This window comes from Rhyacophila brunnea, unplaced genomic scaffold (assembly GCF_057557595.1).
Source record: "Rhyacophila brunnea isolate RB1 unplaced genomic scaffold, BYU_Rbru_1.0 scaffold_79, whole genome shotgun sequence".
Classification (NCBI taxonomy): Eukaryota; Metazoa; Arthropoda; class Insecta; order Trichoptera; family Rhyacophilidae; genus Rhyacophila; species Rhyacophila brunnea.
In genome coordinates, this window is record NW_028233349.1 from 1,323,014 (window position 1) to 1,395,102 (window position 72,089).

A 72,089-nucleotide genomic window follows, 5' to 3' on the forward strand; every position below is an offset into this window, starting at 1 on the left:
TGTGCATACTAAATCCACATTTTATGATTTAAAAAGTATAATAATGAATTTATTTCGGAATTGTATTTTATTTATTTTCGGAAAATTTATAGAAAAATATTTCTTCTCTCCTAAGAAAATCTTACTTTTTCTATTCTGTCATAATGCATCATTTTCGGCAACTCTTCTCTTTTCAAAATACTTTGCTTCATGGCCTTTTCGTCATCCGCCGGTTATAAATATCATAATGATAAGTATATAGATTTTCGAAGTGTAGATGTCATGCAGAGACATATAATATATTCTCTATTTTTCTGATGAAATATTCCCCTATAATACACAAATTTAATACTCTCCCTTAATTAATATATTAGTTTTCGGGAAATCCGAGAAATTGGAATTCTTTCAACAAATTATGAGCAAAATAAACTGCTAGATCTGGAAAAACATAAAAAATATGAAATTTTGTAGTTTAATGCTTTTAAAAAAATATTAAATATATCCTCTAACTATATCAACATATTGGCGTTATTGTTGATGTAAGATAATTCTACTTTCTTCTGCTTTTTCTTGCAAAACAATTATATTCAAAACCTCAGAACAATTTTTTATTTGCTAGATGTGGCATACTTGCATCAATTAAAAAATTCAAAATTTTTCTATAAGATGGCTATATATAAAATTGTGTTTTGTATAATTGTAGATACATAAATGAAAAAATAAAAAATTTGAAATAATATACAAAATACTAAACCTTTATATGTTATAAAATTGATAAAACTATATTTAAAACAAACATTGTTTCAGATTTCTAATTTTTGAATAATTTTAATAAATTTAGACCATAAAGTTTCATTAAATATGAACAAATTGTAATAGATAATAAGAAATAGAAAACTGTATAAAGCACGCAAAATTGTAAATAAAAAATTCTATTGGTTATTCAATAGCATTCGACATTCAGAAGATATTATTCTAGTTATAAGTTTCGAGAATATGTATATTTATATTAGAAAATATATATTTAAATCTTTATTTTATAAAGTTATCTTAAAAACTCGATTTTTTTTTACATTCTGTATAGATTTATCTGGTTTATCTATTAAAAAAATATTCATATAACCTTACATATATTATCGGCTATAAGTTATAATTTAAGGCTGTGTATAAACATGATAACAATTTATCGACAAGCTGCTAAAAATTGACGTTTTAAGTTTTGTTTATATATACAAAGTGTAAATAAACGGCACAAATTAAAACATACACCGAATACTGTGATATATGAATTCAAATTCAACCGTATGTTAATTGCAGTGTATTATTATATTTAAATTTTATAACTAATTTTTTTCCACAATACAGTTTGTAAATTCTTAAATGCTATAATATAAATGAAATAATCTTAAAATTTGCAAGACGCTTTTAATATATCAATTTAGGCGAAAAAAATGTAATACATTATATGAAAAATAAAAAGAAATAAATTTCGTAGTTTAATTACATAAAAATCGCAAAATATAAAATTCTTTGTTTTGAAAACCTCAAAAATAAACAATATCTCAGGTTTACTATTAAAGAAATTGCATGATATCATAATTACAGAAATCATGATAAAAATCTTGATTTTATGTGTATAAACTATATTATAATACTACGATTGCCTCTTTTTTTGCTAAATAAAAATAGATTGATCTTTTAAAATGAGTTTAAGGGTATTATATGCTGTAGCTTACTTTTATAAAAATATTCGAGGGTTTCATATAAAACATACTTTTTTTTTGATTTTAAACTATAAAAAACTAAACCTTGGGTACAAAATTATTCTTCCAAATTCTATGACTGTAAAAATGTAATATGATAAAGAAATTTTATAAATATATGTTAAGTATATTGTATTAAGAAGTTTATTACATCATCTTGACCTTTACTACTTAAGCTATAATTAATAGATAGTTAAAAGCAGGTTCTTGATTATAAAACACTGTTATATGGTAAAAGCATTAAGACTTTAGTTTTATTATTATAGTAATTTTAAAATCTAATGTGACGCATATGAAACATATATTTGCCGAATTAACGCATATATATATATTTTTTTTATATGTAAGATATGCAAAAATAATTTATATACAATCTATTCAAATAGCAGATTTATAAATCATATATTGTGTGTTTTAGCTACATAAATAATGATTTTAATATGATAAACCTATAAAAAAAGTTATAAAGTGCCAAATACATTATTTTCTGACATTATATTTACCATAAAATCTATAAAAATTTGAATCAAAAAGCACTTTAAAAAATTAGATATCATATAAAAAGATCCAATGATATAAAAATATATTTGGATTGTAAGGTAAATCACGTAAAAAAAGTAAGTCAAGAAATATCATGATTACAAGAAAATGCAGCATGTAAATAAACTATCGTTTATTTTGGTCATTATAGTGTCATCTCAAAGCTTCCTTTTTAAATTATTGTATTCTAAACTACATGATAAATACACCAATTTGATTTCTAGAATATATAGAAGATATTACGAAGATGATTGAGTAAAAAATCGATTGAGATATGATAAAGGCAATAGTAATTATCATTAGAAAAATTATTTTATTGTAAGTTTAAAACGTATAAAAAAACCTTTCTATTTATATTTCTTATAATCTTATGTAAAAAGGGCCATATAACTTAAAAGTTAAAAGGTAATGAATTTTTTTTGTTTGGTACTCATATAATTTGTTAGTGGCAATATTAATGTCCACCAGCATAAAATAAATATAAAAAACCTATTCGAGTAAATTCAAAAATATAGATTTGTGTGTATGATAGGCTGTCAAATGTACAATTTATTATTTTTTATATTGATGAATTTGATTCTATGTTTTATTTTAAAGAATTTTTCTGTCAATACATTAGTAGTTAATTTATTGAGTTTTGTACCATCCATATTAACATAAAAAGAATAAAACTGCAAAATAAAATTAAAGATATACAAATCAGGCAAGATTCGTCGTGATATCACTGAAAAAAATACTTTATAATCAACTTAATTTATTAAAAATAAAATTTCCAAAAGACGTAAATTGCAACTAAAAATGAAATTTTTTGATTTTCTTTGGGAGGATTGCAAAATATGATTAAAAAACACATAAATAGCATATAAGTCCAACAAAATTTTATAAAAAAAAAATATAAGTATATTTTTTCAAGAATATTGTATTGTTGGTGTATAGATTGTGAGCAAAATGTATTTCTATCTGATATTGCGAATTTTTAAGAATTTATATTATATTGAAATATAATTAAACATGATTAGTTATACAAAATACTTCATTCTAGTAATTTTCTATATACTAGGAATAAAATATAAAAAAAAAACATGTAAAATATGTTTTTGTGCGTGTAGACACAGAATATATTAGATTTTGCTTAATTTATGCTAAAAAATTCAAAATTACGATTATCAGTATAAAAAAATCCAAATAATATTCTATTATAAAATGCACAAATAGTTTTAATATTCATAGATCGGCTATTAATGTGTGTGGGTATTAAAACTTCTCTATAGTTTTATGTAGCCTACTACATGTTTTATGGTGTTTTTTATAATGATATAAAATATTTTTTGCAAGAAATCATCATCTAAGGGTAAAATATGGTAAAATGTTATGCGTATAGACTAATTTTATGCTAAGTTTAGTTAGAGAACGTTTTAATGTCATATATGTCTGAATTTTTGTCTAATACATTTCAATATCAGCACATAAACCGTGTATAAAAACAAATAAATTTATAATTATTATAAAGAAAGCAAAATGAACATTTTTAAGAACTCTTAAGACAATACGAAGAATCGAGAAAATATGAGAATACTTTTTATATCCGAAATAATTTGTATTTTGTGTTTATAAATTTTAATACACGTTTATTTTGTTTATAAGTATAGATCCTATGTTTAGAGATAGATTTATACTTTTTTTGGCGAAAAATGGCACAAAAGTTTGCAGAGAATCTAAAAAATAATTTTTTTTATATTAATAATGCAACGGCCGTATATTATAAAATATGCTCAAACTTTATTTTACTATTAGAATTAACCATAATAACGCTTAGTGTCAGGACTGTAAACGATACATATAGTGACAGCATCGTAATAAAAAATACCCAAAATATTTGTTAAGAACTTGCCTGAAAAAATCTTAAAAATATATGAATTAAATACAGAATTAAAAATTATGATTTCCACTTTAAAAAGCTACCAGCGCAAAATAAAGCTTATACTAATAATATTAATTTCTATTAGTAATATCAAAAGATCAAAATAATCCACATTTGTATTTCAGGTGCATAAAATAAGCACATTTTCGATAAAAATATATTTATATGAATTATTATAGGTTTTCATAAAAGATTAAATTGTCACACTATATAATATTTTATTTTTGTAGTCACACGACAATGATGTATGAAAATATAGATAAAAATTTCGTAAACAAAAACTGATGTAGTTTTATGTCCGATTATCGTAAGTTTTCAATCTTTGAGATAATATTATTACGAAATATAATAAATTACTGAATACAGGGACTAAATTCATATAAGATATAAATAGCATACTATTCTAAATTATAAAGGTTGATGCTGATGAAATAATAAAAATCAAATATTATAAAGTATTACATACCAGCTTAAGAAGTAGCAAAAATAGAAAAATATGGATTATTACATTCATAACTTCAAATCTATAAATTTCAAGATCTTGTGTAAATTTTTTACAAGAAGTGGAGAAACCAAGAAACAAAAAAAAAAGGTTTTAAAGACAAACATATTGTTTTTATAATACAACAATATTTAAAGTAAATTTTCTTTTTAATAAAAGTATAGTATGCAAAACGTAAAATATTTTTTATTAGCTTTACTATTGTAAACCAGTATTACAGAATTCTATGGATCTTGTATCCATCAAAACATTACATTTTCTGCACCATAATATACTAGCAAAGATTTCATTAGAAAAATAAAACGCTATACTAGAAGTTGTATATTCCCGTGTAAATATGCATTTTAAATACGTTTTCTTCATTGTTTTATTTCTTTACATATGAGCATGTTTAGTGCAGTATTAGAACATATTACAGTTAAAAAAAATACAAGACAATAATTTTATATATATATGAGTTATACATGCTTTTAGTGCCTTTTGAATACCTTTTGCGATATATCACCTCTAAAAATCATCACACTCAAAAAAACGAGTTTTATGCTTAAGAAAAAAAAATTTATTGTTGTAATATCAATTTAAAGGTTTTTAATAATATTATAATATCACGCTCGTTTAGATTGCGAATTTATGCACAGAAAATATGACTGTAAGAAAGTCGAAGCAAGAAAAGGCTGTTACGTATTGATTTAATATTTATACTTCATATAGTTTACTAATAAAACAAAAAAATAAAATTTATATAAAATCATAGTTTAAGATAAGATTAAATTTTAATTGTTTGACATTTCTGAGAATATTTTATATATTTACCCCTTTTATCTTTTCGTTATTTTTTCTCATATACCTAGGATATATATACAATTTAACAAGCGTAAATTATAACATTATTGGGCAAATAATATAAAGTTATCTTTATATGTGATATTTTTCTGTGCGTAATTTGAATTACCTTAATTTTTGAACATGATATATTTATATCTAGATAATCACAACATATGTATTATAGATTACTCATACCGGTAACTTTAGGTATTGTTTATTGGTTTTTTTTTTGCATACACAGATTGCAAAACACGAATATTAAAATGCATTTTTATGCACAAACTATAAATATATTGCATGATTGATATTTTTTTTGCATCAAAAAACGTAATATGTAAGAAATGCATACATTTAAAAATATTTTTAAGATGGAGTATATCTGGGAAAGACCACATAAAATCCGATGAAATATAATTTTTTGCGTTTATTATATATAAAATCTGATATTATGAATTATTTACCATCATATTACAAAAATTTGTGACAATATAGACAGCATACACTATTAAAGATGCGACTCTACGCTAAAAATAAATAAATTGGATGTATATATTATTTAGAAATAGATTGTCACTCTCTTAATGGTACAAACATAAAAATTTATATTCAAAAAAATATTTTCTTTAAAATATTATATTTTAAATGAATCAAATGTCAAATATATCGCGATTTTGCTGCTTTTTATAAATAAAATTGAACCTTATTAGTATAATATTTTTGCTATTATGTATATAATACATGTAAATTATGGAAAAAAGATTCTATTGGCTTGTTTTGAATAAAAATATGGCAGCATTTTGTCAAAAAATACGCTTTGTATCTTTTATATTGTAATCTCAGAACACTGCCTATTCTCATTAAAAAAATCTCAAATATACTGATTTCGAAGGAGAATAAACAAATTATTTAATTATTTAAACCAAAAAACAATATTTTCTATTTTTGCAATTTAGAAGCTTTTAATTATTCTTTTTAGGTACTAGATGTATTATTTGCATGTTTAATGTGCTAAATTTAATACTTTGTTATTTTTTCAATATTATAAATGGAAAAATATTTTACATTAACTTAAAACCTACCAGGAAAATTTTTTATATTGTGTTTAAGAATTTAAATATAATTTATCAATTTGAATCTAATGCATCTAAGATAATTGATATTTTCTACGTTATATAAAATCATATGGCATAAAATATTTTTTGCTGCTACGAAATATCATATGCTATATATAACGGAATTTATGGTATCGACATAAGCAGTAGCGCATTCAAACTGTTTATCTAGAATAGCACTTATATGTGATGTCTCGTCCGTTTAAGACGTATATTGAAAGGTTTTGAGGCGTGATTTTTTGCTTGAGATACATGATACTTTGATTAAAAATTGTGATCAATAAATATTCAAAATTATTTTTTTATTTAAATATGTTTATTTCACTGCATTTCTTTGTTTGTTCTATTTTTACTTAATATTTTCAAATAATATAAATTCGTGAATTTTGGTCTCCTAGATACCTACACCTGTATTTTTATAAATTTCAGTTATAAAAAGCATGATATGATATGAAGAAAATATTCAAATATAATTATAATAAGAAAAGTAAAAAATATATAGCGAGCATATTTGTATATATGAATGTTACTTAAACATTGATGTAAATATATCACTCTGTCATAATATCAGTATAGCAGAGAATTATTTATATATTATAACGGAGAATAAAATATGTGTTCAAAAATATTTTATGAAAAAAGGTTCAGAACAACGTTAAATTTCAACAACATTATAATTTAAAGAATTAATTGTCAATAAATAGGAATAAAATTCCTTTATCTTGTAGATTACAATTTTAAATCACAGGAAATCCAGATTATTCATTTGCAAATTTTACCATCATATATTCGATATATTCTATATATTCCTTGAATATAAATTTCAGTCAAAAAATTTGTTTTAGACAAGTATTAAATGATTTATTTCGCTTATTTTTTGTGCATAAAAACAATCTGTGATATATTTTCTATTTTGGAAAGTAAATTTTTGCTCTCGATTCTAGAACTAAATGTAAAGTCTGGTAAAATCTTCGATTCAATAATTTTAACAAAATATTTATATTATTTTAAAAATGAAATACGTTTCTGTTTATATTCGTAGTTGTTTGCGAATGTATGTTCGGTTGACGGCGCTACAAAAACTGTGTTTTGAAGAAAATCAAAATTTCGTTTAAATCTAGGCTTCTGTTTTCAATAAAAAAAGCTGTAAAAAGCTTTTAAAAATGCGCAAATTTCATCTAAAATGTTCAAAGTCGTATTTTCTCGCATTCCAAGTAGATTGTATGCATAAAATAAACAATTCTAGTGGGAAGACTGAAATCCTACTTATCTTCTTAATTTATTGGATAACTTATTCCGGTTGATCATTATTGAAAATGAGCCGTGGAAAGGTATAATAATATTTATTATGTGTCAATTATACAAAGTAACTCTTCGTATAGAACATAAAGCTATCAGATTAAAAAAATATTTTGGATATTTAATGTCTGACGAATTTCTTTCTTTTTGTTCATTTATAAACGAGTCTGATGCTAGTGAGGATTTAATTGGTTATATTCTTTGAGAAACATCGTTATTATTATAATGTTGGCTTGCATACCTTCCCTTGCTTACTGACAATGTGTAAAGTTGTTTAAGAACCATTATAAATAAAATAAATAATGCCAAAATCTTTTTACTAATTATATACTATATATTGTTTTCTGTTCACTTGTAGTCACGACAATAAGACGAGTTCGAAATTTAATAATGTATTGCGTGCGATGATTTCTAGCCCTTTAATATTTCAGCTAAAATTTGATCATATATTTTGAATTATAAACTGATATAAAAACAAAGAAAACGGATTTAAAATTATATATAAAAGTTTACATCCTACACATAAAAAAGAAAACATTTTGATTCACGATTTAATAATGCGATATAATATATAAGTATATAATATTTAATATACGGATATTTCATAATCTTACAGCTACTATATAAAATAAGAAATATAAATTTTTATTTTATCAATCAGTTATAGAAATAATACGAGAAAACCTATTGTTTTTATAATATACAAAAAATTCTTGGTCCTTTGGCAAGAATATCAATCCAGTTTTTATTAAAATAACCGAATTTATGTATTTTTTTGCAGAAATCTTTTTAAAAGTATTTTAGAACATATATCATATTCTTATAAAAAAAATTAGAATCCCCATATGAGATTGTGCTATGATTTTCGGCTTTTAAAATATATAATTAGTTCAAATATGTTAAAGCTTATAAATAAATAATTATAAGATTCATATAAAAAATTTATGTAAAGATTAAACAAGTTATGTGTTTCTATTATGAAAAGAATATTTTATCGGAAGATCAATCGAGTGATATTTTTTTTAGTTCTATACAGATATGTCTATATAAAAAAATAATTGTAGCATAATTTTTTTCTTTTTGCTTTTTGCCGAATTTTTCCTTGGAATTATTCTAAATGGCAGATTTCATAATTTTCATACAAATAAAATAAGATTATTAAAAGGCGAATTATAATGCCTTACTTTTATATTAAAAAAGAAAACATTGATAGCATTCAAGATAACTAAAAAATTAATCAAAAAATTTAATATTTTTTGAACAGATAAGCATTATATACATCTTCTAATGGGTTCTTTTTATTAACATCAAGTAAATTGTCGAATAAAAATTAAAATATTTAACATCTAATATCCTTCTTATTTTGATATCTATGCAATATAACTTGAATATTATATTTAACACATTACATTAATTATATTTATAGTGGTGTGTTTGTGTTTTATATATTTTATCATGATTTTGCGATGAATGATATACCTATTTTTGTAAAAATATATTTTATTTGATTTATATAATCCCTGTAGACAATGTTGAATTTAATATAAGTACTTTGTTTAAATATTATTAGAAAGTCAATATTTTCAACAAGATTACATTATATAATATATATTGAATTTTACTACTTTTTTCATTAATATATAAAAAAAGAATGGTAATTCTGATCTTAAACCAGATATAAAAAGTGCGAATTTGGTATCGAAATTTTATTTCTATTTTTTATACACATAAAATTAAATTTTTCCCTCACTCATTTTAGTAGTCATTGAAGTCAAAATCATTGGCACTATAGAATTTATATTGGTACATAAGTTTTGTATGCATATTTATTTCATCAAATCCTGCAATTTATATATATAATACACATAAAACAGCATGTTTTGAAGGCTAAATACATAATTTTTCGTAATACGGTAGTTTCTTTACATAATGAGCAGTAAAGCTTCATTTAATACGATAAATAATTTTACTTATTTTTAGTATAGATAGATTTAAATTGTAATTTTGTGATATAATATCCCATTATAGAAAGCTATCTTATAAAATATTCCGCTCGTGAAAATCGGGCATTTGGTCTATTGTAGGTAAGAATTCTATTGTTTTTACAAATATTATATATTAAAAGCCTTCTTTTTTTACGTTTAGTTAGCAACATCTTATTGATACGAATTATGAAAATGTTCATCAACAGGCAAAAAAATCATAGTAATTCGATGTCCATATTACACCGCAAAAGCACGATCATTATATGACACTGTACGATTCTTTCAGTTTCAATATGGCTCCTTGATGACATTCGAAAAATTTTACAATGTTTGTGATTTTCGACGTTAATAATAAAACAACAGTCCACCTTTGCAACAAAGATTTATTCTGTTTTTATAATTATTGATGTAGATAAAGTATACATTTAATATTTCTTTCTGCTTTTTCATTTTTTAAAATATTTTTACGTTCAATATCAGCCATTTTTGCTATAGCAAAAATAGAAAAAGATAATTATACCTAGAAAAAAAAGAACACATCAATGGATAATATATATGTATTATTTCATGGTTTTTGATATTTTAGATATATTTAAAAAACATAATTTTATCCGTTTTATTTGAGTTTTAAATATGCTCTATATCCACTTTTTATCAGGATTTTCAATGTGCTATACATTTTAATTAACTTTTTTATTATAAATTACATTATTATAATACGATTTTGACCTAGAAAACGGCAGATCTAGCAAAATTATTTATATAAATTTTTAATGGTTTTTATTAGTAAAAAATGTAAATTTTGCTATAAAAGATATGTCGTTGAAAAGACATATTGAACCACGAAATTTTTCCAATAAACAAATAAATAAGAATTATGTATCGATTTATAGTCATACTGTGTATTTAAATGCATTAAAATTCCTATTATTATTTATCTTCAATTTATAGATTCGAATTTGGTTTGTTCTTTGTTAATAAGCTTTAAACATTTCCCATTGAATTTATTTTAATAAACCCATAAAGACAGTCTAAATTGTATTTTTGGTCTAACTAAAATACATAGGGTCAAAATAATTGCTACTACCCTTATTGAAAAATTATCAAGCTAATCTATCTGTAATTTCGTTTTTTTTGTCGAAAATGCATCGATTCGTACGTTTTAAACGTAAAAAGGTTTACTTTCGAGGAAAAATTTTCAAATTCTCTATTAAAATATGAGTACCTTATGGAATCAAATAAAATAATCTACTTAAAATTGATTTAATATATTTTAGTGTAACTTATAGATTCTGTTAAATTTATAAACAGTAATATCACAGTAACAAAAAATTTATAAAAGAAACCAAAATCAAAAGGTGTTATTAGTATGAAAGGTGATTTTTATATGAGCTAAAAATATCTTTTTCTTGAACACATAAAATACTATTATAATGATTAATTTACAGAAAAATTAATATGGTTTATAACAGTGATAAGAAAATCATTTAATATATTTTTTTTAAACACATTACTTTGTAATATGGCCCCTGTTTAATATTGAGAAATATCACTTTACAACATATATCAATATCTTTTTTCATATCATATATCTAAACTTATATTATATAAGGAAATTCTCAAAAAAGATACAATATTTTTTTCAATTTGAGTATTATTTATAACAAAATATAATATAAAAAATAGAAATTTAAATAAAAAAATAATTTCGATCAGATCAAATTAAATAAAATAAAGATTATTCTTTTTGATTTAAACAATTTGAGAAAATCCAGAAAATGTTTGTTTATCGGACAGAAATCTATAGATATCAATGAATTGGTGTATAATTCAAGTTGATTTTATGAATGAGACATTAAAATCCGAAATACAGTAAATTGTACGAGTATGATTAAATTCCTTTTATATCATGTAAATCATATAAAAATGATTAAAATTCCTAAAGTGGTGCTGAGCTTGATATAACGAACTTAAATATAATTAGAAAACCCTTTTAAATATTAATTTACTCATTAGATATCAGATAATTTAATTTATTGTGAAAACATTGATATAAATAAATTTATCCGTATCTCAGAAAAACACAAAACCGGATTAATAAAAAAATAATATGAAATACCCTTTGCGCAGTAAAAATAATCTGTAATACTCTTAAGTAAAGACATCCTTATCAGGATCAGGAACTTAGAACGAATATAATATATGTTTTTAATCTGCAAAAAAAATGATAATTTCGTGTAAAACACTATATTTTACATTTAATGATCTATGATATCTATTGTACCGTACAAGCTCTGTGGTTCTCATCGTTATATTTTAATCTTACCGTAATTTTCTTCAACTATATATGCAATCCATTAGAACTATACCTGTAATAAGCACCAAATTTAAATTTATCTAGTTAGTAATTTAATTTTTATAAAGGCATCAAGGGAAAACTATAACGTTTAAGTCTGCTCTTAACATCTTCTGATATCTTTTCTAACTAATCTACATTGATTTTATTTTAAATTCAACAATTTTTTAAGTGGAACTGTAATTATTATATAAAATACAATGATGAAGGTTTTAATGAAAATGTTTCCTTTTTTTATACATGTGTCCAAATTTGACTCGTTAATTCTGCTAACTTTATGAAACTATGATCTATCTATTTCTCTAACTTACAGACAATATTTAACGCTATATTATTCTTTTTAACATATCTAAAAACCTTCTTTTTATATAATTAATTTATAAATCTTTTCCCGCACACTATTCACATGTCATAAGGACTTTGTATGATTTAAAATGCGTATTTTTGTTGCAATAGTTCTCAATATTATATATCATGTAATGCGTGGGTATACTATTATGTGTGAATGGTTTTTCCATCAAAAATAATCATTCTAATGCAAAATATATGTATAACAACATTTATGTGCCCAAAATGATATAATGTTATATATAGTATATATTCGTATAAATCAACCATTTTTTGGGTGTTTGCTGTCGTTAACATATTCAGACTATATAGATTACAAACTAAATTATGGATCACAAATGAAAGTCTTGAAAATGTATACTTTGTGGTAGAAAAATATGAAATTATGTATTTCATAAAACTTCAAAGGCATCTTTCTTTAAAATTATAAATACATATAACATACACAAAAATCTTTGATTAACTTGATTTATTTTTGTGAAAAAATTTTATAGAAAATAAAATAAACTTGTTTAAGCAAATATAAAAACATAAGCCGATATAGTTTACAGTAGCATATACTAATTTATAACACATGATTCGAACATAAAATAAAAGTTTATGCACACAGATAATTCGATAATGATACGACAAAATACTATGCTACATAATTACATCGATATTTAAGGAAACACAGTCAACCTATTTTAATACTACTTTAAATATAAATTTTTGCTGTTCATACTTTATGTATGCAAAATTTTTACAAATACTGTCTTTTAGTTTTTAGATTGTAAATGATAGCTTATTATGTATATTTATATAAAACATAAAGATAAAATAACTTCACAAATTTCATGTGATTTATATTTATAATTTACAATACTTAATAACGAGAAACTTTTATGTATATAAAAGGCATAAAACCGCTCATCTGCACTAAATTATCTTTCTAAGTATAAAACTTAAATATACAACATATAATCTAAGAACACATAATATGATATGTTGTTTTTAATAAGTAAAACATAAGTGTGTTTAATTTTCCTTTATATAAACATATCAAGGCAATAAACATCTTCTATGATTTAAAAATGAATTATTAATCTCTGCTTACTAAAGGGATTTATATTTTCATTTTCTGATGAACGGTATAAAAAACCTTTCTTCAATATATTTATTCTAGTCTTTCATCCGTTTTCTTTAAAAAACTATTTTAATTTTTTCTATTACCCCAGGGAACTAGAAATTGATAAAATAAAGTATCAAATTATATATATATCGAATATTAAAATTTGCATTTAGACATATCGAAATATAAATTTTAAAACAAAAAAACCAGATAAATTCCGTTAAAAAAAGTAGAAAATATTAGATTACGTCAAATCGAATGTACATAAAAAAATTCAATCTTTTTGCTCAATTGTATAAAATGTTAATTTTCTCAGAAAATCATCAGAATGAATGAACGCATTAACAAATATATAGTCATTTTTATTAAATCGAATTAAATCTTAAACGCATATGATAAAAAAATAAATTAGATTTACCCATTTAATCATTTAGGCTAAGTAAAAATCTATTTGCACACTGAATCACACAAGAATTGTTTTTAAGGCTGTCTTTACGAACTACATGTTTTTTTTTTGTCGTGTAAAATATGAGAGAAAAGAAATATTGCATTAATAATACATCTGACAGTAATGTAAATTTTACTAAATTATCGATATTGCTGCAGCATATTTATCTAATGTAAAAAGATATTTAATTTGGTTCAACAAAAAATTCAAATACAAAATACAATTTATATATACTATCTTGTGCCCCAATCATTTTTATAGGCTAAATAATTGTTTTTTAGTTATAACTAATGCAAAAATATGTCAAATAATATTCGATGTGTGTTTGATATATTTACAGCATAGATTTACTATCGATATTATATATATAAAAAAAACCTAAAAATAAACAAAAAACTATTTGATTATAGAAAAATGTAGTGACGCATTGAATGAAATATTTATGTTTGTAGGAAGTATATTTATATTTATAGTATATATTCTATCAAAATATTACATAAAAAAATAGATTAAAAGACACAGGAACATCTTCAGTGAATAAGAAGTATATCAAATCAAAATCATAATTTGTTTAAAAGCATCAATTAGTGCACAAACTTTACAAAAAGCATCAACTAAAGAAAAAACACATATTAAACACCAACAGAATCGAGAGGTATTAGAGTTATTCAATTAGATTCGGTATATAATTCACATAAAAAAGAAAAATAGATCAAAAACAATTCTAATTGTGAATCCAATATGTCTCACGAAAGTTCCGATTATAAATTCTATTGTAAAGATGATATGATAAAGAGTTTGAATCATGTCCAATATATGTTAATTTTAAATAATTTTAAACAATTTAAGAACAAATAAGTAAATTTAAAAGATAAAATGAAACGAGTAAATAATGTATTATAGAACAAATTCACATAGTTTTTACACAATAATATATTTTTGCTACAGAATTTGCCATTTACCATTATTTGGTTATGTAGAGCTTGATTTATATTATATATTAGTTTACCATAGCATCAATGATATCAACTAAAAAATTTTTTATAATCAATTTTACATAATCTAAATATAAAATATCAATATTATCATTAAATTTTATTGAAAATATAGATAAATTAAAACACCGAAAATGATTAAAAGAAAAATGATTTGTTCCCTGTGGTTTTTTCCATGAGCACAAGCAAAAATGATAAATATTGAATGCCCAAGTTTATATATATTCTTCAGATATCGATTTTTTCTTAAACTAACTTTTTCTTGTAATGGTTATGGCATCAACTTTTTTTAACGAATAATGAGCATATCAAAAATTTATATTGGAAAATATAAAAATAAATATATCGAGGAGAAAAATTAGTAAATTCGTCCATTAATTGTTCCGATTATCATTTTGCTTATTTGTATATTATATTAGTTAAACTAAGAAACAAAAATAATTAGGATTCTTTTTAACTAATGTTAATAGCCTATATTAATCAAAGCATTTTTAATTTTTTTAAATATTTTTTTGCCCACTCCACATATAAGAAACAACAGTAAAAGATTTTTATCGACTGTTTTTCACATCATATTTTATCTATAAATCGATAAATTTATTCCTTTTGAATTGTTATTCTATTATATGATTTTTAAATAGAATATTTTAACAAAATTACTGTGTAATCCGTTTTCATATTCCATCTTAAATACCCACTTTATAAATTTTTTTTCTTTTAAAAAAAAAACACCCCGATGGCTAGTTCATTGTAAAAAAAATGATACCAATATATGTAATAAATAAATTATATATTTTAATTTCTGTTTCCGATGCAATCCTTAATCTTTTTTTCATTTCATAATTGCGTTGCATTGTTCCTTTTATTTTACGGCTTCTTCTAGTTTCACTGGTTTCCATAAACTGTATAAGCAAAATTTTATGTAAAATATTTTCAGCTTCAAACACACTTCCTAGAAATATAACCAAATGCTTTGATTTTGACTGTTATAGGTGTAGTACTTACTCAACTAAACATAAAAGCAATGATTTATAAACAATGTCTATAAAATCTCACAGTCTTTCATACTTTAATATACATAAACTAAAAAAAGAAAATTTCAAAAAACCCTCTATGGTAAAGTAGTATTTTTGAAAATAATAGCAATTTGTGGTTTGACTTTTGCTTTACTATTTGGAATCTAACACGCAAAAACCGAACTTTATATGTATAAAAAGTAAAGTAAATTAATAAACGATTCACCCATCCAAAAATACTTGATATTTTGTCTTTTATAATATCTTAAAAATTTGATTGCAGTTTATAAAATAAACCTAGCACCTCACTGCATTTGCAATGTTTTAAACGTATATTCTAAATCTAACTACGAGAAAATATAATAATCTGAAACATAAAACTAATTATAGCAATCTTTATAACTGAAAGGCTTTTTAAATCATTTTAATTAATAGTTTTTATATTACGAAAAATTGGGAAAGATTAATGTTTGTAATTCATATTAGAAAGACAAATATTTAAAATCTTGCTAAAAAAAGTTTACACTTACAAAAAAGTACTTTGCACATAAATATTAGAGGCAGTCTGTGCCAAACACATTTGAGATACCAAAGTGTGCATAGGCACAAAAAAGCCGTATTTCTGACACTTATATTTATATATTAATTGGGAAGAATAACACGTATTTAAAAAATAGGTTTGAATATCTAAATTTACATTTTAATCTATTATTAGCTATGATTAGTTCTTTTTGCCCTATTAAATTTCACATTTTAATATAAAAAAATGAATCCATTTTAATATATCGAACATATATTTGAGATTTTATATGTATTTTGAAACAGATCAATTTCAAATATATTACGCAAAAAAATTTAAAGAGGTGCGCAGGTACATTTAGATAGCTTATGTTAAAAACTGCACTAGGAAACTTTATTTAATTGATTTGAAATTTCTTTGAATACGTTAGATTAAGAATATTGAGTTCATCTATATCTTTTTTGCATACACTATTATAAGTTACGTATAATGATAAATTAGCTTGAGTCAAAGTATAATAACTGTGTGGAAGGCATTAATATATTTTACAGAAGAAAATAAGGAAATATAATAACTAAATAATCAAGAACTTTTGTCCGTTTAGTGTAAAATTTAATTTGAATCATGAAAATTAAATAATTCGTTGATTTTTATGGAATAAAATATTTCTAATTATAAGGAGAAACAAAACAAAACAAATTTTATTGGGTAAATAAAACGACTCTATTGTAAAAATATAGAATATTGCATGTTAGATTATATATACTACTAGACGCTATTAAATTTTGCATAAAATACTAAATAAAATTTTTTCCTCTCATTATAAACAAAAAAATTGCAATAAAAAGTCATCATATGTATTACTTGGCTGAAAATTTAATGGTTTAAAAGGGAAAGAGTATGAATTTGGAAAATAATCTAACAGTTGGTAAATCAGAATATAAAATCTAGTAGATACAGTAAATATTTCTACTAAATATATATTTTGTCGATCAAATTTTAGTATGCATCGTAGAACGACCAAATAGTGCAATTGGAAATTAAATGTGAATGAATACAGCATCAATTAATGAAATAATCTTGTTGATGATAACATCGATTTCAAAAAATATAATACTTTTGTAGCGAATATCAAATATTTATCACAGTATTCTCTCTAGAATTCCTTTCTAAACATTTTAAATACATTCCTTGCAATTTATATTGATCTGGTAATATTCAGCTGTTTTTTATTAAGATTAATATTTTCCAAAAGATATCTGTCTTGATTTAAAATTATTTAACATTACAATCTATTAGGATTGATAGTAAGCATTTTTATTTCAAATGCACTTAAGAAAAAATTTAATTTCTGTAAATTTTATTATAATCCCCGAAAAATACTTGAAAGTATTTATTTATAGAGATATGATAGCATATAATTCAAACAAAAGAAAATGTATATGCAAAACATTGTAAAAATCCATCTGGCAACTGTTGTAATTTAGAATATAAAATGTTAAAATTGTGTAGAAAGCAACACTTATTTATGATTCAACTGCTAGATAAAATTATAAATTTTGATATTATGAATAAACTGATTGCTAAAAATAATTTTAAATTAAGAATACTATATCACCTTTTATTGGTTAAAAAATTTATTTTACTGAATAAATAATTATTTTAGAAGCATAAGGTCTTTGTTAAATTTCGCAACCAAGCAGATGATTTAAAATTTATATGACTGACTTTTTTTAAAAGTAGTTTTATACAAAGTATATCTTCTGCTAACACATTTCTGTAGCATACGTTTATCTGCTTGTAAAATAGAACCGAAATGCATTATTTATAAAACAAAAAGCTTTAGAATTTTTTTTTAATTAGTACATAATATGATATTAAGTTTATGTATTCTCAATCACAATTACAATTATTATGTCTATTTTTTGTACATAAAAGGTGAAGCAGTCTAATCAATATTTGTAATTCTAACAAGATATTCTCGCAAGGTTATATTAATATTTAAAATGCTTTCATTGTATTAAATTTAACGCAGAAAAGTTCTAGATTTTCTCAAATATAATTTTTAATATTCGCAAAAATGCATTTAATATATAATTTTACGGCTGGTTTGCAATTTTATTATAAGTTGTAAATAATCAAGGCAAAATAATAAATATTGATTCTGTATTTGTATTATAATTTCATTTTATAAGAATTTTATTATTTTGGAATTGTACAGTCTAACACTATTAATAAAGCACACATGTCTTGATATTTTAACATCTAGTTTCCTATCAAAAAAAATTTAAAGACCAGAAAATACAGAAATAACATATTCTTTTTTTGCACATTTTATTCACGTATGCATGGGATACCAAATTGTTTTATGTGCATGAAAAAATCAGATCATTCCCATTGCGAATAAGCACTATTCTTTTATCAGTTAATATATTAAAGTTTTCAAAATTCAATTAAAAAAATTTGTATCTGTTCAATTACAAAAAAAGCAAAGATGTACTGATTTAAATATAAAAATATCCTTTAATTACAATTTAAAGTATTTTTGCGAATTGTTAATCCTGTTTTGAAGCAAAATTTGTTTTTGATTTCAAAAATGAATAGCATTTCATAACTAGTATACTTTTAGTATTTTAACTGTATTAAACAAAACACTATATATGATTTATAATAAAGCGTAAAATAAAAGGGTTGTGTATCTTTCTTTATCCCAGCTAAATTTTATTTTAATTTAAAGCATTTAATATAATACAATAAAGTTTTTCAATACATAGATTAATATATAACCTATATAACTGTTAAAATTTGTATAATAAGCAATATTATTTTGCTGTTTTATGTGAAATCTATTTTTAGAGCGGCGGTATTACGTACCTAATATTTTGATCTAGAGAATAATTATAATTAGTATGCTGATACAAATTCACACTGATAATACCTTTTTTGTATAAAATATCAATAAGATAACTTTAAATATAGTAATTACTAAATATCAACGTAGAATAAGCGGAAAAATTCATTTCTATTGTATAATATGTATCAAAATAGTTTAACAGATGTTGAAATTTTTATGATGAGGATCATATGATCTTTCTTTTTTTTAATGTACAAATTAGCTGCATTTAAACAAAAGTTCAGAGTATATATTAATGATTGTGTTGTTGCTATTTAATGCATATATTTTTTCTTATAATTTAAAAAACACAATATGATCAATAATTTAAATAACTTTTACAAATTAAATCATTTTAATTATTAAAGACAGAGCAACGCAAAAGCTATCCGAATTATTATACACAAAAAAAATTAAAGTTATAATCGGATTTTTTTTACATTTCGATATATTATAATATATTTGAATTTTATTCTCAAAAGTTGTTTTTCATCTTTTCCTATATTTTTTTATTATATAAAAAAGGTACATGAAAAACATTTACTTATAAAAAAAGTTAATCTTTAGGTTGTATGAGACTACAAAAGACATATGAAGAACGAATTTTAATTTTAGTTCAGTTTATACGTCGCCCTATGTTCATATTTACCCACAAATTAATATGCAAAGGTGTATATTAATGGCAATATATACCCACTGGCTGTTTATACATAAAAAAAGCGTTCATCGATATCTTCCTAATACTAATTAAGACATATCATTCATATGAAAATGTATTATTAAAATTTAAGACTCAACTCTTGGAGTTAAAGAATCTATTTTACGATTTTTATATAGTAAAATCATAATATTAATGTAGTTATTACTATATTTTATTAATTTTATGTTCCTATAATGAAATACCCATTACCTCAAATATAAATTCATTTAATTATTGATCATAGTGGTGTTCTTATAAACTATATGTGTAGTATTATTCTTTAGTAAAATTTAGCTATTGTTTAGCTCAGCATACATTTAATTATGGCCTGAAACCAATTCATTTATATTACAAATTATGTATACAAATTTTTGTATGTTTATGTGAATTACTAGATATAATTTACCATTATTTATATAATTTTAACACTTCATAGAATATATTCGCTCCATTTTTTTTTAACAGATATAAAATTTGAATATTCACAAAATCTGTTCAATTTTCAATCCCCAAAGATCAATTTGTATAACATATATAAGAGATCATCACAAAAATATGTTTTTTAAAAATTACATTTCAATGTTAGAATGAATTGTGTATCAATATAAATGATATTTTTTCTGTTAAAACTTGAACTTATTAGTTTACGCTCGTATTAGATAAATTGATGGTATTTTTAAAAAACAAGCTAGTAATTTAAAAACTATAAAGTAATTATGTAAACGCATGTTATATATATATATCAGTTCAAAGGCAGATAAGGTCGATTAAAATCAACTTCATAAACAAGAATCGATCTATATTTTATTTAAACTTGCTTTAATCCAGCAGAATGGTCGCCAGTTAATAATTTTTTGCATCGCATTTCGTTCAATGTGTGAATTACACAAAAACGTTCAAACCTAAGATTTCGCCTGATAAATTTAAGTGTGGCTAATTCATCTTTTGAATATGAGATTTTACAAGCTATATAATACTCTACGATTATAACCAACAGAAGCCTTATTTAGTTCTCGAAGCAAAAAAAAAGGATTGATTATGAATGTTTTTGTAAATGATTAACTTTCGCATCGAATCAGTTTACAATTTTGAAATTTATAATGCTAAAAATTAAATTCGGATTATCTAGAACTTTTGAGTTTAAGGAAATGTTGGATTCTTTAAAATATTTAGAGCTAGAAAAATACATTTTTAAATGATATGAGAATAAAGACATGTGAAATTATATAAATAGGATCATAGAGTTAAAAAATGACTAGGTGGATAAATGTTCGTGTAGAGCTGGTTTATATAAATTAAATGTTTCTGCCTCGATTAAAAAAATGGGAAAATAGCTAACATCTACTAAGTAAATAAATGAAATGCTATTAAGCGATTGTTTTACTCCAAAATATCTTAAATAATTCATATATATCACGTAGATCATTAATTTAAACATATAAATACATGAATGATAAAAAATGACATAAATAAATTGCAATTGAAATTTTTAAACTATTTAATGCCGCTAAAAAATAAATTACAATAAGATTTATAATTTATATACGTTTAAATTTAATTAATAACTTATAAAAAGATAATAATATCACAATAAAGATACCAATGATGAATAAGTATATTCCAATCAATTATATTTGGTACACTTACATTATAATTTAGGTAATCTAACAAATTAAATCTAGCAGATTGAGATTATGTTTTGGATAAAATTTACAACGGTTAAATTTTTTTTAATAATTATAAATAACCATTTAAGATAAATATTTTTATCAATTTATAAAATTATTCAAATTATCTTAATATCAAAAAAAAATGTAGAAAAATATCATTTATTCAATTTGGGTGAAAATTCATGCTCCATTTTTTATTTCAAACATAAATTTTTTTTATAAATTAATATCACTACTTCTGTATATAATAAATTGAATTATATCAAATAAGGAAACTTTGAACAAGATAAAAAGTAATAGAAAATAAGTGAAAATATAAAACTATCATATTGCGAAGACATATAGTCTTATAGATTTTCTCTGATAATTTACAGGAAACATCGATTGTTTAAAAGGCACGTTCGAAATATAATGTATTTATAGAGTAAATAATGATTATGTACATTCATACTACGCACAGAAATGATATATTTTACACATAACTACAATGGTTATTGTTGCATTTCAAAATTAAAAAAGCAATAAATGTAATGCAGAAGGAGCACAAATAAATTAAACTATATAATCAGTATTTATCGCGCATTTAAATATTTACATATACTATGCTGCAAAATTTAAAGTGAAGTTAACATAAATATTAAACAGGCTAATTTATTGTACCTAAAAAGGCTTTTAAAAACCATAAAAAATGTGAAATAATAAACAAGTAATTCTATGGTGTTAAAAAACAGCAGATAATTTTATATAGTTCAGTGTAATTTAAAACGAACAATAACAGCTTTCTATGCAATTCCACCAGCTGTTTACGATGCTTAACAAATATAATTCAGAATCAATAGAAACAATTATAAAGTGTCTGTATTTTATAAATTCGATTAATTTTTTTTGCACGTATTGTTTACTAAGTTCCTGAGCTAAGGGCTTTATTAAAGATGATACTAGATCATATGATGCGTTTTAATTTGTCAAAAACTGACATTTTCTATATTTAATCTATATAAAGTTTTTTCTGTATGGTTCGGCTATAATGTATATATTGACATAATATAAGTATTTAATATACCTTGTATTTTATTCTATCTATTTGATATTGATTTAATAAATAAAAAAGGTTTTTTTGCTATAAACTTAATACTATTTGTGTATGGAAGGCTATGGTAAGTTTTAGTTTTATCGTTTTAGTAAGTTTTTTTTAAAACAAATCTCTCATTTATATTGGACGTGTCAAACATCTACCTTTTATATAACAGAAATTTAATGGTGTATAAAATACAAATATACTTTTTTTGTTACAAAATATATATAAGCTCGTTGATAAATAAACTTCTTTAGTTTGCGAAACAATGGGAAGATTATTCGATTAGAATGCTTTTTTCGTGGGAATCCAGATCAACTATTTTTATTTATTTCGTGATTACATTTGAAACAATATTATGCCATATAAACATTTTAAATATAAAATTTATGCATGTTATATAAATATAATACCCACTAGTCGTTGAGGTAACAAAGTTCTTTGTATATTATAAAAATTTGGTCTTTCATTTAATTCTCTATTTACTGGATTCTTTATCGTTTTAATTTTTTCATGATGCGAAAAATTCTATCTATCGCATGTTAGAAATATCTTTATTATAAATTTAACTCAACTTGGGCTAAATACCTTACAGACATTTTTTTTTGAATCTAAAGAAAAAAAAATATTGCGGTCACAATATTTCGGAGTATTGTATAGTATAGAACAATTTATTATTATGTGCATATGTAATTTATATTAAAAAATCATATTTTCTTATGAAAATTACAATCAAATCATTTTTTTTATTTATACATAATGATTAGAATGAAATTTAAGTTGCATTTTTATAGATTACTTAGTTTCATATGTTGTCTATATTTTAATTATTGATCGATATATTGGCTGCATTTTAATAGCTCGTCAAGATTTCACGATCAATACAATAGATTGTATTGAAAGATAAAATTTTATGGTAGCGTATAGACTGAAAATCTTATAATTTATACAGAATGTTAAATTAGTATAGGCTTGATCTAGTAAAATTTCTGGTAATTTTTTACATTTTAATATGCATTGTGGCACTTTATGCTCCATTAAAAATCAAAATTGTTTAATTTACAAGCAAAATAAAAATGTTTTTAAAATTACTAGCTGCTTAAAGAATAATAGATGGAGGTTTTAATTGTATGAAATAATTCTTTGAAAAAATTTATATTTTTTTAAATAAATAAGTATGAATCAGTTTCAATAGCAATAATTGTTTTATCTCTCATAAGAATAGAAATCTGGTTGTCTTTATTTTTATTTTTATTTCTATTAACATATCAAAATAAAAATATTGTTTATATCATGTTTTTTTATATAAGTACATATTATCCTAGCAGTGCCTGTTAAGGAGTTAAAAATCCCGGACGAAGCAGAAGCATATATGTGAGCTCTCACACTCTGCAAGACACTTAAACACATCTCATTGAAAGGAATAAGAGCAGTTGATGAAGATAGATCAGGGGGAGGTGTCAAAATATGCATCAATTAGTTTTGCAATATTCCTAACACGCTGACCACGTATAAATAAATAATATCAGTAAAAAGAAAATAAATCTATATAATATATAAATACTAACAGTGTCGAAGCATATATTACGCAACTTGAGTATTGAAAAACACCCTTTTACTTATTAGTTATATATGAAGAAGGGGTATTGATGAAGATTCAGCAGAGATATATATAATTAAAGTATGATCAAGTGTGCTTAAAGATTGTAGCACAAAAACTTTTGACAAAATTAAATGTCACGGAAATCTACCCATTTTTTAAATTCAATCTTGGCTGTTTAAATGTATCATATCGTATTTGATGATAGTACAACATAAAAACCCAATACAAGGGTTTATAAAGAATAACTTGATATATTTATCACACTTCTTACCTAATTAAGCTGTATAAGTATAAAATTATAACCTCCAGAAATTGTATTGTTATTTCTGACCAGTATTATATAATTATTATTTAAAAAATATTTTAACGGGTAAATGAAAAGAATAAAATAAATGGTTGCAAGTTAAATCAGTACAAAAAAGATGTAACTTTAGACAGACGATAATTGCTTTGAGCTTAATAACAGGCTTTATCATAAAATTTGACTGAAAACAATAAATATACAATATTCGCCTTAAATAGCAAATAAATGACATATAGATAATTTTATAAAAGGAATATGAAATGTGAAAAAATATATTTATACGATTATATATGTTCATTCACACCGACCCATAAAAGAAAAAAAAGCTTGTTAACAGATTTCGTGTTTGATAGGACAATAAGACTATAACCAAAATAGGAATATATTGAACCGGACTAAATCTTAATTTATTTATTAAAAAATGGTTAGTTTTCAAAAAACCTTATAAAAAAGATATCAGACACATATTCGAATAATTTAAACTAAAATTTAGAGTTCAGTTAAGGTAAAAATATCTTATACCGAAAGAAATTGACATAACAAGATATTAATTTAGATCAATTACATCTATGTTTAATGTGTATAATTCTTTGCAAAAACAGATCAAAAATCGTTGTATATATGTTTGAAATGAGTATTTATTATGGAAAAATCAAAACAGAACAATAAGATCAGTCTAGTGAATAAATAGCAGACTCACTTAAAATTTAAGATTTATATAAAAAATATATATTCCGTATTCAACATGGATATATAAAAATAAACATTCGACGCTAAAGAACAAAGTTGCTAGCATAAAAGTACGGTCAACTTGAACATATCTAGATTAATATCGTCTTTTATTCTAAATAAAATTGGTAAATAATAAAGCTATTTAAGATCTAAAGTAGAGAAATCATAAATTCTATCTTCAACAGTATAATACTAGATATAAACTGCAATCGAACATATTATTCGCTTTATATATGGATAAACTATGTAGATAATTTAATACAGATTACCGTTGGTTTGCGCAGTAAATTATGAAAACTGATATCGAAACCTACTAAAACACATAAGCTTTTTATCGGATTTTACAACTTTCTTTGTATTTAGCGGGACTCAATTTTACAAAAATAAGTCAGCCAATAACCATGAGTATAGCACATCTAGCAATTTTTGTCGTGGGCCCGACCGTGTATGAATATGGTGGTGCACTTGGACATATCAAATGGGTGTAAAACTAGATTATTATTTACATATGAAAAACAGATTCTTATAGAATAAAAAATTATATTACGATTTAACTAAGGGCAAAAAATCTATTTAAAGCTATTTGTGTACAATAGAAATCAACATAAACTACCATATAAGCAATATAAAAATTTCTACCGGAAGAATGATCTAGCATAATTTGAGTGATAGTAATTTTTTAAACGTAATTTTTAAATTTAACACTACCCTGGTCCTAAGAAAATATAATTTTTAAATCGAAATAATTTAGAATTTATCGTTTCAATATAGAATTAAAATCGAGAAAAATATACTGTCTGCTAAAAAACAGTCTGCAAAGATGTATTTTTATATATAAAAAACCGGTTTCCGCAAAGCATTACTACAAATGTAAGACATTTGTAAAAATAAATTTTATATCGTCATCATAGACTAGGCGGCACTTTAAAAAAATCAACAAAAAAGATTTTTTTTGTACAACAAAAAATAAATTAAATATCCAAAAAACTTAATAAAATAAGAATCATCTTGTAGCTTATTTTAGTTGGATTTATAAGATGGTCTAAAACGGAAATATATAACTAAAAGAAAATGATAAATGATACATTTGTAAAAGACAGAAATATGTTCTTCATCGACAGAATCAAGTGTTTATATTGCAACAAAGCCATAAAAACAACGATATCATAGTAATGTTATTGCCTGATCAGATGCGAAGGCAGAATGAAATGGTAAGATATCTAAATTTTCTCTTGCAAAGGCGCTAAAACTTTAAGAAACATAAGATCTAGAATATAAACGTACAATAAATTGTCAAAAATGAACATGAATAAATAAAATCAGATACCATGATTAAATTGGATCCTCTAATTAAACACAAGAGACCTCGTATTCTATTTAATATATAAAAAATTTTTTTATATCGTTAATTAGAATAGAAATGACTGCCTTGAAAACTTAAGTGAAGAAATAATGTTAAAATGACATCTTTGCATTGAAACTTCAAATATAATGCAATTTTAAAAAAATACCATCATAATTTTGACTTAGAAACGGCAAATTTAAAAATTTACAAATACCTTTGTTACAGAAATTTAATACCGGATGATTGGAAGCTTATATGAAAATCTCATCATTAACAAGATAATTTGACTCATATTAATTATATAAAAAAGATCAGTTGACTGAAATTGATAAAATTAAGGTGTCAAAAGCTTTTAGTAAGGTTTTGTGTAATGTTCTTGCTGTTCTGTCTACATTTTAGAATATGCAATTCGTAAAAAGTATAAACTTTTCCCATGAATAAAAAAATTATATAGCTATTGCTTTTATATAACCAGAAAGAATATTTATCTAGCGTACAATAAAAATTCGAATGCTATAGAACTATAAATATAGATTTTCTAATATTTTAATTTTTTTTTGTAATTGAATTAAATTTATATATACTTATATCAAAAGAGTTTCATGATATCTATATTCTATTTAAAGTGAATCTACTATTTCAAAATTGTTATTTTGTGATTTATTATTTTGGTTTAATTTAAATTATATTTAAGTTTATAGATGTTTTAAAGCCGATAATTTGTAGCTGTCAAGAATAAAGAATGAGTCATGATTTTTTATATAGCAATTATATTTTTATATTGATTTACGTATTATTTTTATTACATTACGTTATCTTATTTTTTCTTTGTTTATTGCTGTAGCACAAAAAAAAGATAACACATGTATTTTGATGTTTGTATTATGATATTTAAGTCGGATATTATTTATCAATATTTTCTTTTAATAAACCTATTATTTGAATAGATTATTTTAACAATAATGTTATCTATTCCTTCAAGTTAATATACAATTATCATAGTTACGACAAATAAATATGAAAAACATCATAAATTTATTTATAGTGCGCATAAAAACCCCTTATAAATTTATCACAACCCATAATGTTGTTGTAAACCACGAACAATATTTTTATAATAAAAATATGTTTCCATGCATATAGTTACAAGATCCTAATGTTAATATATTGCGAATTAGTTTCGACGCGTATATAAAATTAGCATAACTTACATACCGCAATTTAAATTTAGGAGCTTCATTTAATCATTTTTTTAATAAACATATGTAATTCCGCTTGTTCAGTTTATAATATATAATATTTGCAATTATATTATCATATAAGCAATATTAATATATGGAACCCATGAGTTTCATAGTATTTAAGTTGTATGCTCGGATACATATAAATATTTTAACCATTAAACATATAATCTCGACGTTCTTTCATATTTGTATATTTTCTCACCCTTGTTATTTCAATGGTAGAATGGTACTAACACTATGATCCACTATATAGTTGAAAGCTCGTTCCTAAGTATTTGTATTGTTCTACAGACCAAACACAAATTTTTCTATGACTTTACAGCCACATCCGAAATTGTAAATTTGTTTACAGAATCGTAACAATGTATCAATATAAGCTTTTTTGTCGTCGAATTTTAAATTCATGGTTTAAAAATAAATTTGAATAAAGGAATACATTTATTACTTTCGGAAATATATTTCGGTCCTTCTATCACTCAATATTAGATAATCTTTCTAAAAACACGAAATTTATGCTAATCGTTTAGGATGTGATTTTATAAACGCGTAATTGATGGTTTTGTTTTGAATACTCTTCACCTAGATGCGTTCCTCTATTACCAAACAGGTAATTAATATTGCCCAGATGCAAGCAATACACTAAACATAATGTACTGAAACACAGTGAAAATAAAACCATATAATTATCACGGAAGTACGTATCCTGGTTTTTAGAACTCAAGTGTTATCACTCAAAGCCATTATTGTAATGAGTGTGTTTATCCTAAGAAACAGCCTAGCCAATTGATCAAATTTAAAGTATAAATCTATATTCTTGTATTTGTAAGAATTTAAATTCTCATATTAAAATAGATTAGGATTCGTGCTTTTATTTTTAAATAAAGTTAAACTTTCTTATTAGCAATGCAAAAGATAAATTTACTATATTACTGGCATCTTACTTTAATTTTACTTAACCATGCAAATTATATTTTGGTTTGTAAATATCTTTCACATAAATTCATTTTATTTTTTTCTAAGAAAATTAGTTTTTTCCTCTATTTTCAATAAAATTTAGCAAGAATTTAGATACATGTTCGTTATAAGAATGCTTAATATTACGATATCACAAAAAAAATTTGTACACTTTCTATATTGAATCATGATATTCAAACTTATTAAATAATATAAAAAGAAAAAAACTGGCTGGTAGTTTATGTTATATTGAAAAACACACAAAATATAAATTAGACATATATTTTATATTATTATAGAAAATAATGAAGATAATAATGAAAAACTTGCTAAGAAGTGATGCAAGTTAAAAAAGAAATAAAATGTGAGGTATTATTTTATTGGACACTTAATATTTTTGTAAAAAGTATATTTTATGATTATTATATGCTATGTAATAAAAAAATGTTACCTATTTTAAATTAGAAAAAAAAGTAAGCTACATAAGACCTGCTTATTTTTTGTTAGATAATTCGATAAAAAAACATTTAAATTGATTTAAGTAATTTTTCGCTTTTACTTGAAAAGTATAATTTATGTGTCTAAGAAATATCTGATATAAATTTACAAAAGCTTATATAATTAAACAGTAAAAAAATTAGGTAATAATCCATATAAATTAATTTTTACTGATATAATAAAAAAAATCGTCGATTAATATTTTTAATATCGCTTTCTAGTTAAATCCATGCGGATTGTCTTAATATACGAATATTGAATTTTATATAATATAAAATCCATATTAGTCAAGTTAATATATTTTTTAAATGATTTTTAGGCCATTTTGTTTTTTATACAATATCGAAGCTTTAAAATGGTATTCATATTAGTAATTTAACTAGGTTCTAAACATTTTGTTGCAAAAACTTTTATTTTTTTGCAGTATCAGATGTTATTAAAGATAATATCTGCTGTGTCTTTATTGTCTGACATTTATATAGTCCCAGGGTATGTAATAATATTAATAAGTATTATTACGAGACTCCATCCTTTTAAAAAATCTTCCATCCTTTTTTGAAATATGTTTTGCTGGCTATGCGCAAATGCTCTTTCGTTTTATACATAAAAGCGTCTCTCTAGAGTATTTTTCGTTTATTTGTATTACATGCATATATTGAGAACTTAATTTTACCATAGACATTTTGTTTTTATTTTTTAAAATTTAAATAAATCAATTTTTAAGTTGCATATATATTTTTTATATTATGCAGCCTCTTTAACAGAATTTATCATATTTTTCACTTGTCTTTTTCACGTATTTACAGAAATCATAAATTTTCGATTAAGAAATTTTGGTAGTTTGTTTATCAGATAAGATAATTTATGATCCGGGTACTCAATGGAATGAAAAAAGAATCGTTCCAGTTGCTTCTATCACCTTTCTTCAATGTTTATAAAGTATAAAAGATATTTTCCTTCGTTTTATGTGCTTTATCAGTAAAATGTTATAACTATTTAGATTATATTTCTATTATTCATGTGTATTATAAATGGGTAATGTTATTTTATTTTAGCAAAGCCAATTTTTTTTAATGCATAGAGTTGTAATCGATAGCTTGGGATAAACGTAAATATATCGTCATAAATCAGTTTTTTGGCATTTGCAGATTTTATTGCCCATATTAGATATAAAACACTTTTTAATTCATTTCAAGTATTGATTGATAGCCACATAATGGAATTTACTGGTTCTATCCCTAGAAGTTAGATATTGCTATATATCACATAGCATAGCCTTTAAATATCTTTTTATAAAAAAAAAACCTTTTTTTTCATGAAGACAATGGCCTATTTCGGTACATTTTAAACCTTTCATAAAAATCAAATGCTTATTTTACTATTTTAGTCATTTATAATCTTTTATAAATAAAAGTCTAGCTAGTTTTTTGCAGTACTGATTTATTTTGATAAAATTCTTTGTATTTCCTTTTATCTTTGAAATTGAATTTTGAATTTATAGATTCTAATCAAACTGGCGGTCTAACCGTCGCATTGATGATTAAACGCGTATTTCTTAGGCTGCTAAATTTACTAATTGTATCCTCTAGCTCAACGGTAAACTTTGGAGGCTGAATATTTATTTTACCCAGGTATTCCTAGAGCTTGTGGTCAGCTAGAAAGTGAATTTTATTTGTGAATATGCAATTACGTTCTATCTTTACTATACTACGCATTAAGTTATCTGTAAAACTTAAGTTTTTAAATTTATTTAGACCACGAGATGATTTTCATAATACATCATTTTTCATTTGTGACAAGACCATACCAATTGCGTAATGCGTGACATCAGTAGTTGTATAAAAATTTTATCAGTTTTTGGTGGTTTATTTATGTTTTCGAACAAAAATAATTAGTCTTTTAGTTTCGGCTCTTATTCTATATTTAATAAATTCCATGCGTACCTTTTTAGGTTTTATCTTGTATATTATATAATAGTTTCGTTGTCTTATTTCAATTTTGTATTATTTTTGGTGTATAGCACGCACCATAATGAATGATGTTTCTGGTATATTCACATGGGTTAAATGTATTTGTCTGCTGTTATATTGAATGATCAGGTTTAAGAAGGCCACCTGTATTAATATTTACAAACTTCGTATGTCTGCGTAAAGATTCGACTTTCATATTTGAAAAAAATCCTATACGTGGTTATAAGTTTCGAGAAGACATTTTCGAGGTAGCTTAATTAAGTTCGATGCATACTATAAACACAATTCTTTTCCCAAATAAATCCATTAAAGATCTTACTTGCTTATTTTTAAATATCTCACATATTAGTCTTGTAAAAATATAGGGGTTTTTGGCAAAATAATCATATTCTCAAGAATTTTAATAGACAATTTAAAAAAAATTAAAGCTGTTTTTTAGTTTGATTTTTGCAATTTTATAATTTTATAATGGCTGATATGGCATTAAAAATCCATAAGACTCACTTTTTAATAGAGTGTCTGTTACTTGGTCTATCCTGATTTAGGACTGTTATTTTTGTGGATAATTTATTAATCACTCAGAAGTTGATGCAGAGACTAAAGCTTCGGTTGGTTTAAAAATTGACAATTTTTGTTATATAGACCTTTTTATGAAAATATATGATCCCAATCTAATTCTTTGTATCAAATTTTGTATTTCTTTGCCTAGAGATTTTCCTTATATGAAATTTTTGTTTAATATGTTTTTCACATTTTTCATCCTATGTGTTCAGATCAAAATATATATGTTTCATATTGATCTTGGTTAAAATCAGAAATTATTTTTGTGTCTTTTTTTCCCTAGCTTTCTACTTCTTTAATTTGGTAAATCTTTTAAGATTGTCTTCAGAAATGTTTTTTTTTCAATTGAAAGATTTTTTCAATCAATATCAAATAAAGTAGGACTATAAATTAAATTTCTAATTCATGTTTCTTAGAGGCTACATGTACAATAATATGATTTTTTTTTATTTTCATTAAATGTTCATGTTCTTTACTTGTCCAATATTATCTAGAAAACATTTTTTTTTTATAAACTTTATTATAGTATTTTGTTTCTTTTTCAAAAGTTGACTTATTTCGAAGGAAATTTCCTAATCTATTTATTTTACGTCTGTAACATTGATAATTTAAGCAAAACTCTGTTTATGTTTATTATTTTTTCAGTATTTTTAAAAGCAACATAGATACGAAATTATTTTATTTTCATTCCTTACTGCTATTTTCGGATATTTGTTTGTTAATAAAAACACGCTTATAATAATTACGTATTGCCTTTTAAATAATCTTTAATATATTTTTTAAACCTTTTTGGCATGTTTTTATGTACCCGGGCATAAAGAATAACTTCGAGTGTGTCTTTTGCGTTATTTTTTGACTTTTTTTTGTTCGTGTTGATTCTTTGTTTAATAACACTTTTTGTGTAGAAATTTGCTTTTTTTTGTGAAAGATTACCAAAACAACTTCTTCAGAACGCTTATAAGTATTATAACAGTTAAAATTTTGACTAACCATCTTAAAAAAAATTCTGCATAATTTAGAATATGTTCTTTTTATGACTTTAAGAACAAAATATATGATTTTTATCAGTTTCTTTGATAAAATTTGATTGGCTTGTGATTTTCTAAAATTCTTCTAAATCGATGCCGCCTCTTTTTTCGTAAATTTTAAAATCATATCTATTTCACTTATAAATTTTCAAAGAGTTGACAGTGTTCTTAATGTTTTTATTGTAGACTCATTTGTATATCAATTTCGTAGTTCTATATGTTTGCTGCAATTGTAGTGTTTAATAGTTTTAGTGAAAAGATATTGTGGATTTTTTTTAATATAGACCTGTGATAATAAAAAAAATAAACCAATGTATGCAAATCATTTCCTCTTTTGATGATCTTGTATAGAGAAAATTTGTAGTGCCATGTCACATGTGATGTTTTTACATGTATTAAAGAGGTCATTTTCTTTTGAAATTATTTTTTATTTATAATCATTTAACAGAAATTAATTATGTCAAAACATACAATATTATGAGTTTAATCTGTGAATTTTTGTTCATGAAAAACCAAAGTATTATATATATTTTGTAGAAGATCGCAATTATACACAATAAAATGGATTTAAAAAGCTTTATATACAAAGAATATGGTTTTGATATTTTTTTTATAATTACCATCAATATAAAACCGACATTAGAGTAAATATTTTTTCTATACGATTATATAAACATATAAACCTAACTTTTGTGAATTCTTTATAAAGGTTTTATTTAAGATAATGATGGTTTTTTTATTGATCGTTTGATGATTATATGTTTTGAAGTCGAAAAAATACCCTTTATGTCTCGATCAACTTTATCAATTATCGAACAAATTTTTTATCACGACACGAAGATTCTTATCTTTTGTTATTATTTTAGCCTTTATTATATATTAATTACTATTTATTTATGCTTAAAAATACATACGGTAATATATCAAACATATAGTGCATGAAAAAATAATCCATATAAAAAAAGAAAGCTTTTACATTTCAGGAATGTAACAATGTATTAAATGTGAAACCTATTCGTTTTTAGCACTAGATTAAAGCTATTCTTTATTCAATATTCTAATATACCGTTAAATATAGACATAATACGTTATTATAAGTTTTGGATGATTTTGCACGTATATTATTATTCATCATACAGAATCTACTACTAGAATGCTGTTCTAAAGGTAAAGGAAGGTTTATTTATATTATAACAGCAACTTAAAACTTATAAAACAAAAATTTAAAAATGAAAGGATGTATATTGTAAATACAAAGATTTGTTCTTTTATATTTTATAATAAATATTCATTCATAATTTTGAATTTGTATACTTAGGCATGTTAATTTATTGAATATCATATAATGTATAGGTGCTATCATGAGAAAAACCATTAGATCTCTAGTACAATTTTACTTCAAAATCAAAAGAAAGGGTTTGTACCAATAAAAGTAAATTATTTATTTGTGCATTGTGTTGTAGAATACATTATATTTCAATTACATACCAGAGAAAAAAAAATGATAAGGCTTAAAAGATTATTTATTAAATTCATATGCTCATGTACCAATCCATATATTTTTCTTTATATGATGAATCTTATAAATACTCTTTCATTTTATTTTTAAATCTAAATCAAAATTAATCTTAATGATAAGACAAGAAATCAAATTTTCTTAAGACTTACAATTTTTAAAAATCTTTTTCTTATATCTTCTATGATATTAAAAAAAACAAATAATTTTAAAGGTAAAGGGTAAAATTATTTTAAACTAGACTTCTAAAATAAAAATATCGCGCAAATACAATACAATACTTTTCTTTTTCTTATTTTTTATTTGAAATTTTATTTTATAGTTTAAAAGCTGTAATAAAAGTTATCATAAAAATCAAAGAAATTGCTATATTTGCTTTCTTTTTATTAAACGCATGAGAATAAATTTCAAGATCAAGTGTAGAATATATATATATGAATTTGTATCAAAATCTTTATGGATATCTGCAGAACTAGCATAGAAAACTATAGTTTTGCCTGGATCATTGCCTGTAGATCTCACATAATTTTCCTAAAATGAAGTTCATAATAAAATGTCAGTTCTAAAGATTTAAATTATTATAATCAGTGCAACATTGTTATATTTAATTGATTTATAATTTTTTTAGATCCTTTTTTCTTGAATTCTTAATATTGTAGAGATAACATATTAAATATAATATTAATATATGAAAAAAAGCGTTTCCGGGGTATTGTTATAAAGGTAAATCTATATTAAAAACAAGCATATAAATTTCTCATGAATTTGTAGTTTTTAGATATTTTATCTTGCATGGAATTTACAATCATTATTAATTAGGAAATTTTATTTTCATTACACAAAAACGTTCAAGCAATAAATTGTATCACAACATAAAAAAATTGGCGACTTTTCATGATTTTCGAAGATGTTGCGCACATATAAAGCATAAATTTATAAGAAACTGCATATTAGACACAGATGAATAGAGATTTTTGATGCTTGTTTTATGCAGGAAAAACAATGAAATAGAAATTCAAGCATAGTTGATACCAGTTTTTAATTTTTTGCAATATTGTGACATTATCGAATCAATAATCTTTTTTTTCGGGTGCTTTTTCATATCATTCAAAATTTTGCATTTGATTCTTCTAAAAAGACTAATTTTTGCATAGTTTGCAAATGTTGTTATTATAAAAATAAATGAATCGAATAGTTGATATATATTAAATTTCGAAAATCGATTTTTTTATTTTTTTTTTAAAATCTGATTTACGATGCTCTCGAAATATGAATATATTCTTCTTTAATATTATATTTTGTAGAGTCTTTAGATTTTAACATTTTAAATCGTTTATTTTTATTCTAAAATATAATTTCGTGATGTTTTCTGTATGCTTTTTCTATGTAATCATTTTAGAAGAAATTATGCGACTACTTTTTATTTTATATAATAGTAGAGGTTTTTTAACAACAAATTTAATTATTCAAACATATAATTTGCAAGTAAAATTTTGTATTTTAGTTTATCATTCGTAACACTAGATAAATGATGTGATAAGAAAAGATACACAAAAGTGAGCTATACATTTATTAATATCAGTTTTTTTTACATTCACTATAAGAATAAAATTGTTTCAATGCGGGCCCATTATAAAATTATTTAACATAAAATGTTATTTGGTAACAGCAGAAAAGAATGATATTATATATTAGCCGGTTTATAATAAACAATATTTAAAAGAATTCTTAAGTTTGAATTAGGTCAAATATGCTTAGTAGAGTATTTTTAAACAGAAAACATATAGACAGCCTTACATTTACCTCCTGAAATAAAACGAATTGTACAATTTTTTAAAGATTAGATAAATTTATGTACCATTTAACAAATTTTTTCTATGTGAAATTCCTATATTTTTGCCTTTATATTTAAAATAGCTAAAAATTATATGAACCGAAAATGAATTATTAAACTTATAAAACAATACAGTAAAATGCAAAAATTAATATGATTCTAGTATTTATGAATATGTCTACAATAAAACATAATGAAAATACATTTTAAAAACTCATGAAGTTTCGATCAATAAAAAATTTTATAGAATAGAACCAGTGATAAATTAAAAAGAATGAGAAATTATCAGTCTTGGAAGTTGCAATTATGGAAATATGCATATACAAAAATTTTAAATAAAAAAATGCGACCTTTTGTTTTAATAGTACCATTACCACTATTTTACTTTATAGGGTAAGTGCAAGCTGCAAACTAATTACCGAGTATAATATTACACCTGAGATGCTTTTGTTTATCGATTTAGTATGTTGTACGAACATTAATTAAACTTACTAAAATCGTGTTATTTTAAAACTACTTTCTTTTATTTTAGAAAATGATCATATTTTGTAGGGATTAGTTGACTAAAAGTCTAATAACTCAATAAAACGTTCAAAGAGTCATATCTTATGGGTACATCAGAAAAAAAGTAATTTATATTTAAATACTTAGGTGATGTATTCGCTTTTAGATAATAAATCTGTAATCTACAAAAGCAATCTAATAATTTTTAATTTATAGTAAAATATACATTTTCTAGATTATAAAAAATGCATAAGAAATTATACGCGAGAATATCCAATTTTTTAAAATGGATGAATTTCTAAAAAAATTGGTACACGTGACATGCATTCTTTAAATACAAAGAAGATAGAGTTTTAAATTTTTTTTATCAAGGGTGATAGATTCTTTAAGAAATTTATAAACAAATTATATCAAAAAATCAAAATCCATAAACATTTACAAGCCAAATATATATTTTAAATCAAAATGATATTAATTGTATTTTGGTCTTATTTTTATTATTCTTGTCCAAACATAATCCCAATATGTTTAAATGATCATAAAACTAATGTTATTATACGATGCAAGTAGATTTTTGATTGCTTTATTATGTGTTGTGCGCATCTAGAATGCTCCCATATTGCTTCTTTAAGCAAATAAATGTAATCTTTATAAATTACAGTTTGAATTTACCATGATATTGAATATTTTATATAATATGGAAGAATTTTGCTAACTAGACAAGAACAATTGAATTTTTTACCGATTTCAGATTAAATGACCAACTGTATTTATATGTCATATTGTCTGCTTTAAAATTGTTTTTTTGCAATTTTATAAAATAAATGTGAAATATTAAAAAAATTTAGAAGGTTACAGATACTCAAAATAGTGTGTAACTTTTTTACCAAAAAAATGTACTACAAAAATAATATTGTATCGCAATATATATATAAAAAAGGCTTTAATAGATATTATTTATCGTATAAAGAAAGTATTTCTTTTATTATCTTCATACGGAAATTAGACAAAAAAAGAATTTTATACAATAAATTTCTATTATTGGGATATCTGATACCTAAAATACAAGTATATATTGCGTAGATTATAAGAGAAGGCAGCTATCAAAATCATCAGTTTTTATTTTTTGCCACAATTAAAACCTTTTCATAAATCCATGTTACCCCAAATTCAATAATTTTTTCTGCATTCACATATGTATTAATAGATTTTTTTTATAAATATTACAAATTGTATGCTTTTTTCTATTGAAAAGACCAAATATAGCTGATTAAATATACCTTATAAATAAATTTTTGGAGCACTGCATATATAATACAAAACAAAATAATTCATGTTTCTCTATATAGAATATAACTTTATCTAGATTAATTTTAGTAATAATGCTAAAATTACAACAATTTTGCATATTATTATGTACTATGGTGATTTTAAAATAGTTTTTTATATAAAGGTAGAAACTTTACTAGCAACAATTAAATAGAAACAAATTAAAAAAAATTAGGGTAAATTTGAAGTATAATCAAGCGTGAATCTATTTTTGCTATAAATAAATATTATTCAAACAAATTAAATTTATTGTGTAACATTTTAATTGTATTATTGTCTAATTTCATCTTTTTTTTGCTGTATTTTCTATTTATTGAAGGCAAGAAAGTTTAAATTGTTATTAATTAAAAATCCATAAGTTCAAACTACATATGTAAGATAAATGTAATTTTTTGATATTTGTGAGATCTGTTTTTTTTCATAAAAAAATATATTAATTAAAAGAAAAATTTCGGTTTACTGTGTCCTTTTATAGACTATTCTACCAATAAGATGTATTTTTATTTCAAGACGCGCAATATTAAAACTAAACATTCCGTTGACGAATCAGCATAAAATATTTCATCACTTAATGAAATAAAATAGAATAGAATATTGCAAAATGTACTTCTTATACGTTTATAAATATTTTTTATTATAGGCCACACCTGCACGGATCTAAAAGTATTTTATTATAAAAAAAAAAGCAAAGCAAGCTTTTGTTATCCTAGAAAGAATTCTATGAAAGTAACAAAAATATTTTGCCTGTATTTTTTTTATAAAAGTAATTAAAAATTGCAAGACAGCTGTCTAAAAATATTATGTACAATGTATACATTTCGTATATTAGGCTACTAAAAATACTGTTACAGATGTCAAATACAATCTAGAACATGTGAATTTACCTATGGTAAAGTTGATATTATACTTCTAATAAAAATTAAATAATCTGATCTTACTTGCAGCCCTAAATCAGTAAAAGTCTAATATACAACTTAAAAATATATTTATATTCAAATAAATCCATTAGATTATATATATGAAATAAATACTGCGTATAAAGCGAAGTATATAATTTTAATATTAATACACAGAAATTCAGCCTTATAAAAACAAAATCATATCTAAATATATATCAATGTCAATTTTTATGGATATTGAAATTGAAATAGCTACTTTCGTACTTAGTTGAGTGAAGTAAATTTCAATATTTCATCTATAGATAGGAATGGTAAATTTTTCTTAGGAAATATATTTCTGGAGAATTACAAGCCTTTATCGATCATAGCAAGTTGTTGTGTAAAATAGAGATCTCCAAGTCATCTTTAACTATCGATTTTGTAGCTAAATTAATTTTAAAGACCCCAAATTTAAAAATAAAAGTGGTTGAAAAGAATGTTTAGAAGAACAAAATATTTACAAATAATAACCTCTTAAACGTTACTCTTTGAAGCAAGCAGAATTAATAAAATAGAAGACAATAAATTTACTTATGAAAATTTTCGTTTTGCAAACGGAATTGATGTTTTAATTGGATATTATGATCAATGCTCTTATAGGTCCTGCTCATTGTCTATTGCAGTCGGATCCATTTAAAGCGAATTAAAAGGGAAACCTATTTGCTTGAGCATCATATAAGAAATGGAGGAGGTAGACCTTGTGATAAAGAATTAAAAAACTTCTATCATTAAAAAATGGCTTTAAAAATGCATTAACTAGTGTTGATATGACTATCTACAGTATGGGTATATGTAGTACAGCATTTATCAAATATCTTGTGATTTTTCAATCTTTTTTAAGAATCTTGACTTTGAAAAAGATTTTCTTGATGAAGAAATTGATTTCGTAAATTCATAATTATTTTATAAACTCATAAAATATTATTACTTTGCCACTAAATTTTTATTTTATAGTTTTTTAATATTTTTTAAGATCTTTACATGTGGTAATAAAAATTCACTATCAGTTATCAATTTGAAAGAGACTAAAATTTAATTTTGAAAAACAAATTATTGTTCAGGAAAAATGAAACTTTTTGTTTACTGTAAAAATAGAAAGGTGATAAATATTTTAAAAGATTTTTTTATCAGATATTTTAATGTGTAAGAGGTGTATTTTTCAGGAACATGAGGAAAAAGATGAAATTTCATATTGTTAAGAAAAATCCGAGAAACATGATATACAGATTTCGCAGAGGAACAAAGATAATATCTACAATAAATTTTTATTTGGTATTCTTGATGAAAATTACCTTAATAAGCGGTTTAAAATTAAACCCATAAACAAAATAAGTATAATAAATGTATCAATCGAGATTCCAATTCCCCTATGTATAAACAGTAAACATTTAATAAATTTTATTAATTTTTTGATGTCCAACCAAGGGATTAATTCTTCGATATGGATTCTCAAGAGGAATAATCTGATCATGAACTTAAATACAGATTTCAATGAAACCATTTATTATACAGTTTTTCGAATTTCAATAGAGTGTACACCCCGGGGTTGCAAATACAAAATAATTATATTATGTATTATAGTGAATTTTTTTATTCATCGGAAGCATTGATGATCAAAACACAAAAAAAAAGACATCGACAGTCCATGAACATTTTAAAGATTTTAACAATTTAAAAATAGACAATACATTTATACTAGATGTATATCAGATAGAATTAGAGGCTATATGTAATATGCATTTTTATTTGGTTGAAAATGATTTTTGCGATAATTATGTCAAAAATGAATTCGATTATCGAAACTTTCTGACAGCAATCGATATTTGTGAGCAAGCTATAAAATACCGAACTTTATGCATACAACAGCAGATGAAAAAGACGACGGGATTGTATGTATGCAAAACACCAATATACAGATACAGGCTTTGAAGAGATGATTTTATTTCAAATACTAAAAAAGATAAATTTTATCGTTTATTAGAATATAAATTGCAAGGAATGTAGGAATCCCAGATATTTAAAATTATAATGAAAATATGCTCGTAATCTTTAGTAAAAACTTTGGGGAAGATAATTATGAGTCTGATATGAATGAATTGAATTATATATATGATGGAAAGATTAATTTATAGATATAAGCGAAGATATTATATGTATAACAAGGCATCAAAACAATAATTTAAAAAAACACGCGCATATTATAATAAATCACACATTTATCACTTCTCATAAATCTTGCTTGTCTATTGAAGCGAGCATTCGTGTCTTCAATAAAGAAATTTACTTTTAAAAATATACTTGGAGATGGTAAGACTTATGATAAATGTCCATAATAACTTCTTTGTATCGCAAGGTTATCATATAGATAAAAAAATATCAAGATCTGGCATCGAACTGACTTTCGTTGCCTAAAATAAGGATATAATGAAATTCATTATAATTTATTTTTCTTATTTCTTTATTTAAAAGGATTTAATATGCAAAGAAAACCCTTCAGATAATCTCATATATCTATATGAATACGCTTTGTCGATCTCAAGTAAATCATCTTTTATGTATGATCTTTTAATAGTATGGGGGATGAAATTTCTCTTTTATACAGTTATTATACAAAAATCATTGAGTTCGATCATGAATTTTTCGACAAATTAGAGCTGAAAGATATAAAAATTCAATAAAACTGTTATTTTCGTATATATATGAAAACGACACAGACTCACATCGAATATATAAGCTTATTACAATTTTTGGCAAATAAACACAATTCATCGATTTATTATAATTGTAAGATAAAACATGCCGACAAACAAACAAATAAGAATTTTTATCCATTGAAAAACAAGGAAAAAATATTGATGAGATGAACACTTACTTGAATCCTTTAAATGTATCAGAAACAAATATAGGCAAAAAAAACGATTTCAAGCAAAGAAAATAATCCCTTAAGTTCAATTCTACATAAGAAACATAACATAGCAAAAATGAAAAAAAATTGAAGGCGAACGAGCTTAATACGGAATTTATTCTAAAACCAATAAATAATGTGTTGCTGTTTTTTTAAAAATCAGGCCACTATATATTGGCAAAAATTTAAATAATAGCCACTCTCATAATTGAATTTTCTGCGCCTAAATTTTTTGAAGAACAAAAGAACTAGCAAACTGATCGGTACCGCTTGTAGATAATTTTCTTACATATATTTTAAGGAAACTTTTGTAAATTCTTATCTGGAAATTTCTAATAGATTATCACATAAAATCATTAAAAACAAAATCTATGAATACATACAGTTTTTAAGAAACTGTCCAGATCATATTATAGAACTCGATGCATCCATCGACGCTTCGGTAGAAATGACGAAGAAGGAAACGGAAATTGCAAAATAAATGCATGGAAGGGATAAAATATCTATATTAATTTGTAAAAACATAGACATACGACATAAAGGTAATATTTGTGGCATTACAAAAGAAAAATTAGAAGAAATAACCACAATTCTTTATTAAGAATTTTACACCTCCAGGACGGTCTTGAAACCGATATTGATTTTCATTACGAAAAATTCAAGGCATGCAAGATTTTTATCGACAATTTCCCGTATTTAACTCAAGTACATTTAATTACGATAAGGATGTCAATAATATTTTATAAGACATGAAGACATGTATTTTAAAATTGAATTTTGAAGAAATAATAATTGAAAGCTAGAAATTTCTTTTCGAAATATCAAATTGCATTTTTTTTTGGCTTGGTTAAACTTTTTTTTTATGCTAAAAAGAAAGATTGGATTTTGAATTGAGAGGCATATTGAAATTGTTCAAAAATTTGTCAGATAATAAATTTTTGTTGTCTGTGTTTTTTCTTTCCCCATAAAAAACATATCAATGTTATTATTATAATTCAGCATATTCCTTTATTTTGTACTATCTTTATATTAGTTTTGTCTTTCTTTTCGACCTATAATTCTAACAAATAATACTGAAATTTTGATTAGATTATTAATTTTGGCGAGATAATCTATATAGGAATTATAGATTACCATTTTTACAATGTATATTCTTTTAAGATTTTTTTCGCCCGACTACATCCAAATCCCATTTTAAAGTCTTTATTATATAAAATTCATTGGCCTGCTAGGGACAATCAAGTTTATTTTTCGACTAGGTTACAATCAAATCAAACACAAAACTTGCAAAATCTTCACAGATAAATCATAGCTATTTTTTAACGCAATAAACCATAGAATCATTCAAGTAAACATTAAAATTACTTTTTGTACAACTATAAATATATTGGGTAATTCCGAGTTTATTGTGCAAGAAGGGGCTAAACAAGTTGTCACATTTAACATGAAATAAGTTTACACGTAAAAATAGCGTTTTAGCCACTGTTCTAGTATAAAATTGTAATTTAAACAGAAAAAAAGTGTTATGATCGGTTATGGGTGACACTAATTACGCACTAGCTGTGCATTCTTATATAGATAAATTATAAAAATGAAATTTCTAAATAACTATACAAATTGTTTTATTAATCTATTAGAATTTTGTCGTAAAAAGACAAATTTTATGCTCTTAAAAATATAAAAAATGCGCTAGCTCTATTAAATACCTTATAATGTTGATTTGTTTACTTCACGACGCTTACGCCTATTTAGTAGTTATAACAATTCATCAACAAAATTTTTTTGAATTTTCTATAACCAGAAGGCTTATATAATAAAATATATTGCTGTGATTTAACATAAATATTAATTAATTTAAAAAAAATTACATTTGTAGTTCCTGAGTAGATTTTCAATTGCGCAACAATTTATATGCAAAAAAAACCATTTCGGCTTTTTGTTATAGTTAAAGCGTATATATTTTTCGTATCTGTGGTTTTTAAAACATGATAATATGTATGTTTCGAATTTTACACCTGACGCCATATTGAGATACTATAGATTCGCTTGCGGATGTATTAATTTGACTGCCTTTTGCATTACTTAAAGTTGATATTATTCTTGCCATATAGTTTAATGCTATATAGTGTCATGTTTAGATCTTCTGTATATTTTAAAAAAGCGATACTATATCTGCAAAATAAATGACCAGTATCTAACGCTAGAAGTTTTAAAAACTTTAATCTATACTTATACGAAATCTAAAGCAATTTTTTACAATTATAGTGAATTATAGACGTGAAAACTAATCCAAAAAATATGTTTTGCCGTTTTATGCCTATAAATTATAAAAGAAAAAGAGATAAACACATAATGAAACCATTAATTAGTGCAATATTCGTGCAGCATTCGCTTATATGCATATGATTAATTTTTATAATAGATGGTAATTCTTTTTTTACGCTCTGTCTTTTTCCTCAAAATATATATTTGACTTAATGAAACATAAGTATTTATATTTCAGGCCCGACTTTTTTATACGGATTTTTTTTACCTGCAAATTATCTGTATATGAATATAACAAAATCGCCCTATTTTTATTATATGAGTTTATTGATTCAGTCAATTTATATGCCCGTAATCATTTACAATAATATACCTTTTAGGCATTTACATCATTATAAATTAGATATAGTGTTAGATGTGATGTTATATTTAGAAAAAATACTATTTTTTTCGCACGAAATTCATAAAATATGATTAACAGGGGTAAAAATGTAGAGATAAAACAGAAACTAAGTTATTAATATACTTCCATAATAACAGATATTTATAATTTAGAAATTATTTATCTCTAAAAAAATAAATTTTGTAATTAGGTAAATTTATATGAATATACTGTGCAAATATATTTTATTGATTTATTTATAATAACATACTCAACAAAAAAATAAGTAGTTAAATGCTTTATTGATTTTGTAATTTTGTTATATACATATAGAGCTCAAATATATATATATATCTAAATTATAAAATAAAAATATTGAATTAAAATATATATATTCGCCTTAATAGTTTAATAGTAGTTTAATATTTACGTAAACTGTAAAATTCAAACATATTTTTTCCTTTACTCGTATTTAGCGCAAGGATCAGATTTTAAAACTTGATTTTATGACTTCTGATCTCAAGTGGTTGAACGTGTCTAAATTCATCATCGGGTTATATAAAACGCTAATAAGTATTAGAAATATTTTTTTAAAAATTTAATTTCTTTTCTTAAAAACTAGAAAATTATTTTACAAAACTTTGTCATAAATCTATGTTTTATTAATGCAAATATATTGTTTAATATAACGTTGCGCTATATAAGTTATCATATGAAAATCATAAATTTCACTTTAAAATAATATTGTTTTATTTTATTTTATCTCCATTATTTACAGTATTCTTAAAACACATTTTTTCTTATAAGAATTATTTCTCTAGTTATTTGCATTGATAAATTAATGTATATTGTTTGCTTAAACTAACATTTCGAATTTTTATATATATGAATTATTATATTTAGTATGTAAACCATCCTATTTATTGCATATGACATTCTCGTGTTTTTATAGCATAAATGAGATTTTCATTTGACAGTGTATCATTTCTTTCTTATATGCATAATATAAATCTGTTTATTGCTTTTATTTTATATTTTTCTATGAATTTTATGGTCGGGATTTTTATACTGGCTAAAAATTTATAGTCTCTCGAAAATAAATGCAATAAATGCTAGCATATAAGCGTCAGTTTAAATTTTTTTGGTTCTTTATGTATATATTCTTAGATTTGTGTTTTATAATTTGATTTTTATTTAAGTTATAATATTATGGGTAAAAAAAAGTGTATTCGTATATGATTTAAAGTAAATTCAAGTATAATTGTCAATAACTTTGTTGATAATATTATTATTAAGTAATAGACAGGTCTATAAACCTCAAATCACTGTTGGTACAGCAATTTCTCAAAAAAATACGTTTCACAGGAAGGGAATCTAGCTTGATCTAATACCATAATTTTTGACATTCTTGATGATCAGAGCTTGCAAATAAATAAGATGCAATAAAGCATAGTCCCAAATATAAAATAGAAAATCATATTTATGCAATTATATCTATTATAAATTAAACTGATATAGATCGTACGTATTTTAAACATATTGGCATATTAAATAGTTGTAATTTTAGTTTTTGTTCTTAGGCACAGCTTCGTTGATTCTCTGTACGCACAGCGTATTATACTTTGACTATCATCCCACATTGAAAGTCTTTTGCAATACCCCAAATTCTTTCAAGACCTAGTAAACATGGGTTTACTTAATCCCAAGGTTTGAATATTTGCCTCACGTTGTTTCATGGCATCCCATTTCTTCTGGTATCTTTTATGATATCGTGTCACCACATCGTCTCATGGTATTCTATATGAGTATTTTATAAAAAATTTTATTAATTTATGGGTAGATTTTCTTTTTATCTATTTGATTTATTTAGACGTGGTCAGCGTGTTGTAATATTACGTTACTCCTTGACGCATCTTTTAACACCTTTCACTGGTTTATCTTCCTCAACTGCTCTTCTTCTCTCGAATGAGATGAGTTTAAGTGTCTTTCGGAGTGTGAGGGCTTGTATGCATGCTTCTACTTCGTCCGGAATTTTTAACACCTTAACATATTTTAAAGGATATTTTGTGACCACCCCATCCCAAGTCATCACGTATGGTATTATTCTTATTTACCATTATTATATCAAACCGAGTTCATTCACCATGATGTCCTACTTCCTATATTTTTCATTTTCAACTTCAGTTTAATTATCAAGGCTAGTAATATCCATTTCAATCAGCGCAATCATATTTATTTTTTTATCGTATAGAAAAATATCTGGTATATTTTGTTTGATCTAAAAATCTGTTTGTATTCGGGTATCAACTTATATTTCCGCATTTTCGTTTTCGCAGATCTTTTGTACTGAGTGAGTTCTGATCTTTTTGTTTTCTTATGTTGTATCGTCTTGATTCTGTATATATCCAATTTATTTCATATAGCACACAAATTTGAAATACTAGCAAAAATACTGTATATAATTTACAACTACAGGTCACCTAGATAATAAACGTCATATATTTGTATTTTAGGGATTGAAAAATCATTTCTGTCGCATATTTAGATTATGAGAATAAGGAAGCAGAAGAATATGCAAAAAGAATACAATTAAAAAATATATTATATAAATTAAACTAGAAAAAGGGAAATGTAAATTCTGGATGATTCCAAAAATCCCTAATAGATCAGACGTATCGGCTAAATCTGTTCGTCTGGAGTTTACAATGAAGTTCTAGAATAAGTTATAAAAATTATAAATAAATAACTACAAAAAAAAGACAGCATAAATATAGCTTATCTTAATAAATGATGTTCAAAAAGAATTTTATCTTATCAGTATATTTGGTTTTAATTATTTTATAGTTCCGAGAGATAGACATGCTACGGCTCTATTTTACAGGTTTAACCGATGCATGATTTTACTACATCATCTTAACAATTTTTGTTTACACACCTTCGTCTCTGAAAACTTATAAGTACAAGTTTCTTGCATAATCCTATTGTTTTGAGCATATGCTGCGGCCTTAGTTGGCATTCCTAACATTTTTTTATAGGAATAATTTAATTTTACACACGCCATATTCTTTTTTTGTTTCAATCAACATAATGTAATAAAAGCTGTTTAAAATTGAATCAACTTGAAAATGAAAATCTGGAGAAAATTTATAGGTAAAAAATGATAATCAGTCATCTTATTTAATATCTATGATTGAATGAAATTTCCAACACATATGGATATAAATCTTAAAAGTAGCAAGATTTTTATGAATTTCGTAATTAAACGCTGTAATTAAAGGCTTTATTTGAACCTTATTTATTTAAAACTAAACGACATCTTACCCGCATAGATACAAAAACAAGATTTACATTAACAAAAATGTCTATATATTTATCACTACAATATTATACAATAAATTTCGACTGAGGTAAGTAAAATCCATCAGACAAACACCAAGTTTTACCAAAATAGTGTCACATATAGACCGTTCGTTGTACATATTGTACAAAAATTGCTTTTCGTTTTTTTTTGTATTTTTTTATGATATCTTTTTTTAAAGAAATATGTGGCATCAAACGCATTGATCAGATGATCTAATGTAAAGTATGTATATAAATGTTGTATTAAAAGTCTTATTTATGTATGATTTGTTTTTTTTCTACTTATAAGCAAAAAAGTATAAAAGAATTAAAAACAAATATTGGTCTAAACAACAGAAATAAAAATTTAATTTCTTATTCAAAGACAAATAATTATAGAAGATTTGCTTAATAATCACTGTCGTTTTTTTTTCTTGCTAGAAAAAAAATCTGACACCAAAACTGGATACATTTGATAGTATTTTCATAGCAGTTCGCATATAAATGTATCGAGTTTATTGTTTTCAATATAATATTTACTGATATTTTTTCGAAGCAATTATTTATAGCCGATTCAATGCTTTTTTATTGCGACAAATTTAATGGTCAATAATTTGCAAAAAAATATATATAAATGCACATTTCTACCTATATATGACAATACATTCCCAGAATTATTAGCAGTTTATATCAAAAGGGCAATTAAAAACATGATTTTATGTTTTTCCATTGTATTTGTTTTCACATATTAAGTAAAAAATTACGAACTATTCTTAGGCATATATATAAAGGCCCAAAATTTAAGAAAATTTTAACGGTAAATATTTTACACAAACATGCGTGAAATAATTTATGAAAAATATGAGCATAATTTACTTTTTTCGAATTTATCGCTGTAAATTTTTGTGCATTACTGTCTAGTACCATTTTTTGCTGCATTTAAAATGATTAAACAGTTATAACTATAAACATGATTTTATAAAGCCTCACATATGACGTTTGTTATGTAATAATCCCATGAATTTAATATATTTCTTGAGAAACCATTTTTCAGAAAGAATTTGTTCATTTTTTATTTTTTATGTTCGGGTGTCTTATATAATTTATTTTACAAAAATAATTGTGTAAAATCATGCAATTTCTTAAAAAAAACGCAAAGAATGTGAACATACTATTGATAAAATCAACATTCTCTAAATAGTTCGAAATACTTAGAGTGATCGTAAATATAATATATCGTAATACTCAATATTTTAATCAATAAATTTCGGCTAGCTAGACCTAACTACAAAGGTGGAAATCAATAATAAATCTAACATGTAAGAACGATATTTTCGATGCAATAAAGCTACAACAAAAAATGGAAGTCTTTGATTCTTATTTACTTTTGCAAATACTTTAAACATGAGCATTGGTATTTCGTTCTTTGCCAATTATTTAGAATAAATTGCTTGCTCATTTATTTTCAAAAAATAATAAATATGGAAGGTTAATAAAATTTAAATTTTACGAGACACAAATAAATTATAAATTAGATTTATATATTAATGCTAGCCCAAAATCCGTGTATAGTCGATTAACTACGTAAAAATATATCAAAGGAAATATAGCCCAGCATATTTTATCATTTAGAAATAGAGTCTCTTTTAAACGAAAATTCTATAAATTTAAAAAAAATGCATATAAATTGTAAATATCTATTGAAAATATGATCTAATAACCATATATAAACTATATTTGTTGTATCACAATAGTTACTTTCTTTTCATAGAAAAACCAAAGAAAATTGTAATTATAGCCGAATCGTTGTTGATCTTCTTAAGCTATTTTGTAAATAGATATTTCCGATCAAATCGTGATTCATTGATTCGGTACCATAATTTAACTTTCAAGACCCCATAATTTTAAAATATTAAGTGCTTGGAAGAATGTTATCAATTTTCAAACTGTTACGAAAGATAACAATTTTATTGTCATTCTCACAAGCAAGCAAAATTATTAAAACTGCTGCAGATAATTTTATATGAAAACTTCCATCTTGAAAATGGTATTGATGTTTTATTTGCATATAATAATAAGTGCACTTATAGCAACTGCACATTATCCATTAACGTTGGGTCGTACCAGGACGAAATACATGGGTGTGCACATTTGCTTGAGCATATTCTAAGCAAAGGTGGAGGTAGATCTTGTTATGAAGAATTAAAAAAACTTCTATCATTGAACGGTGGTGACTATCTACGTGCTGGAACTTTATGTGATTGGACTTTTTATGGCTTTAATATTTGTAGTATTGCGTTTATAAAATCGCTTGTGATTTTTTCTAAATTTTTCAAGGATGTTGACTTTGAAATAGATTTACTCAATGAAGAAGCTGAAACCGTGGATTTAGAACATAATTATAGACTTATGGAATATGATTACCCGGCAACTGGGCTATTATTTAATAGTCTGTTAAGAGATGGATTAAAGGACTTTTTATGTGGCAATAAACATTCATTATCAGTTAATAATTTGAAAGAAATAATTATTCAGTTTTGAAAAACTAATTATTGCACAAGAAAAATGAAACTTGTGGTTTATTGTAATAATAGAAATGTATTGATATAAATAAAAAATGTTTCTCAGATATTCCGATGTGTAAAAGTTGCATTTTTAAAGATTGTGAAAAACATCTGGCTTCTATTTTCAATCGTAAATCCGATACACACGATGACATGTCTTCTCGGATACAACCAATAGCTATTATCGACAATGATTCGAAATCTGGTATTTTTGATATTAATTATCTGAATAAATGGTGTAAAATTATTACTAAAAGTAAGATAAGTAAAATAATGGTATATATCGAGATACCGAAACCAAGAAGCTTGAACAATAAGGATTCTATTTATTTTATCAAATTTATGATGGGATATGAAAATAAAAATTCCTTTTTATGGATTTTAAAGAGGAACGATCTGGTCATAAGTTTAACGGCATCGATTTTAAAAAAAGTTTTGCAAACGAACTTAAGATATCTATAGAGTGTACAGCCCGTGGTTGCAAATACAAAGAAGTTATTATAAATATAATAGAGAAATTTCTAGAAGTCATCGGAAACAATTATAAAAAAACGAAAAGAAGTTGACAACAGCGCATAAATATTTTAGTAATTGGAAATATAAAGAACCTGTCTATATAAAAACCAAAAATTTATTTGATAAAGCGATAATGGCTTCTTTTTCGTTGCATATTTATCCTATTGAAATTTTTTTGAACCTATCCTTTGGAAGTGATGAATTCGATTACCAACACTTTTTTCAACGATAGATATTTTAAAGAAAAGAGATAAATGGCTTGTTATGTATTTATCTGCGAATGAAGAAGATGAAGTCAGATATAAAACCGAGAAACAAAAATTTACAGACCTTGAATACAGCATTTCTATAGATTTTATTTCAAATATTCAAGAATGTAAAATAAATCATTTATTGAAGTATAAGCTGACATTGGATGTCAGATACCAAGATCATCAGTTAGAATTTTATGAAACGGTGAGTAAATTCATAATAGAATAAGGATGAAAATATAAAATGGGACAATATTCGAATCGATGGATTATATCAAAAAATAAAATTATTTTTTTTGAAGATATTTTAGCGATTATAAATGGCGTAAAAAGGCGTCAAAATAAAAATTTGGACGATTTCGCGATCATTATGATACATCCCGGATTTATTGCATCTAACAGGGCTTACGTATCAGTTAAAATGAAAACTGATATCTCAAATGAGGAATATATCATTTACAAAGTATATTATGAGATGGTAAGACTAAGTATAGCTAACTATTATTACTTTTTTAGGCTTCATGACTGTTTTTTTGATGTAAAAATATCAATATCTAGCATAGAAATAAATTTTTCTGCACGATATGATAGCATAATAGATTTCATTTTATTCGATTCCTTCTTTAAATTAAAGGATTTACTCTGCGAAAAAAATCCATCAGATAGTCTCTTAAATTTATGGAAGCACGCCAAGGAGAATACAAGAAGAATGCTCGAGTCTTATGTATATTTAAACAAAACTGGTGATTTTAATTCTCTTTTATATAGTCATTATGCAAAAATAATCGAGTTTGATCATAAATTTTTATCCAAACTGGACTTGAAGGATATAAAGATTCAAGAAAACAGTTATTTGGCTATTATAATGACGACAAGACATGCTAAACACAAATAAGAAAGGTTTTTGTTACTTTTGGCACAAAAATTCAATTTTTCGAAAATATTTAAATCAAAGAATGAACAACTACCAAAAAACAAACAATAAACAACTTTAATCTATTACAAAATATAAAAACGATGTTGAGCAAATGAACATTTATTTTGATCCTTTAATTTACCCAAAAACAATTCCATATGAAAATAAAAATATTACTAAAAAAAAAAGAATCCAGTAGATTCACGTCTTAAGAAATACGAGGGTGTCAAAAATAAACAAGAATTTGATAATAAAATCAATGAATATTGTATGAATATAGTTGAATCAAAAAGTAATTGTGTTTCAGTATTTTTAAAAATAGGACCACAATCTCTTGGCATAAATTACGTAATAGTCAGACTCATAATTCTATTTTCAGAACCAAAATTCATTGAAGAATTTCGATTTAAAAAGCTGATAGGATATCATGTAAGAAATACTATGCATATATTTGAAGGCAATTTTTATATATGTTTTCAGGCAATAACTGTAAAATTTTCACACGAAATCATAAAAAATAAAATCTTAGAATATATACAGTGTTTAAGAAACTGTTTAGATCATATTATAAAACTCGATTCTTTTATGATAGCTTCGCAAGATGAGACAATAGCTGGAACTGAATTTGCAAATAATTCATATGAAAAATAAGATATAGATATAATGATTTACAAAAACAAAGAAATACATTATAAATTTTATCGTGATATTTCAAAAGAAAAATTAAGGGAAATAACTAGGATTTTTTATTGCGAAGTTATACACTTTCTACAGCGCCTGATATCAACAAGTGCATTCGCTGAGGGTAAACTGGACGAATATCATGATTTTTAATGCGAAATCAGTGCATATGACTCAAGTACTTTGTATTATAATAAAGATGTCAAAAAAATTTTACTACATATGAATATGAGCATTTTAAAATTGGATTTTGAAGAAATAATAATTGAAAGCTAAAAGATATTTTCGAATAAATTTATAGCCTCCAAAATACTTTGAAATATTTTTAGTGTATTTTATTTTTTTATTTCGGTTCTAATATACTTCTGTTTACAATAAAGAGCCACTTTAATAGATGAATGAATATTTTGCAGTTTAGCACTAATTTTTTGTTAAAATTTGTTTTTATTCACGACAAAAAAGCATACCAATATGCAACAACCAATATTCAAGGGTTTCCTTTTATTTTATTTTAATTGTTTACTACATTTATGTCTTTGCTTCATTGGTATACAAATGCAAGACAAAAATTATCTCATATGTTATATGTGGAACGGTGTAGTGATACGACTATATAAAAGATACCTGAACGAACTAGATGCCACGAACCAGGTTTTGGCATATATTCCAACCTTGGAATTGTGAAAAACCCTTGAATTTATAGGTCTCGAAAGATGAAGGGGTAATGAAGAAGACTGTGGAGAGGAGAAGATAGCCGAAAGTATAAATACACTGTACGCACAGAGAATCAAGAAAATTGTGCCTGAGAACAAAAACTAAAATTACGAATATAAATTTAGACCATAAATTTTAAAATATATTTTATTCATTATATAGTATGGTAGTCCTGTATTTTTTATATATTATGCTGATACTAAAATTGAATTCAAAAAGAGTTATTGAAAACAAAATATAACGATTTCTAGTTAAAAGAAAAAGCCTTTTTTATTTAAATATATAAAAAAATAAAAAAATAATTTAAGAATGTATTGTAAATATATAAAAGGCAGACAATTATTTCATTTTCCTTTAATCATTTATATTTAAATTTATTTTTAAAATATACTTGATCTATTGTGTTCTTTCTTCTTCACAACGACAAGATTTAAAATGCATTTGTAAGAATTTTTGTAAGGAAACATTTTTATTCTGCTAAAATCACATTCCTATACCATAAAAAAATAATAGATGCGTAAAATACATAATACTGCAAACAGATAGCTTTTTATCATATTTCCGTACCTCGATATGATCAAAGTTAGAACTGGGTGTTTTTATCATTAATTTATAGTATGCTACTCTAACCGGTTAAATATTTATCTTTTTTTTTATCATAGATAGCAGCATTAATATACCACAAGTGTGGTATTCGTCATTTTAGCTTTATTAAACAACAATAACCAATTATTAAATAAAAACCCAGTTAAATATTATTCAGTCGCAAACATATTTCTTATAAAAAATATTATTAATATACTATTTCTAACGAATGAAATAAGTTGGCCCCATAAATTCGAGTTCTATTATATTCTGTAGCAAATCAAACACAAAAGAGGATATATTATGTAACATTACTTGCTTTGATTCTTTAGATACCCAAATAAAAACCATTATACACATATTTCACCGAAGACATGACTTTTTCAACTAATTTTAATATAAATTTACCATTCCCATATGTATCTTATACTACATTCTAAGACACACAAAAATCTAGTTACGGAATGATAAATTGATCATATTATCTGTAAATAAATAAGTTCGACTCAATATTTGAATATATCTTTTTTACTGGCAATTTAAAATATATGAACTATCTTTAATTGAAATTACTGCTATTATAAATGTATAAATTCATAGTCAGAGTTTTTTTATTTTATCCGCATATCAATAGACTAAGTTACTCATTTTTATTTGATTTAACAAACATGTGATAGGTTTAAATTATATTCTTAACATTTAAAACTCTGTATTTGATGTAAATAAAGATCTATACACCATCATGATTTAAAAAAAACAAATTATTTAATTCTATTGGATTATCGACATTTTTCATATATTTTACGTATATAAACCGTTTTCAAATATATTAATAAACAACACTAAATGATTAGGATGGTATTATTGACATACTTAAACGTATATAATTCAAATATTAGTGTTTATAAAAATCACTCTTTGCTCCTTTATCTTAAATTACATGTATGGTTTCTCAATCGACGAAAGTTTTTATGGCCTCATTAAAGGATTTATAACAGGCATTATTATGTTTGACATTTATGGGAGTATTTAAAAAGATGAAATAGAAATAAAAATATCAATTAAAAGATTAAAAACCAACCTGGTTCATTATTTTATAATATAGGGAAATAATTTGGTTTACCATATATATAATGATGCTATAATGAAAACATTTTTTTAATCTATATATAGATTAGTATATTTTTTGATATAACCGAAGGTTTGTGTATATATTATATACTCTTATGTATTTAAAGTATAAAATCCAAATATATAATATAAAAAATGTACAAAAAAAGACTTATAATTATTTTATTTCTATAAATACCCACTATTTATATTTTTAAAACAAAAATAATATTATAAAAAAAGTTATAAGCAAGTAAAGGAAAATTTCGAACGAATAAATTGTTATTTCAGATCAGTTTGTTTTTATGTAGCTAGATCTTCGAACAGATTAGTTCGCCATGCAAATATACAAGAAAAATAAATAATATTAAGAAAGAATGAAAATTTTAAATACAAATAAATACGTTTCTAGCTTCTTATTTTCAATTTTATGGATATTATCGACATTTTTGACATGAATTGTATATTTATATAATCTTCTTATCCTGTAATTATTATTAAATTGTGCTTTTTATTTATCCAAATAAATTTATATCGTTCCTTATGTTGGTTTAAAAATACCTGTAAGTAAGATCCAAAAAAATTAGCGCATAAATTTAAATACGTATTCACTAAAAAAACAAAATCTTTACTTTTTTTTATAAAAGCAGCTAATTTACAAATAATTCTCTTGATAAATCCAATGGGAGTATAGGATATAAGAATAAAGATTTGTGATAAGATAGCACGCAAATATAAAAATCTGAAAAAAATAAAGAAATTAAAAAATCTTTGGAACATAATTTTTGATACATTGAGGATTATAATTTGTAACACTTATATCATAATAATCTGATATATTTAGAAAAAATATTTATAAATACATAAGATTACATAATTTACATCATAACGATTGCTTTTTATATATTAAAAATACATAAAATACTATTAATACAATATTTTTCATATAAATATGATGTCTTAGCGAATGAACTTGGTTCTATGCACAAATTTATAACAAAACTATTAACATATTCAATGACTTGAAGTAAGATGGTTAATATTTTACAAAAAAAATCGGTGAGAAATTAAAAACCCAGATAGAGTATAAGTATACTTTGCAGCTTTCACACTTCGTAATACACTTGAACCAATATCATTTGATGATAAGGCATTTTACCAAGAAAGACATAGTAAAGGGTTCTAAACGCAAAAACAAGTTGTTTAATATATTTAAAATTCTTTTTACCTCTCAGTAAATAAAATTGATAGACTGAAGAAAATAAATCTATTTTTGAATTATCATTATATGATAAAAATAACCCATACATTTCATAGGATTTTGTATTGTGCAGCTGATAATTTTTTTATGCATAAAACTTTATTTGATCATTTTTATATTTAATTTTTCTAATTTTTATGGCTACCTTACTTGAAATGTAGAATAAAAAGTTTAGATAAAATTGTATAAACCAAAAAAATAATAAAGTTAATATAATTTTAGGAATTCAATGAATTTCAAAGGGGTTTTAGATTTCACAAGGAGTTGTATTTTGGATAAATTAAACCTCCATCTAGGTTTATAAATCGCCAGAAATATATTCTTTTATAAATACGCTTTTTCTGTATATAAAACTTTTTTTTTTGAGATGCATAAACGGAACCCAAACGTATAATATCAAGGTAAAATGTAACGCTTCTAAATCATGAGTTTTCGTAGCGTTAATTACACGTTTTATATAGCTACATGATTATGTACATAAATTTAAACTATCGAACGGTTGCTTGCAACTTGATTCTGTTTCTGATTAATCTTTTTTGTTATAAAATTCAATTCAATATTTTTTTATTCTCTACACTGACCATTCTATTTTTCTTGTGAATAATGTTAGTATTCATATATAGTCTTTATCTTTGACTTATGCCTTTTTTCTGAAATTAAATATTTTTTTGTTATGACCAATTTTTTTTTTCTATGTCGTGTAAATTTTTTTTACTTCATTCTAAAATATTTTGGGTATTGATATTACATTATATCCGACAAATATTTGAATTTTTTGCATCTTTGGAAATTTTATATAGCGCATTCACAATGTAATATTAGGTAAAATAATGTTAATTATTTTTTATCTATTTGTCAGGCTTTTTTTTTATAGATTTCATTCTTTATGACGTAGTCAGCCCACCGAGGATGTTGCGAAGCTACTTGATACATCTTTTATAACATTAAACTGATCTATCTTCATCAGCTGCTCTTCTTTTCTCAAATTTGATTAGTTCAAGTGTCTTGGGTGAAAAAAAGAAATTCAGATAGTAAATACTTAGATAAAATAAACCTACGTAAAATGTAGTCTTTACATATTACAATAATGAGGGGCGTGCCACATAAAATAAAAATACATAATTAAATAAAAAATAATAAAATAATAAAAATGCAAAATAAATAAAATAATTACATCCAATAAATCTATGTATATTATAAATACAAAAAAATAAAATTGCATAGTCAAATAAACTTATTGAAAGATATAAATTTTGCATAAAATTAATCAATGTTTTAAAGAATGTCAAATTAAATAAAATAAATTTAGACAGAAATAGGATCTTAAAGCAGATCTATATAAAATTAGAAGCACTATTAAAGAATTGAACATATAAACAAACTCATTTACCATAAAATAAAAAAAGAATATATCCCAAGATTTGGAGCTTGAAAGAATTTACATTATAAATCACGATTTTAAATCCATGTGAATACATTATCAAAAATTTGTTTGAAAAATTCGTACTAATAAATTTCAAATATAAAGTAAATAGCATTGTTGTTAAATGGAATAAATCGAAAAAATACAATTAAATGATATCAATTGCAAAATCGCATAAAAACAAAATTTATGTAAGAAAAACGCGCAAAAAATTTGTTAAAATATTCAAAAGGAATACAAAGCAAGTTAAGTATGGCATTTAAGGAAAAAAATATAGTTTTCATGATTCCTGAATATTTCTTTTTTATTTTAACGTTTATCATTAATTCTTTAACATAGTGCAGATCTAATAATATATAAAAACCTTGTGATGAGAAAAACTTTGAAGTTTTAATTAATAGGCCCTGTAAAAAGTGACTTATTGAATAAAACACGGAGAGTATAAGATCGATGCTAGTATTTATACGCTGTGAGTATAAAAATCGAGGATGTTGTGCTCGAGAACAAAACTTAAAATTAGAAATACAAACTTAGCATTCGGATTGAAAATATATTGAATAGTTGTTTATTAAGACGTTAGGATTGCAAACATGAGCACAAGCATACGAACAAACAAACAATAGGATCAGGGAGACATCTAAAACTTAAATCTGGACTTTATTAGGTGTATTAAAAAAGATCGTATATAGGAAGAGCTCAAAGGAAGTATCAACTAAATCTTTATTAGAAGGAACATAGATTTTTCTTGGGCGACAATAAACAACAAAAAATAAAATTACGCATATGATTATAAATTTTATACATGCTTTTAACAATATAAAGCAGCATTTCAAAAATAAAGATAAAAATTCATATTAATATTCGGAATAAACTTATATGGGTTTATATATTAACTTTCGACACCTTAAAATACAAAAGAATCCACATGTAAAATAATTTTTTCTACGTTGCAGTACAAAATAACAAAAACAAATTCTATTTGCCCAAAAAATGATTGGTTTTTAGAAGTAGATGTTAAACTTACAAATCAAAGAAATAAATTTATCAATTGAACTGCAAAGAAAATCTATAATATTACTTTTTTATACATAATATCAATACAAAAAAAAAAGTAAAAAATTACTCTGAATTTAAAAAATATTTACTCAAGGCTAGAAAATAAATCTCAAAATGAAAAAAGCTCATATAGATATAGACAAATAATAAAATGTATCAGAAAAAAGATACATGCCAATATATTGTTTATTTTACAAAAATCGTGGTTTTAAGGCAAAAAAACGAAGCGCGAGAAGTTAAAAACGAATTATTAGAAAATCTTGAACGAAAAAGTGAATTTAATTTGCAGAATATAAAACCTATTACAATTTCCATCCTAAGTAATTTAATCCTTCTTGACTGATGTATTATTTAAATAACCTACAAGAAATTGAGAAAAACAGATGAAAATAAGTCTCAAAATTGTAAAGATTATATAAAATTATATAGAGAATCTCAAAATCCAAAATAAATAGAAATTTTTGTTTGTTTAGTTTAAAAATATATATAAATCAAAATTTTCTAAAAACCAATAGAAATATTCAATCTATCAAAATACATATATTTACACTAAGAATCTATTTCTACTTTCAAAATAATTTTACCACTATAATGCAAGATTTTCAATTCATAACACAATAAAATCAAATTAATAAACTATTTTTAAATGTAATTTAATGATAAATTCAATAATTTACAGCTCTACAAGATAATTTACTATTAATTAGGTAATCCTATTTAATTCAAAAAAAAATTACAAAAAAAAGATTGTTTACATTCAGTTCAACATTATAATTTACTACATCAGGTAAATGTGTACATCAAAATACCAATTATTTATAACTTAGATTATAATAATTTATTCAATTTAACTTGAATTTTTATTTTCATAAATTAAAAGATACAAGAGAAGTATTTGAATTATTGAAAACTCTTTTATACATGATTCCAATAAGATTTTGTCTCTACCTATATGTCAGCTTTTTTGCAAAATAAAAAATACAAAAAATGGGGATATAACCCCTTTATCCATAATATACACAGATATAATAACGTAAAAGATTAACCAATAACTATAATGACACGTGTAAAGACAAATCAACAAGTAATTTAATTTTTATTATATTGGTTAAATTATATAAGGTCAAGAATAAGCATATTCTATAAAAAAAGACCAATCGATATTCAAAATATAAATATAATCAGTTATAATACCTAATGAATAATATAAACAAATCGAATTTTTAAATTGCAACAACTGACTAAAAATTTAAATGGCGATAGGCCTTTCCATCTTGATAATACACAGCTCAAATTTTATTAGCTATTGAAGATAATCACATTAAATATTCAAAATATCAGATATCAAATTATTTTTTTTTGGTTCCCTAAGCTTATATCACATACTAATAGCATTCATATTTTTTTGCGGAGTAAAAGTGAAATCAGCCTCCGATTTTCTAAAGAAGGCGAATAGACCTCAAATACACAATCACTTCTGGCGATCCACGAGATAGTTCTTAAATTGATGTATAACTCATGAGGGCTAAAAAGTACTATGGATATATCACAACCAACGGAATGAAAGCAGCCCATAAGAGACTAAACAATTAATCGAACAAGAAAAAAGTAAGAGGCCAAAAATTTTCTGTAAAAGATGAGGAAGAAAATGTTGACTAAGAAGAGGACACTGGGAATGTTGAATAATATTTCAAATGGCTAAAATTTTTTTAAATTTAGCATACATTGAAAAAATTAATAAATATTTAAATTAAAACTAAAATAAAAATTATATAAGTAGTTTTTATAAAAACAGGTACTTCCAGGTTAAATATTTTATTTAAGACCGTATGAAAATACTATAGAAATGCTTTTAAAATAAATAAAGAATTTCATAAATGAAATTTAAGGTTTGATTCTTTTTTTAAATATAAAAAAGCAAGAATGAATAAATTTATTCCAAAATGGGTAATTTTTAACAAGGAGAAATACATTATCGCCCGTTATATATCCATGCAATCAACATTACGTATTTTTAGGAATTTGTAATATACATTTTGACCATTATTTGCTATTTTTATTGGAATATAGGGTAAATAACGAAAAAAATTATTATACGATGAAAGTTATAATTTATGATTTTTATAGTCTTTATTTTAAATATTGATTTATAAAATCTGTTGTAAAGTCTTCTTAAAAAAAACATTAAATAAAGTGTAATTTATAATACAATCTAGAATAAAATGAGATAAAAATACAATTAGTATAAAGTATTTCTAGGAAACACATTTAATCAATGTGAAATTATACAGCAGATTCAAATAGATTATATCGATGGTTTTGCATGACTAAAGATAAAAAAATATAGCAAAGATATGCAATAATTATGGTTATTTCCATAGGTTTCAGCATAAAATTTTGAGCATACTATTTATATTTAGAGAGAAAAGGCCTAACTATTGTTGATTTTATAACACAATTCATACAAAAACCCATACACTGTGCTATATCCACCGAATAATTACAATTTTGTTGTAGAAAAGGTTTTTTTTATAATTATCAGCCAATTGTAGGCAACTCTACTGTGAATGAATTAAATAATTTATATTTATTTGCTAAAAAATAAATAAGTTACCGAAATCTATCTAAAATTCATTTATTCATATTTATTCCAGAGTTAAAGATAATTGTCATGAATTTTAGCATTTTCCTTAACAAATGGTTGTTTATAGTACAATTTTTACAAAATTTCTGTATGGGGATTATGATATAAAATTCCAAATTAGTCATTATTTATGAGCTGAATATTTTTGTTTATTCTTCAGCAAGAAAATAATACTTAAAAATATTAGAAACATTACGCATTTAAATTTTATTATATAAAAACAAAATCATCCAAATCAGAACCTTTTATTTACAATTATTAAAAATTTTGTTTTCAATTATATGCAAAATCCGATTCCTCGACAAAGAAGACATTTGTATCTCGTTCAATGAAAAAATAAAATGCAAGTTCTATAGTTTTTCAAATAAGCATACTGACAATAACATGAAAAAAAAGGCCAAATAAAATATTTAACCGTGTAAATTATATAAAATTGTATACTTGTGGCTTTACTATATTTATCTACAAAATTTGATAAAATTTACGGTCATTTTCTATAAAATATAAAAATTTCCAATATTAGTGCAGAAGTGGAACATCAAAAATAAATATTGTATGAAAGAGCTTTGATTTTAACTCACATCTTGTTTCTCGTCATAAAATCAAAGAAAACTTAATGTAATCCCAAGTTTTATTGCTTAACAAAAATTCTATGATTTCTTGATGCACTAAATGAGTTAAATTATATTTGCAACCTTATAATGCCCAGAAAAACTTTAATTTCGTAGATATATATTTTAATACCGTTTGACTGTCTTTTTTGATATTATATTTAATAAATAACTATTTCTACATCACACATATAAATTTGTGCAAAATTTTGATTTATCATAGATAGGGGAAGTTATTTTTTTTGATACGCATGAGCTACTTAATACAAACTAAAGAGTTTAATTCGATTTAAAGATTAGTTATAGTAATTAATGTAGTAGAAAATGGTGTCACATATAGAACGAGAGAAAAAAAATTAAAACACATTATGGTTCAACTATTTAAATATGTTTTCTTCGAAAGTAAATTAACAACAAATCATTTCGAAAATATTTACATGACAAAATGTAATTTCCGATGAAGAACATGAACCCGAATTCATGCTTTATACATTAAAAATGCAAATTTAAAACGTATATTTTATTATTTTTTAGATGATCTGTATAGTAATCAGCATAAATACGTTCGAACTAAATGTTATATAACCAAAAACCATATTAGCCATACATATTATTGACCAAATGCAAAAAAAAAGTTTAATAAAGGATGCCGTTTGATATTTTTAATTCTAAAATATAAATTTTACTAGATGTTGATGTTATTGATGTTTTCAATACGCCTCATGATTTAGTTTTGCAGGTTGTTTTTTCAATGGGAAAAGGTTTTATAGAACAATATATATAAAACGCAATAAAGACAGCAGATTAGAATTAGGTAAATTGTTAAAAAATATAAAAATCCATTGATAAATATCTTCTTTTAGAGAGAAATTTTACCGAACACTAATTTTTACATAATTACTAAATAAAAAGACAATTTACTTTCACATCTGATGTTATAATGCTGAATTAGAACATGACAAAAGCTTCATTCGTTAGGATTTATTACTAGAAATTAAATGTGATAAAAAATTGATTCGAACATGGGGGTCGGTCTCATTAAAATAAATATATTATATAAAATAACTCCAATCGAGTTTACAAAGTTGAAATTTTTATTATCGACTATATTCACAAAACTTGCATTACGAAGTTAGAATTCTACATTTTATGTATAATTTAAGCGATTTGCTATACTGGCATGCCTTTAAAAAGAGACAGATTTATTTGTGATTGTTTAAGAATAATAAATTCCAACACTTATCAAATGTATATCCATGAATTTTCACTAACACTGGATACTGATCATTGCTTAGCATGTTTACCCTTTTTCTAAAGACTACTGAATACCACAGCTTTGTCACGTCAACAAAATTTTTTACGTGTATCTATGAGACTTGAAATGATTTCAGCATCACCAAAATTTTGTTTCTTTATTTATAAAAACAAAAAATACTGACGTCTTTACGAAAATAAAATAGGTTTCATAGAAACCTTATATCCCGTATTTTACTATTCATTGCGTCATTTATAGCATATATTACTATTTTATATTTAAATATATTGAAAGTTTTTATTGATTTTGCAATTTAATAAAATAATTATCATGGCCCTCTTACATTTTCCTTGTATTTTGATAAATACTTTACCACGAATATTTATCCGATAATTTCTGTAAATATTTACACAACTAGGCGATCAAATTTCTTAATTTTAATTGTATTTGTGATCAAAGGCTACATTTAAGAAAGTAAAAGTCGAAAAAGAACCATAGTCAAAATTGAATAGAATCTTTATAAGAATATATAGAATCTTAAAAACTTATGCACATGATTAGTATGAATCTAAAAATTCTGGAACAACAAATAGGTTGAATAAAATCATCTAAATTAGTATTTACTAAACCTAAATTCTATTTCAATAAAAGCAATATTTTAATGGATTGCAAAAATATACATTACATACAAAGAAGTTGAAAGCATACATCCTTAATATTATATATTTTTGATAGAAAATAACAATTTACATAGATTCAAACATAAAATTTTCTATCTATAAATTTTTAGATTAAATGTGCTGATTATAATCTTGTGGCAAATAAATCTAAAAACACCCAAATACGATGTAAATGCAAAAAAACCCCAAATATTTCAGTCAATTTCATTTGGATACGAATAAAATTATTAAACTTTAAAAACTATAGCCGCATTAAACCCATATTCGGCTTAGAATTAGTGGGTAGATTTTATGCACTATAATTTAAAGCGCTAAATATAAATTAAAGCAAAAGCATTGCATAAAGATAATCAATCTTTATGAAGTAAAATAATCATTTTAAAATCTATTGTTTTATAATATGGCATATAAATCGAAAATACCCATTTCATCTCTAGAATTATATGTTACCTTGATTTGTATACTTATTTTTAATCTTATTTCTTCTGGTGTGATAATATTATAAGATGAAGTCGAAGTAAATCTAAATATCACACCAAAAATATTTATGAATTCATTATAGTAGAAACATTATACATTTGACATGTATATATCACCAGAAAACAAGATAATTGCATATAATAAAATTTAGAACTATATAACCGTTTTTAAAGTAATATTGCAGATGTTACAGCGTAAATTTATAAAATGTATATGCGTTAATTATGATTTGGTCAATTAAATTCGAATAAGCATCATATTAAGATTTTATATTTATTAGATTTTCAGTAAATCTTTTGTGTTTCATATATTTACAATCTTCACAATGCATCATCTCCTTTCATTCAAGGAATGTTAAATAATTTATGTTTTTCAATAAATTACCCATTAATTGCCATCAAAATGACCAAATCTTCAATGTTAAGCTAAAAATCAAATTATTAAAGGTTTGATAGATAGATGAAAAATAGACGTTCAAAGAATGCGAAAATACACGAAATTATTAATTTGATATTTCATCATCAGATCACAATAATTAGATCAAAAAATAAGTAAATCATATATGAAGCTAATAAGTATACACTAATATACAAATTAATTATTCTAAAGTATTTTAAAAAACCACAAACCAACCAAGATATTCATAAGACTATTTAAAAAAAGTATGATGAAAAATTTTTGAACATAGAAAATCTAATAAAACGTTAAACAAAATGATATATTGGAGTTCAAACAATATTAAAATTCAAGCAACAAAGTATTAAAGTTATATAAATTCAAATAAAACCATATAGTCAAAAAAGAGACCTAAGAACAACTTATTTATTTCTGCAGCATAGTATTCTAATTTGTTGGTAATTATTTTCAATAAGTAATTTATAAATTTATCTAAGAGAAAATCTAATATGTTTGCTTATGCAAAACTTTAAATTGCTTTATATTACATATTACGGTATACTCTTATAAATCAAATAATCCATACCTTCTTCCTCAAATTATGTTAAAAACTCAAGACTTATATACACAAGTCTTTCTCTACATGTTAGTATTTGTAGTTTTGCTTCCCTTTTCATTGGTATCACATATGCCTTATCATACGACATATTATATTTTATGACTACAACATTCCATGTTATGATATATATTAGTATTTGACCGATACATTTATGGCCATGTTATATATTTATGAAGACAAAAATTTATCATGACAAATTATAATTTAGTATTTAAAATTAATATTTATTTTAAAGTTGCTCAGATTTATTCCTGAAGATATATTTTAGATTTTTGAAAACAAAATAAATAATTCATTCAACATAAATCCATTTTAATTACCTTTTATTTAATTATCACTTATTTTAATCTTTATTTTAACAATAGAAACATTTAGTTTACATAAAGACAGATTTTCTAGGATTTCTTCTATAATATCAATAAATACACATATCTCAAACAAAATCGGCATTTTAGCTGTTTATTGGAAACTATAAATGTTTTTAAAATTACTAGATATTTTCGGTAGAATTCAAATTAATTCACTTTTGTAAATTTATTTATTTATGGTTTTTATTTTCTTTTTATCGATTACATCTATTTAGACGTGTTCAGCGTGTTGGGAATATTGCACAACTACTTGATACATCTTTTGACACCTTCCTCTGATCTATCTTCATCAACTGCTCTTTTTCTCTCAAATGAGCACTTTTGGAATAACTATATTTAAGTAAAAGTAATGCTTGCTTCAATAAAGTGAAGATGAATAACAAGAAAATCGAATCTATATATCGGTAATTTGTTTCAGAATAAGAATATAGTAAACTTGGAAATAGAAAAGTAAAACCATGACTTAGAATTTCTAGTCATAAAAAACAAATAAAATATATTTCTGAGTAAAAATAATATTGCCACAGCATAGTTAGTTTTTAACGAATTGTATGATGTTTATTAAATAAAAGCAGCTTAAATTTATAAGCTTTTAAATAAAAGTATAGTTTATAGAATTATAGTGCGAATCTTTCGTTTTAAAAAAATCGCTTATGATAAAAAGCCGTACATCGAAAATTTAATTCAAATCACTATAAATTAAAATATTAAAAATAAGATAAACGGATAAACTTCATATATTAATATTTTCCAGTGCAAGTTTTAACCCTAAAATATCGATCAATCAAAAGAATACATCCACGGTATTCAAAAAACAAACCAAACATAAAATAAACTTTTTATCGTGTAAAAAAAGATGAATTTTACCTAAAATTCCGATAAAGTAACTCTTCTCCTATAATAAATCTAGTTTAGATTTTTATTTATAAAAATTCATATCTATACAGATGCAATTTATATTAAATAATGTCATTTTTTTATTTCTTTGCGACTTAGAGATAAAGCGCATAGTTATCGTGATTTATAAAATGCCTAAATAATAATATGATGTATGTGCAAACGTTTAATTTACAATAAATTCAGTGATATAAATGATCTCAAATTTTCTTAGGAATTTAGTTGTTGCATAATAAATAATCTGTCGACATGAATTCTAGGAAAATGAAATTATAAACATTCGTCTAAAAATACGGCGATTTTCTAGGGCCCATATATAATTTTTTCGTCCCTAGAAAATAAAATGCTTATGTCTACACATATATCTATATAATGCTATTATTAAAATCCGAAAAATAATATATTCAAAATCAATATTTTTAAGAAAAATAGTAACATGGAAATAAATTTGTATTTATTTTTGACAACAAAATATTGATATACAATCATTTTGCTTTTTTTGTTTTTATTTGAAAGGAAAAAATTGCATGCAAGATTTAATTTTGTGCAAAAAAAATTTAATAACATTAAAATTAAATTACAAAAAACAAACAAGAGAGTCAGGACTAGTTTTTTATTGCAAATTTTTTATTTTCTAGGTTTTAAAATTTTTTTATTACAACAAAAATGAATTTTGCTGTCTAATCTTAAAAAATTATTTATATATATGTTATAAACAGAAATAGCGCAATTTCAACAGGAATACCAATTCAGCCTAATTTCATATTTTTTTTAATATTATATTTTCTTATCTAATTATTAAAATCGATAGAATTTCAAAAAATACCATCAATCTTATGGTTTGTGCTTTTTTTATAAGTTCTACAATACCTCTGGCGAATTTAAGCCTTAAATCAACGACTTATAAATTCATTGATTATTTTCAATAATCTGCAAGAAGTGAGGAACAATTTTTAGTGGATAAAATTTTGATTTTAAGAAAATTCCAGGATATAAATAGAAGTAAAACAGATTATTATACATAATGGTATATAACACAAATAAAATGCGAACCAATTATATTTTAATCCAACATAGGTTCATTAATTTAGTATGAAGAAGAAGAAATTTAATTTGACATGTAAGTTCTTCAACATAGTATCTTTATCAGAACTATTGTTTTTTATTCGAAAAAAATATTCTTATAATATAAAAGGTTCTAAAACCCCTGTGCTTCGATTAGTATATTTCCCCCTTATTTTGCATTGTATAATATTATCTTATATACTAAAATTTAATTTCTTCCACCTAATTATAATTAATGTGATGATAAGATGGATTTTATATCACAAAAATTATAAAAGCTAGACAATATTATATGTTTTTATATTCTTTAACCTAAATAAGTAAGAAATTTTGCTTAATGTGATAAAAGTAATGTAAAAACATCTAAAAAAATAATACCTTAATAAATTTTTGTGTGATAAAATTAACATAATTTTCTAAATAGAAAACGAATATTTTAAGGAATTCCTGTCACCCATTTAAGCATTCTACATACAACAAGCTATTAGATTATCCCTGTCATAAAGTAAAAATGCAATCTATATATTTTGAGTTTGTTATTTATACATATTCAAAGAAGATATAAATAGAGTTCAATTCTTCGTTTTGTAATCAATCTTATTCTATACCAACAGAATAATGTAAATCTAGAAATCACGATCACAACATAATAAAAAAACAATATTATGGTTATATTGAGTTGTATGAAAAGAAAAACACATGAAATGTTTTGATGAAATTTATTTATTAAAGAAATTGAATCTAAGAGATTAACTTCTGGTTCCGATCTTAGTAAAATAAAAAAAAGATCTAGCTTTTGAAATATGATTTACGAAATTAATTTTAAGAGTAATGTGACGACAAATCAATCAAATCCAAAATCATTTTTTCGTGAATCAAAATTTTTATCCTTTGTCCATAAATAACATGCAGAAGATGAATAATATGGTTTATCTATATTAACTTTAATCAAAATTTTAAGTTCCTCGAATCGTGTGATTTCTACAATTACGCTAATCTTAAATTTATTCAAGATAATTCATACCCTTATCATGATTATTATATCATAATCAATTCAACAGGGATCATAAATGTCAAAATTCAGATTACGGTGTGAAAAATAATAGAAGACTTCCATTCCAGCTGATAATTGTTGAAAAAATGATAAAGTTTCGAGTTCATATAGATATAGAAATAATACTATGTATCAAAAATCATTTGATAAACATAAATGCAAAAAAGAATATTATATATTCGATTCTAAGCCAAGCTTTATAATTAGAGATCATGCAGCAAGTAGTAATGTAAAACGAGTCTAGCCAACCCTATTTAAAATCCAGTCATCAGAAACATTCAGATGAAAATTCATATATGCTACCGGATAATAATCTTAGTTTTCGCGATATAATTTTAAATATTTATGATCCGAACATTAATTTATCATCATCTGTATCTGATATATTAAAAAACTTTGATTCACATCGTACTAAGTAAAAACCAGATATGAAAGAAGACATAAATAGGCATAACTTAGATTTTTTGGTTCCAAAAGTTCAAAATGTTATAATAGGTCCCCATTCCACAAACAAAATACCGTCAACAAAGAAGCACACTACTGATCTGCAATCGACGCAACCAAATTATTTAGAAAGTAAAATGAAGCCAGATGGCTGTACGTGTATTAATTTGGAATCGCTCAGCGACTGTTATCTTGAAGACAATTATAAACGATCAGAAAATAAAATATTTATTAGAGTAAGCAAGCTCAATAAAATTTCAAGTAGTTTTAGTCTATGTGAGTCTGGAGATATTATAATCAATGATTTAAGAGAAACAATAACTCTTACACTAGAAATTATGAAATAAAACAACAAATATGGACCAAGCATAAACCTAGATATGATTATACTGTAGATGACTTGGAATTTAGTGTAGATGCTGTTGCCAACAATAATCTGTATACATTTTTTAGCTTTTAAAGCAATTTAAATAAAGAACATTACTAAAATATAGCAAACAAAGATAACGAAGCAAAACGGTTAATAAAAACGCAAGATACCATAATAATCTTTTATTTGAAACATCAAAACCCGAAGGAAAGTTAAAGCTTTATTTATATCTAGAAAAGGAAAATATACGTCAAAAATTTGATTCTAAAAAAAGCTAAATACATTTTACGATTATAAATTTGTTTTTGAAGAAAATAAACAGTCTTTAAATATGAACCAAACTAAAAGTGAAGGCCTCGAAATAATTTTAAATAGCCATAGCTCGAATAATCGATCTTCGTAAAAAGATTTATATGAAGAAAACGTAAATATTAAAAATAGCTTAGTACCATACACAGGCGCAAAGGATATAATTAAATTCGAAATAGATAGATATACAGCCTTATACTCTCATTTAAGTGCCAAAAAAGGAAGTAATTCTGATGATCCTCACATTTTTACGACAACATTGGACAACGAGAAACACTTAAAAAAGGTTAGTGAATCGATCCCCAAACATCTTACGAAGACTAATTGTGATCTAAAAAATAATTATGTAAAATATATCTTATTATTATTTTCAGAAGTTAATAATGACTAATTTATACAAAAAATAGTCTTTTTAAGAATATAAAAAACATATTTTAATAAATTATACGTAATTTTAACCGAATATTTCCTTTTTGCATGATTTTAAGAATATATTACTTATAAATATCCACCAATTTATAGAGTAAAAAATCAACAAACAACAATAAATTACAGCTTATTTATATCTTAAATCTACATCCATATACCAAATACCTTTTATCGGTAGAATTGTGGTAAATGTGATTTTCTTATAAGAATATAAAACAATCCAGCTCATAATACTTTAAACAATTTTAATAAAATTATGTTCAGCATATATCATTTAAAATAAAAAATTTAAAGTTAGGCATAAACAGATCATTATTGTTTTTTTTTATTTTCTCTGCAAATATATCATTACAATATTTATTTTATTTATGGGTTAATTTTAATTTGACTTTTATATTTTCTCAAACGATTATGTGAATCAATCTTTCTAACAAACTTTATCAATACTTTTTATTATCTCTTATCTGCCATATCCTCATATATACCCCTTCTCCACATAAGACTTATCAGTTCAAAAGTCCTTCCCAATCCTATGGTTGACAATATAATATCAATATATATTGCAATAAAGTTCCACAAAAAACCTATTCATTCAAGAGTGTTATGAATCATCCCTGCTACGCTTTATACGTATGCCACGCCTTGGTCGGCAATCAATTATAAATTACTACAATGACAAGTTTAGACGTACTTATCTTTGAAACAACTAAGAAACTAGGTTATATAAATTCTGGTGGAAAGAAATGGTGGGAGAAGACACATATGAAATTTTGATCACAAAACTTCAAGGAAAAGATAAATAAAGAGTGATGATATTTTGAGCAGCACAAAAATTAAGAGGAAGAGAATTTTTTTTAAAAATGCAAATAAATTTATAATAAGTGTACTCGAAAGTTGGTAAACGAGAGATAAGGGTTTTCTAAATAACAAAGAAAGATAATTTCACAAAGATTATAAGGAAGTTATAGGAATAAAAATAATGTTATAAATACGAGTACAAGAGTCAATCCCATAGAGATATGGCTATAATTACTAAGATCTTACAGAGCATCCTGTTGAATTATGAAGAGCTGTCGAAATAT